Source organism: Amblyomma mixtum, chromosome 6 (genome assembly GCF_055824585.1).
Source record: "Amblyomma mixtum isolate Tamu chromosome 6, ASM5582458v1, whole genome shotgun sequence".
Lineage (NCBI taxonomy): Eukaryota > Metazoa > Arthropoda > Arachnida > Ixodida > Ixodidae > Amblyomma > Amblyomma mixtum.
In genome coordinates this window covers 149,207,165-149,279,253 of record NC_143017.1, presented here as the reverse complement: position 1 = coordinate 149,279,253, position 72,089 = coordinate 149,207,165, and the positions used below count along the sequence as shown (strand labels likewise).

At 47.8% G+C, this 72,089-nt stretch overlaps 2 protein-coding genes across 2 annotated transcripts; one reads left to right on the top strand and one right to left on the bottom strand.

Moving 5' to 3' along the window:
* Positions 1-1,254: 1,254 nt before the first annotated feature.
* LOC149340735 (uncharacterized) lies at positions 1,255-9,690 on the bottom strand. Its single transcript, XM_089551174.1, has 2 exons — positions 7,135-9,690; positions 1,255-1,278 (listed from the first exon to the last, which is right to left on the bottom strand). Exons 1-2 carry the CDS (start codon positions 9,571-9,573, stop codon positions 1,255-1,257), a joined length of 2,463 nt encoding a protein of 820 aa, XP_089407300.1. The 5' UTR covers positions 9,574-9,690.
* A 6,338-nt stretch (positions 9,691-16,028) lies between these two features.
* LOC149340734 (uncharacterized) lies at positions 16,029-17,931 on the top strand. The gene has a single exon (XM_089549575.1). It carries the CDS (start codon positions 16,272-16,274, stop codon positions 17,481-17,483), a length of 1,212 nt encoding a protein of 403 aa, XP_089405701.1. The 5' UTR covers positions 16,029-16,271; the 3' UTR covers positions 17,484-17,931.
* Positions 17,932-72,089: the final 54,158 nt, after the last annotated feature.

Sequence of the window (72,089 nt, the reverse complement as noted above, 5' to 3'; positions counted from 1 at the left end):
CTTCTTTCGTAGTATATATATATATATATATATATATATATATATATATATATATATATATATATATATATATATATATATATATATATATATATATATATATATATATATATATATATAAACCAGTGTCGAAATCAGTTTAGTTCCACAGATCCATGTTTGACGTGAGTTTCAGTGCACAACGCCGGCGGGATACTATTTTTCCCGCTAAAGGGGCGCCCTAACTATGACGCGTTAATTTCCGCGAACGCGTTTACCTTAGGTTGTCGATTACTTGACTCTTGCCACGTTTATAGCTTTATTAGGATGAGGGTTTTCGGCTTCCATGAAGCACGCCACCTCTTCAGGCGAGAGTTTAGGATGCACTGCACTTCAAGGAAAAGTGCTCCCAAACAGCCGCGGCCTTGTTTGTGCTACACCATGGAGCATGAAGTTCGTGAAGGCCAGCAACTGTGTAGAATTGGAAGTTGCTACTTTTCTCGTTTTTTCTCAGCAGCATTTCGAAGCACTGACCTCGGTCAACGTACAGCGGGAGCTGGCATTTCGCCGAACCTCCCACCTTTTCGCTTTTTTCGTATGGGGTAGTGCTGTTGTTTTTTAATTTTACACAGTTCTTCGTTTTCCGTCCATTGAGAAGTTCCGGCTAGCACGCTGCTCTATTAGCTGCCCAATTTTATTCTCAAGTCGGAGGCGTGGAGAATGCGAACTATGGCCAGCAGCCTTTCGGTCTCGTAGTAGGCTCGAAAGCATGGGGCATTTTATTAATGCCGGGCCGCACCCCGCACTTGGCCAGCCTTAACACGTTGTCGTAGTGTTTACTGCAATGACAAAGCAGTCCCAGAATTAGAGAAGTTGGTTACTTGTCGACACAAACGTAAATTCAATTCGGTTGTCGTTAACCAACGCTTCCTGCTCTAACTTTCGTGCCCGAGGGTTTGGCAGGGGACTTCAGCACTTTATCAAACTTGCTCAGCAGACCACCAACCAAGCCGCCCACTTTTATTGGCCTCGTAATAGAATCACACTGCATCTGGTGGACTCGAGGGCGACGAACTTCCGACGCTTAGTATCCCCGCTATAGCCTCCCAGTGGAAATAGTTGTTGGAGCCTGAAGCACCACGTCTGTTTCCGACAGTATGACAGGCATCTCTCTAAACGCGACAAAAACGAAAAGTGCCGCTAGTAGTTAGGGGACAGATATAACTGAGATGCCGCCTTGCTTGTCCACTTTATTGGCAGGCTCTTGCGGAAGTCTCACTCAGCCGTGGCGACGTAGGTCTGCAGATGGCAGAGTTCGTAGCACTCGTAAAAGCGGGGGAGGCGACGGTGGAGCTATATCTGCGGCGCGTCTGGTGTCGGACTTACGATGCGGAGAGTGCTTCGCTGGCAGCTTGCCACTTAACGCTGTGCAAAGCGCATCGGGGCCGTGATATTCATGCCAGGCCTACGTCTTCGCTAGGAGCTACGGTCAATGCCCCACGCTCTTTTTCCTTGAGTACGCATGATTTTATTGTACTTCTCGCTTATACAACACTGCACTCCACAAGGATAAGTTGCTTATACATCAGCCTTCTTCTAGGCTCTTTATTTTAGTCGGCGTATAGAAAATTAACTTGATTGATTCAGATTAACATCACCTGAATGCGGTTGTCAGCGGCGACTATGAATATTTATCCTAATAATTGCTGATAGAGCGTGATCAAAGCTGGCAGTTATTTTTCTTGACCACTGGCCCAAGTACTTTCGAGAATACTGTGGATGGCCTGTCCAAGCCACGCACGAGATTTTGTACCCTTTGCTCCTTTGGCTTATTGCGTATAATGCTTCTCTGTCGGTGAGGGTACTTCGTGTGTTATCCGATGTGTGTTGCGCAAGTTGCTATACTGTCGACAAATCCGATGAAAAGTTTGTATCTCTTGACAGTGTTTCAAGATAATAAGTTTATTTCTCAGTCGTCTTTCTTATCTCGTTTTCTAGATAGCAAAGAAACCAAACGCAAAATTCCCATATCGCCACTTAATGCGCTGCTGAAAAGGTTTTACAATTCGCAAGGGGTAGAATGTGTGAAATTTGCATGTAAAGGATGCGAAGTCTTTCTGTGCTGGCATTTGAAGTGGAGAAATAATCGCCGTATGAAGCAGCGTATGCGTCCAGGCTTCTCCGCAGAGCACAGCAGCCGGGGAAGGCCGCAGTGATTACTTCATGCATGGAGATACTAAGTTTGCAGCGAGGAAACGGTTGCTTCAATGAAGAAAACGAAGGCCATCGAAGGTAAAGCTTACGAAACGTTGTTTGGCGTCATCAGACGATGCACTATAGTATGTATGTTTGCGAAGGCAGCGGAAATTTAAAATTTCCGCAACAGTGACGTCATCACGAGTTTCTGAGGATTTCATTGACACAGTGTGGAGAAATTTTTGAAATTTATTGAAATTCAGACAAAATACAATTGTCTAGGTGAAGAAGGCTAAAGGTGACACATGAGGTCACCTGACTGGGCCCTAAGCCTGAAGATTGTCGCTGTTTTAACCGGAGATTACGTCATCATTTTAAATGGTAGCGCAAAACTACTTGGCGTGCTTCACCTAGAAGCTTCATGCATCCAAAACGTCGAATCACCCCCAATTCCCTCCAAAGAACGCCTTCAGCTTCCCTTTAAGGCTGTGGTATTGGTGGACTAGTTGAGCAGCGCAGACAAACGCATTTAAATGAGTAACGGCAGCGAAGCCTTCATTAGATGTCTTACAACTAGCGCTAGACCATATACACCACTCTCTTCCCAAGTTCCTGTGTTTGTTAGTAAGCTGCTTCGCGCAGAAACCTCGGGAAATAATGAAATCTGTCGAGCAACCATAGGGTTCGTTCTCGACAAGGTTCCTTCTGTTATTCAGAAAACAAGCAAACATGAGCTGCAGTGTTCCTGCATACAGGCTTCGCGTGGAACGTAATAAAAACAAAAAACAAATTCACGCTGCTTTTTCACTGAAGTGACTCTGCTACAAGCTGCGAAGGACTGAAAAGGGCGCGTGGCGTTATCAGTATACGTTTCAGTAGCATTTAGCGACTTGATGGGAATTGAAGCACCACCTAAAGCAGATTTAATTTAGGATTGGAAATTTGCTGCATATTCAGAGAAGGCTTTTCATTTAGGAGGATTCCGAACCATGTGATTTCTGGTGAGATGCGCATTGTTTCAGGCATCTCATTATGGGAAAGCTTAGGTTGCTGAGCTTTAGGTCTGGACACGGGGTGAGTTCATGAGTGGAAAGTCGAAATGGCGTTCATGCATTGTGATACATTTTGAGGTTCATGAATTTGTGAGGGGATCATGGTCATATATGAGGGTTTATTGAATCGTAAGACCTTGTTATGTGATGACGTTATTTCATACAAACGACGACTTCAGGGTTTGGCTGAAACAGCAGGCGCTATACGCTAAAGGTACGATTTTTAACTCGGATCTGTGCGCTATTATTCGGTAGTGTATTCGATATTCAGTTTGGAATTTGAAGCTAAATTATTCGTAGTCGATTCTCGTTCTAAGAAAAACCCACTGTGCAGCGCTAACGATGATACACTAATGCTTTCGCTTACAGAGCACGTAAGCATCCTTGAGTGCCCTCTGAATTGCTGTGCATTCATGACGGGCGAAAATTTGTCTCTCGTGCTGTGGCTTTTATAAAAGCCCTTGCTTTCCTCATTGTGGTTCTTGCGTACCAAACTAGCGCCGGTATTAGCAAAGCTGCTCTTGTTTATGTCGCGCTGATTGCAGTATACAAATTGCATGAGCAAGCGCCCTTTGCATAAGCTTTTACGACCTGCATGCCAGGTAAAAGAAGCAGCAGCAACACCCACTGCTGTCGACGCAAAAGGCCTCATTGTACAGCGCTGCCTCATCCATTACCTTTACTGGCACCTTAAAAGCATCGGTTTGAATCCCACTCACACCTGTACCTATACAATCTTTCCTCGTGTGTTTTATTTTCTCGAGTTTTTTCGTGGTGGGGACGAAGGGACTGACAGATGGACGAAAATCTGCTCAAAAAAGTGAAAATGTTGCCATTAAATGGACTTCAGTTTTAGAAACCTTAAAGTCGGCCATTCCTAGGCGCAGGCAGGACAGAGAACTTCCTTTTGGAAAGTCTTAAGGGCTAGGTTCAAGGCTTGGCCGTGAAGCATAGGTACTGTTGAAGACGGAGGGGTCCTGGAGATGACTAACTCGTTTAGCCTCACAGGTACCGGCTCCGAATGACGATGTCGGACTGCGATAACGAGGGAACTGTACAGAAGGGTTTATTCTACATATTTACAGATGAGAATCGAATGCAATGCTCCGATCACACAACAACATCCCGTTAAATACGGTTCGCGTTCCCTAGATCCCTGACGGGGGAACTTGGTTCGAATAACGTTGTCCAATCGGATGGGCCATTGATGACGCTGGCGGTACCACCCACGGCACGGGGCGGTGCTGAAGCTCTCTCGCTCTCTCACAGCTCGGGGGATGAGAAGGGGAAGACAGTCATCAAACACAGATGCGTCACCTTGACCACTGCCGCAAGTGTTCTGTGCGTTGCCTCCGTGGGAAAGCAGAATCCCGCAGACTCCTCGCAGGTGGTTGAACCTTCTCGAACTCCCACGCCGGATGGCCGAAGCACGAGACTCCTTCGACACAGCGTCTTTCAATTAGCAGCCTCGCTCAACGTGACCTTGCGTAGCACCATCCAGTCCGGTGACCCGAAGGCCGACTCGGCCAACGTATACCGCTGTATACAGCTGCTTCCGCCGTGCTTCCTGTGCATCTCTGCTTTCACCGTTGCTGCTGTGCCGTCGCAAGCTCTCGCCGCATCCTTGCCTAACGACGGCACTCGTTTGACAGTAATTTCTCCCAGGCCCGTGGGAGACAGCGTCCTTCGATCGGTTCGGAGGTTCGGTGATTTGGAGAGCAACAGCCCCGGCCGTCGTCGTCTATGCTTCCGCCGCCGGCGCCAGGCCTTGTCATATTCCTTGCTTTGCGATGAGACACACCCGGCTCTCAGGACCACGTTGTCCACTCTTAACAGCTCGTCCGCGGCCCGAAAAATCTCGAATGGCCAGCGTTCACGACCGCTGGGCAGGAAGAGATGAGGCCGGAGTCGGGTGGAAGGGCTGGTTTCCAGAAATGGCATCCAAGCTCGAACATTCAACAAAGAATGGCATCAGTGGACTGTTCCACGAGACAGGGCACTGACCCACAAGCAAGCGCTCGGAATTTGCCAAAGACCCACCAGGCTTCCCACAATGACAATAAATGTTTAATAAAACATTACTGAATTTTGGCGTAATTTTGGTGCCAAGAAAGCGCAAAATATCCCCTTTGAAATCGCCCAAGACGGACCGCTTGGGCCAAGGTTAAAGAAAAAAAAAAAACACACACACACAGTAGGTGGTCCTAATTTCTCCCGCTTAAAATAGTCGGCTTAAACCATCAGCATTTCCGTGCAGTTTTCCCTTCTTGTAACGCACCGAGAAATTGTACTGTTGGAGAGCTAGACTCCATCTGAGCAAGCGACCATTTTTGGGAGACATTTGTCGCAGCCAGGTTAGAGGGCAATGATCAGTCTCAAAGATGAACTTTGCGCCGTACAGGTAACACGACAACTTCTGTGCCGCCCAAACTAAACACGCGCACTCTTTTTCTGAAGCGCTGTACGCTTCTTCTCTACAGGTCAGCTTGCGGCTGACGTACAGAATCGGGTGTTCTTCGTGGTCGTCGCCCACTTGGCTTAAAACAGCACCCAGTCCTCTATCGCTGGCGTCACACTGGACTATAAACTCCCTACCATAGTCAGGGGTCCGAAGCAAAGGTCGGGACACGAGCGCTTCCTTCAGGCTCCGGAAGGAGTTTTCTTTTAGGTCATCCCAGTGTACGTCACTGGGTGCTCCCTTTCGTAAGGCGTCAGTTAAGGGACTTGCCCGCTGTGAGTAGCTCGGTATGTACCGCTGGTAGTATCCAACCAATCCCAAAAAGGAGCGAATGTCTGTCTTCGTCCGTGGCTGCGGAAATGCCGCTATCGGGGCAATTTTTAACTCGGATGGGCTCCTAGTTCCCTGGCCTACAACGTGGCCCAAGTAGGACACATGAGCGCAACCAAACCTACACTTTTCCCTTTTCAACGTCAGTCCGGCCTGTCGCAAACTAGAAAGCACGCTCGTTAGGTGCTCTAGATGCTCTTCCCAGGTGTCCGAAAAAATAGCGACATCGTCTAAATAGGGGAGCGCAAAGCCCTGCATATCCTTTAGTACGATGTCCATGAGTTTCGAGAAGCTAAAGGGGGCATTCTTCAACCCAAAACTAAGCATTAAGGGTCGAAAGGTGCCTGCTGGCGATATGAAAGCAGCATACCGGCTCGCGCTTTCCGAGAGGGGAACCTGCCAATATCCGCGCACGAGATCGAGGGTGGAAATGAATTTTGCGCCGCTCACCCTTTCTATCCTTTCCTCTATGTTGGGAATCGGGTAAAGCTGATCCTTGGTAATCGCATTCAGCTTTCTGTAATCCACGCATGGGCGAGGATCCTTGCCTGGGGTTTCAACCAGGATCAGCGGTGAGGTATAGTCACTTTCCGCGGGCTCTATAACCCCTAACATTAACATGCGCTGAATTTCAGCTTCCATTACCTCTTTTTGCCGTGGTGATACCCTGTAGGGCTTCGACCGAATCGGCTCATCAGACGTGAGCTCTATTTCATGCGTCAGGAGATGTGTCCTTCCTGGGCGGCTGCTAAATAGATCGGCGAATTCGCTCAACAACTGCTTTAGCGCGTCGATCTGGGCCGAGCTTAGAAATTCTGCACCTATAGAAAGAGCCAGGATGTTCTCCATGGCGCCGCTAGCGCCAGCGCTTTCCTTCCAATCTGGACTCTCGCCGTCCGGCTCTTCCGGTTCATTTAGCGTCAGATTGACGATCCCGCTACGTTCCACGAACGGCTTCATCAGATTGCAGTGATAGATTTTCACCTGCTTTCCTCTGCCTGGAACCTTTAGCGCATAATTAGTGTCTGAAAGTTTCTGCAAAACTTCCACTGGACCATCCCAGTGAACTTCTAGCTTGTTCTTTCTCGATGGCCGGAGTATCATCACGCGATCGCCCACGGTGAAAGCTCGAAGGCGGGCGTTCTTGTCATAATAGACCTTGGCGGCCTCCTGGGCAGTTTTCATATTTTGGTTTACTAACTCCCTTGTATCGTTAAGGCGGTCCAGTAGCTGAAGCACGTACTCAACCACTGTCTGGTTCTCTCCTGTCCCTTCCCACATTTCTCTCAGCATTCGGAGGGGAGAGCGGAGGGTTCTTCCGTATACAAGTTCTGCTGGGGTGAACCCCGTGGCTTCGTGGGGCACTGTTCGTAAAGCGAACAGTGTGGCCGGTAGACAGTCCTCCCAGTCGGCTTTGTGCTCGTAACAAAGAGCACGTAACACCCGCTTCAGCACCGAATGCCACTTTTCTACACTGTTAGACTGCGGATGATACACCGAGCTGTGTAGCATTTTTACTCCGCACCTTTCTAGGAACGTGGTCGTCAAAGCGCTTGTAAAGACTGTCGCCTGATCGGCCTGGATTTCGGCCGGAAATCCTATGCGCGCGAACACCGACAAAAGAGCGTCAACTATTTCTGCGGAGCTCAAATCCTTCAATGGAACTGCTTCGGGAAATTTTGTGGCGGGGCAAAGCATAGTGAGCAGGTACTTATAGCCTGACTTTGTTTTAGGCAGCGGGCCTACTGTGTCTATTACAAGCCGGCGGAAAGGTTCCGAGATCAATGGCACAATTTTTAGTGGAGCCTTCCATGTCTCTCCCGGCTTGCCCACGCGCTGGCAGGCATCGCACGATTTCACGTAGCGTTCTGCATCTTTGAAACATCCTGGCCAGTAATATTCCATTAACAGCCGCTCCTTTGTTTTATTGATTCCGAGATGTCCTGACCAGCCATTACCGTGGCAGAGACTCAGAATATCCGCTCGGTACCTTTCAGGCACGACCAACTGATCAAGTGTTTTGCCTTTTCTGTCCTGATAGTGTCGGTACAGTAAGCCTCCTTTCTCATGCATCGTTATGTTGCGTCTCGCGATTCCCTCTTCGGCTGTAAGGCGCAATCTTTCCAATGTAGGGTCCTGTTTTTGTTCTTTTATTAGGGACTCCCTGTTCACCTGCAGAAGGCGATCAAAGTTACGCGAAGCTGGAGATAAAACGGACCCTTCAGCCCTCTCTGCCTCATTTACCGACTCAGTGATCGAAGTGTCTGGTCGCTCATCTGCTCGGTCATCCGTCTGCCTTTTATGCCCTAGTGGCTCTTCACCCTCCTGATTGGCTTCCAACGATAAGTTGGCTGGTGCATCTCTAGCTACCTGAAGTTCGGGAATCTGGCTCAATTGAGACGCGAGCTGGAGAGTTTTAGACCTTGTCAAAGCTTGTATCACCCCACTTCCGAGTTTCTGGCCTCTCTCGCGTAGCAATTGGTCGGATCGATTCGAGAAAAGGTATGGGAATTGAAGTGGCACGGCCTTCGAAACTGCGGCCTCAGTTAACAGCTCTCCAAACGGCCCGCAAATCCTCACTCTAGCCATCGGCAGGCATACACTGTGTTCTTCTACCGCCTGTTTTATCCACGACACTTCCCCCGTGAAATCGTCCGCTGTAACATAGGACGGATGGACAACGTCCATCGTCGCGGCGCTATCACGAAGCACTTTGCAAGGTTTCCCGTTAACCTGCATTTCGTGTAAGTACGGCCTAAGGAGCTCTAAATTCTCGTCGCTATCATCGATGCACGAGAACACAACACGCTGCTTTGGACATTTGGCTGCAAAGTGCCCGACACGATTGCAGTTGTAGCAACGCTGTGGCCTACTAGCCTCGAACTCTCTTTTCCCGGCTTTGTCTGCTCCCTCTCTCTTTGACTGTTCTTCTTGCTTTTCTGGCGCTTTCTTTGACGCCTCCGACTGTCCAGAACTTCTAGCAAGCTGCTTCTTTCGGCTAGGTCCTTGATCTCGCATTGTGTTTCGAGCGTGTGACGCACCCCCTTCAGTGCTCAACCTTCTGCGCGAAACGTACTCCTCTGCCAGCTCAGCGGCTCTTTCAACTGTGTCGACCTTTTCCCTGTCTTGAACCCACAGTTTCACTGCTTGTGGAATGCTTCGGTAAAATTGCTCAAGGCAAAAACACTCGATGATTTTGTCTCGGCTTTCGTAAACCTCAGCTCCTTTTAGCCATTCTAGCAGGTTAGTCTTAAGGCCATACGCGAAATCCGGATAGCCCTCGCTATCGTTTTTGATTGTGCTCCTGAAGCGCTGTCGGAAAGCTTCGGCTGAAAGCCGGTATCTTTTCAGCAGGCTGGCTTTTACCTTGTCATAATCTGCTGCGTCTTTCGTGCTAAGTCTCGCTATGACTTCAGCTACTTCACATGGCAAGAGGGTCAGAAGCCGTTGTGGCCATGTACTGCGAGCAAAGTTCTCTCTTTCACAAGTTCTCTCAAAATTGCCCAGGTACAGTCCTATGTCCCGACCAATTTCATACGAATGCATGTACCTGTTCATTCGATACGATTCTGCATCGCTTGCTCTTTCAGGAGTTCCGGCTCTCGCACCAACGCCCTCTTTTTGTTTTTCGTTTTCAAGCTGTCTACGCTTTAGATCCCTTTCAGCGTTTTCAGCTTCCCATTTTTTTCTTTCTTTCTCTTTTTCCCACTCCCGATCAGCTTCCTCTTTACGCGCTTTTTCCTCTGTGCGCGCTTTTTCCTCCTGTTCGGCTTTTTCTCTTTTTTCTTTTTCCTCCTGTTCGGCTTTTTCTCTACGGGCTTTTTCTTTTTCCTCCTGTATCAAGTTCCATGTAACTTCTAGGTGATCGTTATCCTTGACGTGTTTAAGAATGATTTCGCCCAGTTCAATTTTGGTTACTTTGTTCTGAACTTCCACTGACAGTTCCTCGCATATCAACAGCAAGTCCGACTTCAACAATCTCATTAGGTCCATTGTGACGCTTTCTCCGCTTTGGCTCTGCTAACTAAAAAAAAATGCCTTGAGAATAACCCTTCTCAAATGACAAACCCTTGATTCCCAGTCAAGATTTTTCTCTGAATCTAAAGCCTGGCGAATCCCATAGCAAAAGCCAAAACGCTCACCCGTGGAGAAAGCACGATGTCGCACGGTCCATCCCAGCTGCTGCCAACCAGTGTTGAAGACGGAGGGGTCCTGGAGATGACTAACTCGTTTAGCCTCACAGGTACCGGCTCCGAATGACGATGTCGGACTGCGATAACGAGGGAACTGTACAGAAGGGTTTATTCTACATATTTACAGATGAGAATCGAATGCAATGCTCCGATCACACAACAACATCCCGTTAAATACGGTTCGCGTTCCCTAGATCCCTGACGGGGGAACTTGGTTCGAATAACGTTGTCCAATCGGATGGGCCATTGATGACGCTGGCGGTACCACCCACGGCACGGGGCGGTGCTGAAGCTCTCTCGCTCTCTCACAGCTCGGGGGATGAGAAGGGGAAGACAGTCATCAAACACAGATGCGTCACCTTGACCACTGCCGCAAGTGTTCTGTGCGTTGCCTCCGTGGGAAAGCAGAATCCCGCAGACTCCTCGCAGGTGGTTGAACCTTCTCGAACTCCCACGCCGGATGGCCGAAGCACGAGACTCCTTCGACACAGCGTCTTTCAATTAGCAGCCTCGCTCAACGTGACCTTGCGTAGCACCATCCAGTCCGGTGACCCGAAGGCCGACTCGGCCAACGTATACCGCTGTATACAGCTGCTTCCGCCGTGCTTCCTGTGCATCTCTGCTTTCACCGTTGCTGCTGTGCCGTCGCAAGCTCTCGCCGCATCCTTGCCTAACGACGGCACTCGTTTGACAGTAATTTCTCCCAGGCCCGTGGGAGACAGCGTCCTTCGATCGGTTCGGAGGTTCGGTGATTTGGAGAGCAACAGCCCCGGCCGTCGTCGTCTATGCTTCCGCCGCCGGCGCCAGGCCTTGTCATATTCCTTGCTTTGCGATGAGACACACCCGGCTCTCAGGACCACGTTGTCCACTCTTAACAGTACAGTAAAATCTCCGGCCCTTCAATGGAGTGAATAGGTGAGGAAGAAAGTTCTACCGAAATTCCAGAGGGTTAGAACTGTGGGTGCACGACGAGTACCACTGCAGAATCCAGAATAGCAACCGACAGCCACGGAACTATTTAGAGGCACTGTACATACGTCTGCGTCCTGTGCGAACATGAGTGTGAGTGGGTGTGGGCATGTATGTGTGTATGTACGCGCTTGCATGTTGTCGCCCACATTACATATTTAGTGCACTGGAACCACAAGACACTCGCAGAGGTGCTATCCATTCCTGAGTTTGTATGTCTCGTGTCAAACGCAGTGTACGTCCCGCGCACCGGATGTCTAGATACAGGAAAAGACGGGCAGTCAGGCCAGAAAAAGAAAACATGGGCGACCGATCATGACAGCCTTGCCAGCTACCCGGAAACGTGCCGTGCGTAAACACATCAGCCAGCGTCATCGCTTTATTACTGGTACGGTCGCTTCCTTGTTGACGTACAGCTCACAGGCAGGCGTCCCAAGTAAATGGATAGCGACGGATGTGCGGGTTGGGATAAAAGAGGAGCGGCGTGCCGCAAAACGTCAATGAGCTGATGGCGCCGGGTGCAGTTGTGCGACTTCGCCTGCCGTTACGCGCCCACGCTGCTTAGAGCATTGCTCGGCGGTGCCGTAAATGCTCCTACATGAGGAAACTGCCTGAACGCGAAAAGAAAAAAAAGAACAGAATCGAAAGGTCTTTTCCAGAAAGGTCAGGAAACTACGTGCTACTCAGCCGGAGTACCCGGGTTCGGACCCCGTCATGGCGGCTGCGTTTCGATGAAGGCGAAACACAAAAGGTCCTGTCTGCTGTTCAGTGTTAAAGATTCCCAGATGGACGAAATTATTCCAGAGCCTTCCACTTTGGCACCACTTCTTCATTTCTTCTTTCACTACCTCCTTTACCCTATTCCTTACGGCGCGGTTCGGATGTCCACCGAGATATGTGAGACAGTTACTGCGCCATTTCCTTTCCTCAGAAACCGATTTTCATTTTTTAAATTTTTTCGTTTTGTCTTTCACCAATAATGGTTTCCGAGGAAAAGCAATGGCGCAGTAACTGTCTCACATATCTCAGTGGACACTCGAACCGCGCCGTAAAAGAAGGGATAAAGGAGGGAGTGAAAGAAGACACAACTGTTAAACTGTTAAACTTAGACACAAAAAAATCTGCCGGACCAGACGAAATATCCAACAACTTTCTATTTAGGTACGCAGAATGGTGCTCGAAATACCTGCTCATAATATTCAACGAGAGTTTGAATCAAGCTACCATTCCCGATGATTGGAAAATGGCTAAGGTCACCCCTATTCACAAATCTGGAGATAAGGCTAGTGTCAACAATTACAGGCCTGTTTCGCTCCTGTGCACCGCTAGCAAGGTAATGGAGCACTTTATTTTTAAGCATATAAGCAGTTTTCTGGAAAATAATAATTTCTTTTCTGAGGGACAGCACGGTTTTCGACGTGGCCTATCCACGGTTACGCAACTGCTACACACTACTAATGATCTCATGGTAGCTTTGGATCGGGGTGGGCAAATTGATATACTGTTCCTCGACTTCGAGAAGGCGTTTGACCGAGTCTGTCACAAAAGGTTATTACTTAAGCTAAAAAGTGTATTGCAAAATGAACAAATTTTGAATTGGCTTGATTGTTACTTATCCAATCGACAACAGTATGTCTGCATTGAAAACTCATTTTCTTCATCTGCCCCTGTATTATCCGGTGTACCACAAGGTTCTGTCCTTGGACCTCTTCTTTTTATGATCTATTTAAATGACCTGTCTTTGGATTCCTCTGTACAATGCCGGTTCTTTGCCGATGACTGCATCGTGTACCAGGTCATCGAATCTGTGCAAGATCAAATTGTGCTACGTGATTACCTCTCTGCAATTACCAGTTGGTGTCAATCCTGGCGTATGAACCTAAATGTCTCTAAATGTGTCCACATGATGGTCACAAGAAAGAAAAAACCGTTAATATATACTTACAAAATTAACAATGCTGATGTCAAGCGGGTTGACAACTTCAAATATCTTGGTGTTATAATTGACTCCAAATTAACGTGGAACGCACATGTTGAATATGTTGTGTCGGCGTCACTAAAAAAGCTGTGGTTATTAAAGCACCGCATGAGGCACTGCACTAGTGCAATAAAACTTGCAGCATTCACGACACTCGTTAGGCCAATTCTTGATTACGCTGACACTGTTTGGGACCCTCATACTAAGAAAAACATCAATCACATTGAAGGGGTACAAAAGAAAGCACTTCGATTCATTTTTAACGCTTACCATAGAAGTATCTCTGTTTCAGACCTGAGAACACGAGCTGGGCTCCCGTCGCTAGAAATGCGCCGCAAACTACACCGCCTACAAATGATGTACAGTATTGTCAACCACCATGTCAAAATAAATTTTCATAATTACATGCACTTCAACGAATCCAGGAAAACGAGAGGCAAGCACAGCAAAACAATTGTAATGCCGCAGGTTAAAACTAACGCCTACCGTTCATCATTCTTTCCTCGAACCACAGCTGAGTGGAACGCCTTACCCTATGAAGTAGCTGACATGCCCTCAGGTGAATCTTTTGTTACAGCCGTGTCATCTTATCTATGATGCTGCAAGTATTTCTTTACAACGCTTCTTGCTTTGCCGTCCGCCTTTCAAAGTGTATTCCTTCTTTCTTTTTTTGTGTGTTTTTGATTGTGCACATTCCTTCATGGCTGCTTGTCAATAGCATGTTTTCTTTCTTTGCCGCTGTTAAACTCACCTTAGCAATTGTTCAAGAACAATGTACCCACTCCTGCTTTGACTGCCAAGAGGCAGTTGGCAGTATTTTATAAATAAATAAAATAAATAAATAAGAAAGGAAGAAAAAGGTGCCATAGTGGAGGTTTGCGGAATAATTTCGACCACCTGGGAATCTTTAACATGCACTGACATGCACTGACATACAGGCGCCTACACGTTCCCCCTTTGTAATAAGGGAGTAATTACTCATTGGCATCCACCCAAGCGCAGCCATACGGCTACAAAGGAAAGCTATACAGCTTTCTCAGAAACTTCGTAGTTAAAGAAAAATTCGTCCTGGTCCGGGGTTCGAACCCGGAACCACCGCCACACCGGAGCAGTCGCTCTACCAATTGAGCTAACCGGGACGGCAAGCGCATGGTAGGGCGAGAGCGAATTGATCAGTAACTCGAAGTGGGAAGAGTGTTAGTAATTACTCATTGGCATCCACCCAAGCGCAGCCATACGGCTACAAAGGAAAGCTATACAGCTTTCTCAGAAACTTCGTAGTTAAAGAAAAATTCGTCCTGGTCCGGGGTTCGAACCCGGAACCACCGCCACACCGGAGCAGTCGCTCTACCAATTGAGCTAACCGGGACGGCAAGCGCATGGTAGGGCGAGAGCGAATTGATCAGTAACTCGAAGTGGGAAGAGTGTTTTTCGGCGGTGGTTCCGGGTTCGAACCCCGGACCAGGACGAATTTTTCTTTAACTACGAAGTTTCTGAGAAAGCTGTATAGCTTTCCTTTGTAGCCGTATGGCTGCGCTTGGGTGGATGCCAATGAGGCGGTGGTTCCGGGTTCGAACCCCGGACCAGGACGAATTTTTCTTTAACTACGAAGTTTCTGAGAAAGCTGTATAGCTTTCCTTTGTAGCCGTATGGCTGCGCTTGGGTGGATGCCAATGAGGCGGTGGTTCCGGGTTCGAACCCCGGACCAGGACGAATTTTTCTTTAACTACGAAGTTTCTGAGAAAGCTGTATAGCTTTCCTTTGTAGCCGTATGGCTGCGCTTGGGTGGATGCCAATGAGGCGGTGGTTCCGGGTTCGAACCCCGGACCAGGACGAATTTTTCTTTAACTACGAAGTTTCTGAGAAAGCTGTATAGCTTTCCTTTGTAGCCGTATGGCTGCGCTTGGGTGGATGCCAATGAGTAATTACTAGTGGCGGTGGTTCCGGGTTCTAACCCCGGACCAGGACGAATTTTTCTTTAACTACGAAGTTTCTGAGAAAGCTGTATAGCTTTCCTTTGTAGCCGTATGGCTGCGCTTGGGTGGATGCCAATGAGTAATTACTTGTGGCGGTGGTTCCGGGTTCGAACCCCGGACCAGGACGAATTTTTCTTTAACTACGAAGTTTCTGAGAAAGCTGTATAGCTTTCCTTTGTAGCCGTATGGCTGCGCTTGGGTGGATGCCAATGAGTAATTACTAGTGGCGGTGGTTCCGGGTTCGAACCCCGGACCAGGACGAATTTTTCTTTAACTACGAAGTTTCTGAGAAAGCTGTATAGCTTTCCTTTGTAGCCGTATGGCTGCGCTTGGGTGGATGCCAATGAGTAATTACTAAACACTCTTCCCACTTCGAGTTACTGATCAATTCGCTCTCGCCCTACCATGCGCTTGCCGTCCCGGTTAGCTCAATTGGTAGAGCGACTGCTCCGATGTGGCGGTGGTTCCGGGTTCGAACCCCGGACCAGGACGAATTTTTCTTTAACTACGAAGTTTCTGAGAAAGCTGTATAGCTTTCCTTTGTAGCCGTATGGCTGCGCTTGGGTGGATGCCAATGAGTAATTACTAAACACTCTTCCCACTTCGAGTTACTGATCAATTCGCTCTCGCCCTACCATGCGCTTGCCGTCCCGGTTAGCTCAATTGGTAGAGCGACTGCTCCGGTGTGGCGGTGGTTCCGGGTTCGAACCCCGGACCAGGACGAATTTTTCTTTAACTACGAAGTTTCTGAGAAAGCTGTATAGCTTTCCTTTGTAGCCGTATGGCTGCGCTTGGGTGGATGCCAATGAGTAATTACTCCCTTATTACAAATCTACTCCACCTTGGGGGATTCCCCTAAACATTTGACCAACGTTCCCCCTTTATCGAAACGCGGTGATATTGTTACGGTGCATAGTTGCTAGGAGAAGACGACGTTGTTTTGGGACGTTCGGCAGTGAACGACGACGAGGACGTGGCAGTTTGTGCTGGAGTGATTTAGCTCGGTGTGCCTTCTGACTGTGGCCTGTACCGTCTGCCGCTGGGCTAACCCCCCGTAATATTTGGTGGAGGTCGTGCTGGGTATCACACCGGGACCCTGCCCTGGACCTCCGCAGCGGTCGTCAGCTTCGAGCCACCACTATGCCGTCCAACCCACCTCCGGCCGCAGCATCATCACCAGCGCCGACCGTTGTCGTGGCGCAGCCTCGCGACCCAGGCACCTTTTGTGGCACCGATGACGTCGATGTCGAGGATTGGCTCGCCATGTATGAGCGAGTCAGCAAGCACAACCGCTGGGACGCGACGCTCATGCTTGCTAACGTTATATTCTACCTGGCGGGTACGGCGCGCGTCTGGTTTGAGACGCATGAGGAAGACCTCACCTCTTGGGACAACTGCAAAGAAAAGCTCAGAGACTTATTTGGCAAACCAATTGGGCGCAAGCTGGGTGCTAAAAAAGACCTTGCTTCTCGAGCACAGTCATCTACGGAGTCATACCTCTCCTACATCCAGGACGTCCTCGCTCTGTGCCGAAAAGTAGACAGCGCCATGCCAGAGACCGACAAGGTGGGCCACATCCTGAAGGGGATTGCTGATGATGCATTCAACCTTCTTCTTTGTAAAGATTGTGCAACGGTTGACTCCGTCCTCCAGGTATGCCGGCAATTCGAGCAGGCAAAACATCGCCGTATTGCTTCTCGTTTTGATCGCCTTCCGAACACTGCGGCGACATCCTCCTGCGAAGACCTGCCAACACTGCGACAACCGTCCCATCCTGCCAATTTAACTAGAATCGTCCGCAGAGAACTGGAAGCTATGACTCCCGTCACCTTCGCCCCTCAAGCGGCCGACTCTACGATTGCGCTGATCCAGGCCGTCGTTCGCCAGGAGTTTGCGAACGTGGGCCTCAATTCTGGCCTGCCGTCTGCGTCGCCCTGTTTGCCAAACACCGCTCCACTGGTTGCTGCTGCTTCACCGACTCCGACCGTACTACCACGTTACCGCTACCGGAATCCTGCGGATTGGCGCACCCCGGACGACCGCCCAATCTGCTTCACCTGTTCGCGTGTCGGCCACATTTCCCGTCACTGCCGTAGCCGTTGGTTTTCGCCACCTCACCTCCGTTCCACTTACGATCGTCGTGCAGACTACGGACCTAGCTCCAATTATGATCGCCGTGCCGGCTTCGAACCACGCCAGACGTCTACTCGTGCTGAGTCTCCGCACGCTTTCGACACTTCGGCCCCGCGAAGGTCCAGCCGCTCGCCTTCCCCTCAGATCCGCCGCTCTCGTTCGCCGCAATTTCGACGCCCGTCCACTCCACCCTTACCTGGCTCTCACTCGGAAAACTAACCAATGCAGCTCCCGGAGGTGATGCTGCATTGATGACCCGGCCCGAAAATCCTCTCCTGACCCTCGCTCCTCGCCGCAACCTTCTCGATATCTGCGTGGACGGTGCACCAGTTACCGCGCTTATTGACACTGGCGCCCAAATTTCTGTCCTGAGCTCCTCGTTTCGCCGTCGTCTGAAGAAGGTTGTGACACCTGCCGTTTCCTCAGCCGTTCGCGTCGCCGACGGAAGTGCTGCTGCCGTTGTTGGACTGTGCACTGCGCGTGTTTCCATTGCTGGTCGTACAACCCCTGTCGCATTCACTGTCCTCGACCATTGCCCCCACGATGTGATCCTCGGTATCGACTTTTTAACGACGCACGCGGCTCTAATTGATTGCGCCACTGGCCTTCTTCGTTTGGACTTGCCGCTCTGCTCCGAAAGCGCCGATACCAAGCCGCCTCGCTTACGTGCCGCTAAATTTACTCGCTTGCCGCGTGACGCTGCAGTCTATGTCCCTATGTCCCCGTTTCCCGCCGTTCCTGATGGTGTCTACGTCACGTACCCAATCAAGGACGTTGTCCTCCAGCGTAACGTCATCCTTCCACACACAGTCCTGACCGTCACCGGCAACCGCACCTACCTTCCGATTCTGAACTTCAGTCTCTCTCCCCAAGTTTTACCCTGTGGCATCGCGCTCGCTGAACTGTTTCCATTGGCCGAATGTACAGTTTCTGCTGTAACAGTTGTGCCTAACGCTGATCTCCATGCCCTTCCCCGCTCGGCCGCTTCACGCCCGGACCCTACTTTTGCGATGATCGCGGCGGATTTGCCACCTGACCACGCCAACGCCCTCTGCACCCTTTTAGCTTCCTACAGTGATGTCTTCGATTTCGGGAATCGTCCTCTTGGCCAAACTTCTGTCGTGACACATCGCATCAATACGGGCGATGCCAGCCCTATACACAGAAGGCCCTATCGTGTTTCTCTTCCTGAGCGCCATGTCACCCAAACCGAGGTGGACAAGATGCTGGCGAACAACATTATCGAGCCTTCTAGCAGCCCTTGGGCATCCCCTGTAGTGTTGGTCAAAAAGAAAGATGGCAGCTGGCGCTTCTGTGTCGACTATCGTCATCTTAATCAAGTAACGAAGAAAGACGTCTATCCTCTTCCGAGAATTGATGACGCCCTCGACTGTCTACATGGTGCCAGCTACTTTTCTTCTATTGATCTCCGTTCAGGCTACTGGCAAATCGCTGTTGACGAACGGGATCGTGAGAAGACTGCCTTTATCACCCCTGATGGCCTGTACCAATTCAAAGTTATGCCTTTCGGCCTCTGCAACGCTCCTGCCACCTTCGAGCGCATGATGGACTCGCTTCTGCGTGGCTTCAAATGGACAACGTGCTTGTGCTACCTAGATGACGTTGTCGTTTTCTCCTCAACGTTCGAAAGCCACATACGCCGTCTTGCTACTATCCTTGCGGTCTTCCGTCGCGCTGGTCTCCAACTGAACTCCAAGAAGTGCACCTTTGGCCAGCGCCAAATTAAGGTCCTCGGCCACTTGGTTGATGCGTCTGGTGTAAAGCCCGACCCTGATAAAGTTCGTGCCGTTCGTGAGTTCCCCACTCCCCGTTCCTCGAGCGATGTGCGCAGTTTCCTCGGGCTCTGCTCGTATTTTCGCCGGTTTATCCCGAACTTCGCCGACACGGCCCGTCCCCTTACCACCCTCCTGAAGAAGGATGTCCCTTTCTCCTGGGGCCTTGACCAAGCTCGCTCCTTCACGGCACTTGTTGCGGCCCTCACGGCTCCACCTGTGTTGGCCCATTTCGACCCATCTGCGCCTACGGAACTTCGCACAGACGCCAGTGGCCATGGTATTGGCGCCATTCTTGCGCAGCGGCAACACGAGCACTTTCGTGTGATTGCTTACGCCAGCCGCCTGCTCTCTCCTTCCGAACGTAACTACTCTATTACGGAGCGGGAGTGCCTTGCTCTTGTTTGGGCGTTAACAAAATTCCGCCCTTATTTGTTTGGAAGGCCCTTCTGCGTAGTTACGGATCACCATGCTTTGTGCTGGCTGTCCTCTCTTAAAGACCCTACAGGACGTCTGGGTCGCTGGGCCTTGCGTTTGCAAGAATACACATTTAATGTTGTCTACAAGTCCGGCCAGCTGCACCAAGACGCTGACTGTCTGTCCCGCCATCCTGTCGATCCCCCTGACTCCCACACACGTGATACCGACGACTGTGTACTGTCCGTATCAGACTTTCTGAACATTGGTGACGAGCAGCGCCGTGATCCAACTCTGCGCCTCATAGTCGACCGCCTCCGCAGCGACCCTTCCGATCCTGCTCTACGAATGTTCGTGCTGCATCACGATATTTTGTACCGGCGCAATATGCACCCAGATGGCGCCGACCTCCTGCTCGTCGTCCCGACCCATCTGCGCTCCACAGTACTTGCCCAACTTCATGACGCTCCTACTGCCGGGCACCTAGGCGTCTCACGCACGTACGACAGCGTGCGCAGGCGGTTCTTCTGGCCTGGCCTTTACCGCTCTGTCCGCGGTTATGTTGCTGCTTGTGATCAATGCCAGCGCCGGAAAACGCCCCCACTTCCACCCAGTGGCCAGCTTCAGCCCATCGACATCCCGACTGACCCATTTTTCCGTGTTGGTCTCGACCTGCTTGGTCCTTTTCCCCCATCAACATCCGGGAACAAGTGGATTGCCGTTGCGACCGATTACACTACCCGGTACGCTATCACGCGCGCTATCCCTACCAGCTGCGCCTCCGATGTCGCCGACTTTCTTCTCCATGACGTCGTCCTACTTCATGGCGCTCCTCGTCAACTGCTTACGGATCGCGGCCCCTGCTTTCTTTCTAAAGTGGTCCACGACCTTCTGCGCTCCTGCTCTACCCGCCACAAGTTCACGACGGCCTACCATCCTCAGACCAACGGCCTTACTGAGCGTCTTAATCGCACCCTGACGGACATGCTGTCTATGTATGTCTCAGACCACCATCGAGACTGGGACGTCAGCTTACCTTTCGTGACGTTCGCCTACAACTCCACACGCCACGATACCACCGGCTACTCTCCCTTCTACCTGCTCTTTGGCCGCGACCCGTTGCTACCCTTCGACAGCCTCCTGCCTCACGACCCTTGTACCAGCAGTTACGCTGGTGACGCCATTGCCCGAGCTGACGCCGCCCGCCAAATCGCTCGAGATCGCCTCGACGCTTCACAAGTCGCTCAAAAACGACGGTACGACCTTCATCACCGTGACGCCCATTACCCTCCCGACTCCCTCGTACTCCTCTGGCTCCCTGCGCGTCGTGTGGGCCTGTGTGAGAAGTTGCTGCCTCGTTACGTGGGTCCTTACCGCGTCTTGCGGCAACTGAGCGATGTCACCTACGAGATCGCGCCCCTGCAACCCCACACTACTCGTGCGGCCTCCTCTACACAGCTCGTACACGTCGCCCGTCTTAAGCCCTACCATCCAAACCCACCATCTTAGGACACCCATGGACTGTGCTTCCTTCCGCCCGGCGGAGGAGGGGGGGTAGTGTTACGGTGCATAGTTGCTAGGAGAAGACGACGTTGTTTTGGGACGTTCGGCAGTGAACGACGACGAGGACGTGGCAGTTTGTGCTGGAGTGATTTAGCTCGGTGTGCCTTCTGACTGTGGCCTGTACCGTCTGCCGCTGGGCTAACCCCCCGTAATAATATGACGGACTTTTTGCGTTTTGCTAAGTTGTGTTATCTGGTGGTCACTCTGCTGTCCTCATGCCGTCATAAGGAATGTTTACGATTCAACTATTCAAAATCTGAGTCAAATAAAAAATATGAAAAATTCTCGTAACCACCATAATGATGAAGCTGTCACGAGCCAAACGTTCCTCCTTTTAATCTTCGTCCTGACTCTTTCGAGTATAGTTATTTTCCGCGCAGTAACGTCCTAGGCGCTGAAGTGTCCTGATGCTTGTACAAATGAGGCACACAGAAAACGTTCACGCACCACGGACCAGGCTACCCTTGGCCACCCGCGGATAGTATCACGTCCTCCCAGTTCCAACCAATATGGACCCCGTACACCATGGTGCACGAAGAAAGGCCCGAGCCAAGCAAATACAACATAAGGTCGGACGTCGCAAAGCAAATATTCTTTACACTGCCGCCAGCCCCTACCATGGTCGGCCGGCTGCGGTAGCAACCGTCAAAACCGGCCTTAGAGAGGAGATAGCAAGCGCCATGGTTCAAAGCTGAAACAGCACAGCGGATGCTGAGGAAGTCTCAGTCGCGCTTGACATCAAGCACGCTCACACCACCGAGCAAATGTCTACAATCTTGAGCGACTCGCAGCAATTCTGCAAGGCGTACCTCAATGGGGAACTCTGCCAAGTGGCCGCCCGCATCATGAAGAATAGCACTCCCGGTACACACACCCGCCACATTATTCTGTGGATCCCTGCCCACGAAGGCAGGGAACCCGTCACATTCCGAGCCCCGTCGCCATTCTCTTCTCAACCTTTGTCTCCGCTAACATACGGTGAAATTATAGACTACCACCGCCTTACTCGCAGGAAATACGCAGCCCCTCACAAACACCTCACTCGTCAGGCAGCCACTAGATGGTGAAACATGCAATCCCGCACGCTACCAAACTTAGCCCGACGCAATAAGATTTGGCCCGCTGAATACCCAACAAAGGCATGCCCTTCCTGCGGAGAGATTTCAGACATCCTCCACATGGTTTGGAACTGCCGCGAGCAACGTAAAGCGTACCGTTTACAGGAACTCAGCCATGAGCAGTGGGAGGCGAAGCTGGCTCACACAGAGCTCCCCTTTCAGCGCCAGGTGATCGGCCTTGCAAGGTGGGCAAGCCGGAACGGCTAAGAAGATCAGATATCGGTACCGGTCTTCCGTGGGCGTTGAAAATGAAACGTAGTGCACTTCTTTGGACACGCTCTATACTTTTGGCATCTTTTTTCGTATGCGGGTCCCATACTATGTCAACATATTCTAGTAGTGGACACACTAGGGAAGTATACGCCGCAAGCTTTGTTGTAGTGGAAGCATGTTTAAGCCGGTATCTTATTAGCCATAGTCTTTTAGATGCCACCAAATGCTTCGACGACGTTCTTGAACATGCTGTGCGATCTGCCTTGAAGCTACAAAACTAGTTTTTCTCTTCAGTTCATCTCTTTTTTCCGCGTGGCGGAGATCTTTGATCCACTTAGGAAAACAGTGGTTCCAATGCTCTTGCTGCGCTCTCGGTTGATTTTGTCTACGATATAAGCAGCAGTGACTTTGAGCATGCTGACTCATCACCGGACTGAGTTCAGAGGGCGAAGAATACCGGAGGAATCAGTCAAGAACATGGCCGGCAGCGCCTAGGTTAATTTCTTATTTAGGCGCGTTTTGTCTCGACTCCGCGGTCCTTTTTGAAAACGATAAAGGCTACCGAAGTCATTTGTATTATTTCTAGGCTTTTATGAGATAAAAAAAAGTTCATGAAGTGCAACGCTTTCATGACTGTTCTGCTGCCCCGTACTCGTGTTTACACGCTTTGATTTGAAATAAGCGTTATAGCCTGCTATCGCCTGATGTTTCCTAATAAAACGCGACTTTTAGGAAACGCAATAATTGAAAGCAGATAGTGCTAAGAGTGTTAAATAAGTTTATCTTAAAGAGAACTCCGAATTTTTCATTGTGCGATGGAATTTACAGATGCTCATATCAAACATAAGTTTGGAATGCTTTGTTTTCCAGGAGAACTTTATTTTAACGTAGTCCCCACTACCGATGATGAACTTTTAGCCCCACTTCATTTCTGGCCCCAACTCACTTGGACAACAGTGCGCTTTGGGCCCCTGGTGCGTTTTTTGCCTCAATGCGCTTGGGTGCCAATGCACTTCGGCCCCCAATACACATCTCTTGTATCTTTTCATAAAAGAGTGAGAGTGGCAGTTTTGTTTCACCGACTTTCCATCTGAGACCAGCCATCACTGGACTCTGGGCTGCCTCGTAAGGTGAAGGAACCACTAAATTTTTGCAAATGAGAAGCGTCGTGTATGTCAATAGCCAGCCTTGTTCTTGTGCAAGCATACAGCGACTAGTGAACAGTTGGCGGCAGTTCAACATCATTGCTAAGGGCTATATGGTATGGTGGGGTGCTTATTGGCTTGAGGACTTCGCAAATTTTAATTTTATTCTGACATGATTTAAATCCATCCAATCAAAAATATGCGGACTAGGAGGCCAACCCTACCGCACCCAGAGCATGTGACAAGCGGTTTCCTGTATCAGAGGATGACAGCTCGGTTGATTGATTTACTGCACAAAGTAGGCTTAAGCAGAGCAGGAGAGAAGATTGTTGCAGGGCTATCAAGTGGATGTCGAGAGTGCGCGTGTGACCAGACCCAAAGTCATGCTGGCTGGCCGCTGGCAGGGAGGAGCTGCAACTCAGCCGACGCGCAGGTGTGTCGCGTTCTGTGGGACTTCACTGAGGAGAGTTGGTCTAAAAGGGCGGGGCAGTCATGCACGAGCTGAAGACATGCCCGAGCTAAAGAAGGCCTAGGGACACCAATAGGTTCGATGAGTGCAGGGATGCAGCTAGGCCCAAAATCTCGGAGAACAGTGTTGAAACGGCCTGGCTAGAGACTCCCTGAAGGAGTGGCAGGAATGCCGGCCGGAGGCTGCTGGGGCGTGCTGGGTCCCGAGGAAGAAGGCAATGGCGAGAGCGAGTCTTCCGCGCCTGAAAGTGGCAGCGGATATGTGGCGCCAAATCCGACAGGACAGCTACTCGCAGCTCGTTGTACGGCTTGCAGCCCGAGGCAGGGTGGGCGAGTCTGCGCAGCAGTTTGCGCAGGAGGAGGTCACGGAGGAATGCGTGTTCGAACCGCTGGATTCTTATGCCGGTCAGGTAGTGTGCAGCCTCCAGCTGGCCGAATTACGCACCGACGCATTTACGCCGAAACGCCGGAAGAGGAGGGCTGAAGGTGGGTGCAGGCCAGCCAGCCATCCTGGTATGCCGCTGGTGAGAAGGCGCGGATCAACGGGTTACCACAATGTAAAGGGAGTCTAGTGCACGACTAATTGAAGTCTTGTCGAAGCTGGGGTAGATTGAGCGGCACTGACAGCTTCCGACCGAGGCGAAAGTTCTTGTTCTCCTAGCGACAAACGGCACATACCCACCCTGGGGGTGGGTGCGTATGTATGTTGGGGTGGGTGAGAAACGGGAGGCGCCAAAAAGTTCTGAGGCGCTCATGCTAGCACTACGTAATATTCTTCAGCATGTAGCTGGCGCAAGCCACGCGGGCCGCTACAAGCCCATGATATTTGCAGTCCCTGGATAAGTTTTCCAATGGCCCTAATGGGGTTCTTTGTGGGCCAGATGCGTGGGCTTTTGTAGCATCTGCGGAAGTGTTAAGTCTCGGAGAGGTGAGGGCGCGCTCTTGTTAGGCTCAGAAAATTTGAACTAGTGGCAGTGCATAGTGAGGCACTCAGCATGGCCCAGGATAGAACCCTTTGTGCTCTAAACTTTTCTTAAAGGCTCTACGTGAAGTCCAAAGAGCAGGCTGCGTCTCATCGTACTGAAACACATTGCCGCAGTACTTCTGACCCTCGCGTTCATGGGTTCTGAAAACAGCAAACGAATGAAATTGTTCTTCTCCGATATATCTGCTGACAATGGCCACCTGCAGATAGCGCCGCTACTGCTTTCTGAGCCCTGTCCTCTGTTTTAGGTGGGGTATCACGTGGCTGCTACATAGCCAAAGTAATGTGCCACTTGCTTTGTGAAACATCGCAAAAAGATAAGAGAAAAATGATCAAGGCGGGACAATGATTCTCGGCACGGCGCAACGCCATTGAAGTTATGCAGATTATGGAGTCCTCCTGTGACCAACACAAAGCGAGAAGGACGGTTCGTACTTTGCATACTCTCAAACGTACCGAATCCTGTTACCCAACGATTTCTTGTCGAGACGGCAGTTTCCTGAATAAATTGCGCTGTCTCGTGGTTCCTGAGTGGGTGGCAGAGAAAAATATATCTGGAGAAGGTGGCGTTTTTCTCCGAGGTATCGGAAAAATTTCCATTGAAACCGTAAACGGGCCGAAATCAAAGGGCTATTCAAAGGAATCAAGCGGAACAAAAAACAGGCCCCAGCTGAGCGAAAAAATGCTGTCTTTTAGAGGACTCCAGGAGAATTCTTCCAACCGCTGCTCAAAATCGCGGAGCTAGTGATCGGATTAGCATTTCACGCAGGTCTTTTATGTTACCTGGATTCTTTCGAGCAAACGCTGCTGAGGCCTTGCTGCAAGATTCTAAGGGGAGAAAAAGCGAAGCAGGTTGCATCGAATGTAGAAGTAGAGCGGCAGCCTTCTTTTTTCTTCCGCAAAATAATACAGTCGTTCAATTGCACTGCATGCGAAAGCACACAGATAAGATACAGGACCCGAAAATTGGTGCGGGAGTGAGAAAACAAAATCAAACGGGCAGAGTTTCTTGGAATGGGTGAACTCTGCGGTTACAGCACGAATCGAGATTCATGGAGGAGCGCTTACACGGCTTGCCTGCATAACCGGCAGAAAAACGTTTTAACTAAATCTCTCCCTCTTTCAATCAATATTTAACATACTTTTCAGGTGCGACCAAAAAATCTCGGAGGGTGTAATTATTTAACACCTTTGTTTTTCTCACGCTCTTTATTTACCTTTTCATCTACCACACGGACGAGACATGTTCCCAGCACAGACAGCTTACATAGGTCGGTATAGATTCAGTCGCTCTCTCACACTGACACACAAAAAGTATGTGCTTGGTCACTGAGTTCTTGATTCTGTGTTAGTCTTAGAGAATGTGTTATCAGCTTATAACTACATTAAGCCGGGCCCAAACATTAGCATACATGATGTTTCTGCCACCAAAGGTGGCAGATATGTCAAGCTCATCTGACCACTTGCATCTCACGGCACTTTTATTGCGAAAGCAATACTACGCCAGGTCTAACCGCTCGTCGCGTGGTCTATGGACACCCCTGCTCCTCTAGGAGCCGCCGCCGCGCCTAACAGATGGTGTGACGTCAGCCTCTCTGTTGCTATGGCAACGCGTGACGTAAGCTAGCTCTCTCCACCGCAGCCAGGAGGAGCCGGTCGTGCGGCTCGTGCCGCACTCTTCGAGGAGTCTCGCCATGGCAGTCACTGACGAAGAGTCTGTATCTGAATCTAGTTGCTCTACTGCTTCTGAACAGTTTAACTCTAAGGCGACAGCCAAGCAAGCTAAGAAGAATGCAATAAAGAGGTTACAGCGTGCCCAAGAAACGGAAGAACAACGAGGAGAACGACTTCGGAAACAACGAGAAGCCGAAGGAGCTAAACGAGCTGTATCGAGTTCAGAAGCTGGGATTAGGCAAGTTAAACGGAATGAAGCCAAGCGGAAATATACCCAAGAAACAGAGGAACAACGGGAAGAACGTTTGCGAGAACGACGAGAATCAAAAACACCTAAGCAAGCTAGGCTTTCGCAGCCAACCAGGTTTAACCACAGCTAAACCACAACAATTTTTTTTGTGCTTAGGTCATTCACTACGCAGAGAGCGCCACAGTAAGGCATCTGAGAGATTCTGTGGACTGAGTGACGCATGATTTAAAAAAAAAAAAACTTTTTTTTTTGCGCTTGAAAAAATGTGGTCTTCTAAGACAAGCTTGTTTGAACTATTAGAAGCCTCTATCGGGTGATATTTTGCTTAGCAGGGCCATGCCTATGACCGGAGGGACCCACGGGAAGCCGTGAGGTTTAATTAACGTGGCGACAAACAGTGCATGCTCTTAACGTCAATTATCGCTGCAGTTTGCACTGTCTGCGCGCTTTTAGTATTAGTAATATTTATGACGGTTCGTTTTTCAGGTACTTTAATAGAGTGCAGGGCCCCGTAAAATCCCTCCGAGCCGGTGCTAATACAAGATAGAGGTGTCCATATGTGGCCTGGAAAAGGTACAATCCTGAGAAGGGCTGAGAATTCAATTAAGCTTAATTGTTATAAGAATGGCGCGGGTAAACTATTGTTTTTCACTGCGCTGCGGCAGGGGGCAAAATGAGTTTCATTATTCTATAAGGCCCTTCGCGCTTTGTACCACCACTTCAGATCCTGAGATTTCTCTCAGTATATATATATATAAAAAAAACACAATTTAGTGACTGTAACTTCGCCCCCCACCTAGGTTTCGTTTCTAACCAGCGGGAGCAAATTTTGTTACCACTGGCAGTTGCGCCGTAATCGAGATCGTTGTTTTCCCTAAACGAGATTCAGCGCTGTACATTCGCGCTTCTAACTACAAAGAAAGAACGTTCTGTGGGTAGCACGCCCCCTTAATAAAGCACAAACAACTTGAATTTTAGTTTTTCAGACAAGAGTATAAAATATATCCGTGCGTCGTCGGTAATGCCATATCCGGGATATCAGCGCTAAACTAAATACCGGCTTGTGTCTCTTTTTCACTTAGGAAAAAAAAAAATTACAGTAGCCCGAAAATCACCATAATTTTCTCTTTAATTCTGGAGAGAGCATTAGGAGCTCGAAACAGCCGAAATGGGAAAAACCTTTATTGTAATGACATTGTAAATACCAGGTCCGAAGGCGCTAGACGTTGGCATATATTTAGTGCTCTATTCATTTGTTGCTTAAGTTTTTTCAGCGCCGATAACAGTACTACCAGTTTCTCGCCATTATTACAAAGCATTTTTCTCTTTGCAGCTTAATTTTTCCTATTGAGGAAAAGAGGTGCTCAAAAGAAATAAGCATTGCTGCACAGAAGAAGGTACAGTTCGGAAAATATCTGTTACTAAATTAAGATAGCCGGAACTTCTGTGGCAATTATATCATGGTAATGAGGCTCATGTAGGAAGATACAGCGTTTTCCTATTGGGACTACTGAATAAGTTTCGCGTAGCGACAAGAACGGCATACCTGCAAAAGAAGAAAACATGAACTCCGCAGCTGGTTGCTGCCTTTCTCCGAAAGAGGACATATATGTTCCATTATAGTAGGCTGTTTCTCTTATTAGAGCCATGCTTCGAGTAACAACGCGCTCAAACCATCAGGTCCGATTGCAAGCATGCCTAAGTTCTCTCTCTCTTTTGTCCCTTTCATACCCAGTGTCACTGCTGCGGAGGTTTAGTTCTTTTATGCGGTCTGCCCATGCGACGCTGAACGGGCGGATGAAGAATTTTCGTTTTGGAGTAATCCCACTTTTGTACACATGCACCAGCATCGCTAGGAATCAAAGGGAAGAGAAGGGAAGACTGGAACGAGAAATAAGGGAGAAGAAGAGTTTTGTCTCCGGATGTTTTCTTGGTTACCGTTATCTTTTACTCCTCCAGGCGCTCATGAGGCTGCCGAAGTATCAGGCTTACAGTTCCGCATATCCTTTTATGCACGACCCATCGCAGGCCCAAATAGCGCCGCATTTTTCTGATATTACACGGACACGACGAGCTTGCACCCCGGTACCAAACTTTGCTCCTGTGACGCTACGCAACCAAGCGTCGTTGCTTGAGTCGGTTTGCAACACAATGCGCTAAAGTTCTCGATATGGGCCTTGCATACGTAGCTTAGCAGCTGCCTAAGAATCGCATCTTAGAAAAAGCATTGACTGAGAGTTACGTTAAAAGAATCGACCTACTAGCCAGAAGCGCACAAACGAAAGGGGCAGCATGCCTTATTACTATTACTATTCTACAGACAATACCGAAGAACGAAAGGTGGTCAGGTCCACAAATGCTCCCTAGCTTGAGTGACGTTGAACTTCTTCTCACCCTCTCCCAAGCACTGTATTTCACTCCGCGCTACAATGCTGAGACGCCTGTCTGTACTGAAACGATTCCGTGCTTTTCCCTTCTAGCATGACTTTCTCCTCCTGCTATTTCTTCAGTACAGTGCGGCGGACATTCATCATGAAAGTGCTGACGGCTGGTCCTGTAAATGCTAAGAATTTAAAACAAAGGCAATGGGATCAGTCATCGCGTTTGTTTTATCCGTTGACAAATAGCTCGGGATTTCCTGTCGCCGAAGGCAGGCCATTTATCTCTTCCTATCGCTTCTAGGCTCCCTTCCGACTCCCTTCCGACAAAAGAACTGCTAGCGTGACAGCACTTTCCAGTAGAATCAGTAACAGCGGCGCGATTTGAAATAGCAAGGGTGAAACGAAAACGCTTTTCTCCGTATCTGCGCGAATGCAAGACATGCTAACATACGGCACATCTCGCTTTTTTTTTTTTGTTTTCAGAGCCGCATTCATTTTGCCGCAGAATTTTGGAACCTCACGGGAAACTGAAGATACACAGGGAAGACGTGACAATGGTAGTTTGCGAGCGCACGCCTATTGCTTAATTTGCCCTAGTAGGCAGTATGCATGGCGTTGATTACAATGCTTTCGATTATTGGCCTGTGTTCGATAAAGCGAAGACATTAAAGAGTTATCGCGAGCGGAGTACTTTTGTGGTTTGTATGAGCATTTGCGATAAACAAGGGGGTGAAGTGACGTCGTTTGCCTTTCCGTCTGCTTGTTGGAAAACGAAGTGACATTTATGGAACAAGGCTAGAGTCGGACGAGTGTTAGGAGTCACTCAGGATTTTTGTGGCTTGTTTCTTAGCCCCCACCTTGACGCAGCAAACGTGAAAAGTGCAACAGCAGCAGTATTGTTTTCTCGTGTTTAGTGCGGTACGAAATCCGAGTAGTTAGTGCGGGTGCTGTCCTCTTCTTCCGTCTTGTCTCGTGCACTCTATCCTGTTATGTATCCTGCGTCAAATATCCTTTTTAAGTTTGCACCGCCACGGTGGCTCAGTGGTTATGGCGCTCGGCTGCTGAACCGAAAGACGCCGATTCGATCCCGGCCTCGGCGGTCGAATTTCGATGGAGGCGAAATTCTAGAGGCCCGCGTACTGTGTGATGTCAGAGCACGTTAAAGAACCCCAAGTGGTCGAGTTTCCGGGTCCCTTCACTACGGCGTCCGTCCTAGCCTGAGTCGCTTTGGGACTTGAAACCCCCATAAACCAAACGTTTTTAAATTGGCACCAGGTGGCCGACACCGAGTGGTCTAAATGACCAATAAAGCCATTCAACTCTTGTTTGCTACACCTTTATTCGCCTTGCCTAAGCAACCGTTAATAAACTATGCATTGATGTGCATCCGTACTTTGTGGTCACCTCTCTCCGCTCTCTCCCTCTTTATATACTTGTATCCTTTCTGCCTGAGAAAAGGGTAGCCAGCCGAACATATATCCGGAGACCCACTATGCCTTCTCTGCCTTCATTTTCTATCATTTCGCCCCTCTTTATCTCCTCGACGTACGAGAAACGCTCACGCAGCGTCGAAAACAATTGTGGAAGTTCACGGCTTGAAAAAAGAAAGGCGTGAAATCTCATGCTGCTTCATTGTCACGAAGTGGAGTGGCGCTGCCAGTGGGTGCCGCACTCTCCGTTACCAGTTTGGAGAGGACGCGAGTCTAACACTTCCTCCCAGGCACCACATCTTGTGCAGGATCGAGTGACGTAAGGACACGCCTGACGAACCGCTGACCGGAGGAACGAAAGAGGAGTCGAGAATGAGAGTTAGTACAATTTATTTAAGAGAGAGAATAAACACACAACTGCACCAGTAATAATAGAGCATGTGACACACAGCGGACAGAACAAGTTTTAGCGTTCTGGTACTGCACACAATATGAGAGCTGAAAGGAAATACGGATAGATACAAGGCAGTTTTGAAGGGATGACTTATGGAGAGTTCCTAAATTCGGAGGATGGCTAGAGCTTTAACTATTTGAGGTGGTGAAGGTTCGATTCTTGATGAGCGTCGGGCTGTCGATGTAGTCGTTCCAGCGTGGAACCCTTAGTGGCCCTCGCTGGCCGCACACCTTGCAAAGATCCGACCACTCCCCGGCTAGCACTCCCCACAGTCGCGCAGCTAGCTAGCACACTGCCACCTCCAAGTTCTCCCCCCGAATGCTCTCCGACATATCCCACAATGCATACGTGGCGTCCTTCGCACCCCTGTCCCCAGACAGCCCGGAAGTGACGACACAGAGGTTCTGAGGAAATGTAAGCTATCGCGCCGAAACGTCTCCGCTAGATGGCTCCGCTGGCACCCGCGCTCGAATTCCGCGCACCAGAGGTGATCTGACAGAAAGCTGTGCGGAAGGAGGTCGCAGGAAGGGAGGGGAGGTTGGAGGGAGGGCTCAGGGAAGCGGGTCTTTGGATGGCGTCCCTGTCGCCGGGCTTAATCCCCGCCGCTGGAAATCGCAACCGGTGCGAATTATTTTTAACTTATTCGGTAATGAAAATTAAGAACTTATACTAGTTGCGCTCTTGTGACAAAGTTTATGATGTTTCAGTTCTGGTTGCCGTATCTTGCTTCCTAATTAAAAACTTTTAACATTGAAAATGTTGCCTGAAAGAACGTGATAAGTGCTTTGACGTTGATGATAACACAAGACAACGGCTCGAGTCTGTTTTTAAAGTAACATGCACTGAGATGTTACAAAGCACTGCACGATGGCAGATCTCTTCGAAAACGCTTCTTTGCCTGCCTTACGGCTTACGGACCGAGCCGGTCGGCTGAAAGCAGCACGCCAGACGTAAAGAGCGAAATCAGAGGGAGGTTTTCATTTGCCTTGGCTGGCAACTTTTATTTTCCCTGGTAGGCTTAGTTTCCCTCAGATATAAAAACCGTGCTCCCGTTTCTGTCCTGCACACGACCGACTGGCTAACTTTACGGCTACTTAAGAGGCCCCGAATAAGGAAACAGCCGGCATACAAAACACGCGCAATGTTGTATAGAACTAGAAAGAATGTGTGTAATAAAATCAGTTAAGCTTAATTCCACCTCCAGAAACTACCAGGAGCAAGAAACTTTGCAAAGGGCATTCCGCCAGGAAGCGGACACCCATCTTAGTGGAAAAGCTGGCACCCGGCCCGCGCTGCTCAACGGCGATCCTGTTGCTCCTCTCGGCTCGCACTGTTGTGGTTAGCGTCAAGATGCGATGCCGCTCACGTACTAGGGCAGGATCTCCACCTGAGCAGGTAGTGTTTTCTTGAAGCTAGCCCCGTCTTCTTCTCCCCTGGGAACCCTGTGTTTCACTTAGAGAACGAATAAAGAGACTAGGATTAATGATTCTCGAAGCCGGTGAAGAGCGAAAAAACGAAAAGACGATCGGAGACAGAGGTATAATAAGAAGTTTCACTTCTCAACGTCTTTGCAGAAGACGACAAAAGGAGCCGACGACAAAAAATATAAACTTAGAATTGGTAATGGGCAACGGGCTACAGGAAGAAAAGCAGCTAATGGAAATAGACGCCGTCAACTGACGGTTGTCAATAGTAGCTGGAAGAAGTTTGCATGGGCTGCTTCACAGTTCTGCTTCTATGGGTCGAGACGGCGACTGCAAATCCTCACAGACAGCAAAGAAAGCGTCGACGTGAGCTCAGTAGCCTGAGTAGGCGCTTGACATGTAACCGAACCAGTTTCAAAGCGACCGTACCCAGCTAACAACACCCCCCCCCCCCCCCCCCCCCCCCCCCACCCCCAAGAAGAAAGAAAAACACCGCGAATGAGTTAAGCTCGCACAGTTCGTGGATTTCGGTACGGCACGGTTCAAAAGCAACACCTCGCTCAGTTCACTATGTCGCACGCGCAGTAGTAAATTTTCATGCATAGGCCATTAGCTGGGTGAAGCGCTCTGTTTCGTTTCACCTGTCAGACCGTCTTGTTCGCTGCAGCAACCTTATATTGCCTATACTTCACTGTGTTGTAATGCGTAGTCTCCATAAAATAATAAAAAAAAAACGCAGGAACGTGGAACAGGTCACATATCAGACATAAAAATGTTGCCTCATAGGATTTCTAAGCTCTTGTCGTCCCCAGAAATATCGCAAAAAAAGTGCGAACACAAATTTCCGCCATGAGAGCCGAATCACGCATAAGTTTAACTAAAATAATCGCTTTTATTTTTGCAGGCTCTACAATGCCCATTTCTTTCAGCGATGATGTCTTCGTTTACCGCAAATCTGCCGCCTTGTAGTCGTGGTTTTAATTTTAAGCAGAGGCGAAAGCCACGTCGAGTCAGCTTGGAGAGAGAGGGGGCAACGTGGATTAGAAAATAAAACTGCTGTTATTCTAACTAGAACCAAGACGAGAAAATCGATTTCGGTGATGCATGCAATACAGAAAACAGGTGACGGTGGGCAGACAAGTGGACTTAAAGGTATGAAAAACGCACATGGAAGGAACTGAAAGTGAGTGTGTCTGGGAATGTTGGCTCGTAAAGAGTGGCTGCTGCAGGCACTGGTCAGGGCTGATTTGGTATCGCAGAGAGGCTTCGTGAAACCGCAGTATAATGGCACCGAGCTGATGACGACGATAATATATAAATGGAAGTCTACATTTTGCTGCATCCTGCAATGGCTAAACTAAACCAGTGCGAACAAGATATGTGAGCTATTACAACGTCCGTACTCCAGTTTAAGAAAGAATTCATGCTTGTGATTTAAAATAATAGCTTTGAACAGAGTGAATTGTTCACCGTTTCATGTAGTGCGCATCCCTTCTCGTTTTTATGAGCACGTCGTACTTATTCGGAGGTCGTGGGTTCGGATCCCACCGGCGGCATGTGGTTTTTTCTTCTGCTTTTCTAATCAATTAGCTTTAAGCGATAACATAATCAGTAATATAAATTGATCAACACCACAAAATAAACAAATTAATTAAAAATCCCCTGTGCCCCTTGGTTTCTGTGGCTGTTGGCTTCTCTCATATTTATAACGAGCCCCTCATTCCCCTTTCTTCGTCTGCTTAATTGCTTAACGAGGGCCTCGGTTCTGGCAGCCTTGATGCCTTAGGAAGCATAAGAGGGTTCTCACACAGCTTCCACCCTCGCCGTTCGATGACGTTCTACGTCACATCAGCGGTAACTCAGGACGTGCTACGTCCGCCGCTTAAGAACGTGGGTGGTGCTGGTGAACACTCCCAAGGTTAGGTTATTTGTAAACATAAATACCCGAGAAAGCAGAAGAGGTATCGCATCCATCTCATCCATCTCAAAGCAGAAGGATTGACAGCCGTCGCCGTAGCTCAGCGGCAGAGCACCGGATGCGTAATTCGGAGGTCGTGGGTTCGGATCCCACCGGCGGCATGTGGTTTTTTTTTCTTCTGCTTTTCTAATCAATTAGCTTTAAGCGATAACATAATCATTAATATAAATTGATCAACACCACAAAATAAATAAATAAATTAAAAATCCCCTGTGCCCCTTGGTTTCTGTGGCTGTTGGCTTGTCTCATACTTCCCTTCAGCTATTTCATTGAATAACTTCACTTCAAGCCTCACGTGTTTCTTATCTTTTGACGAAGGCATGATTTGTGTTGCTGCACTGGTCTCCGGCATGATTCTCATTGGGAGGGGCAACTAAATATTTCTCTCTTTGGGTGAAGGCTCGACTAACCGTGCAGTTGAAAGTTCGCGCTCGTGGATTTTGTTTCTGCCTGTATTGCCAGTGTACATGGGCGTGGCTGTTTTCTTGATAATTTCTACTAAATATTAGCGACAATGAGATTCGACCGAGTGAGTATTAATGTGACATCACCAAGGATAGGTACAGATGCTTTCATTTCCATATCAGTTGAAGAATACGCCTAGAACAACGCACAGTCGGCCAAATCTTCAGCTGTCGTGCACGAGTTCCGCATTTTCCGTGCTCCTGCAGCTTATGACGGAGCAAACTTGCGAAAATATCAAATCTAAGCATAGCCTCACTAAGCCCGTGCTTAATATTGGGCTTTCCGCAAGTTTGCTTCTTCACGAAAACGCATATTTGCTCAAAAGATGCCTTTTTGGCCAACGACTAGGCACGTGTTGTTTTGAACGCAGTGATTAGTCATTTGCTGTAACTGCACTTTCCTAGAAGTTTCATCAAGATTGCCTGATTAAATTCCATCAACATCATGTTAAGCCTAACTACACCCATTGCAGGACAAAGGCTTCTCCCATATCGCTCCAATAACCCTACCCTGTGTGAGCTTCTACCATCTCTGCCCCATAAACTTTCTTATCTCATCCACCCACCTGACTTTCTGTCACCGCTGCTACGCTGTCTTGACTTTTAAGGCGATAGCGTTGGAAACCTCATAGAGGGGGAAAGAAATGTGTCGTCGCTAATAAATTTCGCCCATTGGCTGCAGGAAACTGACTTCAACAGACAGGACGATACGTAACTTCCAGTAAAGGCATCAACTGCTTCTGATGTTCCCGCATTCTCAACACATAATGTAATTAGTTGTATTTGTAAACTTTTTATGTGCCCTAATAACTCACGTTTTCCGCAAACACTTCGTGTCACTGAATATGTTGCTATATTTGTAATCTATAATAACATCCTGCGCGTATAAATGCGAATATGAGTCCACATCGCCTGATTCGAGTTTTTAGAAGAGCTCAGCACCAGAGATCACCCGAGAGAGAGAGAGCTCAAAGAGGCAAGATGAGAGGCGACAAGCTCGGCGGAAATTACCGGTACGATCGTCCAGCCGAACTTTTTTGGCTGCTTTCTCGTTACCTCAACAGGAGGAGCTTAAGAAAACCTCTCCTCTTTCCTACTCTGTCTACTCGTCGCCCCGTTCCTGGTAGCTAATCCCTGACGCTGGTTGGCTCAAGTCAGTCGCGTGAGCACGCGAGAAAGCACTAGCAAAATCAAACAAAAAGGAATCACACAAAAACGGTGGCAAAAGCGGAGTGATTGAGCACCGTTGGCTGCGCAAAACGGTGGTGAGCAGAACGGCAGGCTTCCCGAATCAGCTTCGCGGTTCATTAGCTGCCGCGTTACCGGTGTTGACAAGCAGCTTAGCAAACGACGCCTCTGCGGATCAGCAAATTGGCGCCGTAGTGAGCCAATTCGGTGGGGACAGGACACGCTTGCGGAGCAGTGCTGGTGTCTTTGTGCACGCGCTGATGCACTTGCTGCGTGTGTGTCACTAACAGTGTTTATGTGGATATCTGTCGCCGAGCGCAAGAACCGAGCAGACACCGAAGTCAGGTCTTCGTTGGGTGACTTGTTGCGGATGGGGCGAACAAAGAAGAATTCGCCTTTTAACTCCCAAGTTAACATGACAGAGCATTGCTCTAGATGGTATTCCCGTAAGGTAGCCATAGGCGCAACACAATGAATTACGTGGAAGGGTTTTTTTTTTCTAGGCGGGGGGAGGGGGGATGATTTGGAGCCAATGCCTGGACAACTGGTTTTGGTGCCGCAAGGGGCTAAATGCTTCATGCAACCACGGCTTGCGATGTTGCATGTAGTGCTGAGCTGCGCCTTGATGGTTTGTAGGCAGCTAAGTGCTCATGTTTGAAAGAAATATTACAGCCGAGTATTGTAATGCACCCTTGCTTTCGTCAAAATTACCGGAGTCTAGAACATTGCCAACGCCAATGAACAAAATGAACGCCGATGGCCTAAGCCTCAGTGCCGCGTTTCTGCCACAACGTTGTCAATACCAAAGCATGCAACGCACGTCGGTCACTACCACTACCACCAAGTAGTTTAAAGCACGACTGAGGTGTCCACTGTCCCAGGGGGCCAGTTATGCGCCTTTCCTTTGCTTTCGAAGCTCCCGCTCTACATCGGTTTCGGCTGCCCGCTTAGCGTGTTTACGCTCCCTCTCCGTTCCTAAATCCCTCGCAAGGTTGTCGACCGGATGATCAGACTTGGCCCGACCTGAGCGAGTACTCCCCACTCTCGAGGACGTCGTCTCCGGCTGATTTGCTTCGTCCATAGCGAGACACTGGACAGGCAGCGCGCAGAGGCCGCGGCGACGGCACAGTGTGCTGCTGCAGCTTCTGCGAGTCACGTGGTACGTCACGTGGTCGGTGGTTGATGATGACACCGACTGTCATCATCATTTCCAAGTGTACCGTAATTACCTCTAGTCAGCTGAGTGCTTTACGAGCTGAGGAAACAAGTACTTTACCATTTGCACTGCTTAAAACTAAGTGTTCATTCCGGCTACTGTAAGCTTTACAATGTGCACTGAGCGTTCACTTTTATTGCCACCGGTACTATCCCCCTCCTGTCGCATTTACTGCATTGCAACACTGAAAGCAATTAACATAATTACGTCTAGTCTTCTTTCTACATTTCTTGTTATTTCCCTACAAAGTCTCGACCCTGCCCACTTTCGTAGATGAAAATGAGAAAAACACAGAGAGACGCCGGCCTAGGAGGCATCGAGAAACTGATTGCGAGGCAAGGCATATAAAGGATTAGCACGTGACACGAAATTACCGTCAGTAGGCACGAAAAGACAACGATATATCGAGTGCTTCGCAAAGCAATGCAAGCTTACAAGAGCAATTTTTTTCGTCGGGTATACCTTGTACCAAGCGGAGACCGGGAGCGTAGTGTTCGCTTCGCATTGCCACAGCTTCCAACGGTCCACGGGATGGCGTCCTAATTGTGTCCAGTCGAGAACGGATGCGCCTGGCGGCGTTTCCTGCGCGAAGCTCGGGCACATTCCGGCCTGCCGGTGGAGTTGCCAGTAATTAATCTTCCCTTTACGAATCTGCACGTCCGACCCGGCGGCAGAGCTCCATGCCCGTCAGTGCAGCTCCTGCTCGCCCGATGATTCATGTGCAGCGGAGCGGCAGCGTCACACTCTCGTCAGATATTCGCTCTTCACTGCATCTGACATATGCAATTTATATGCTTGCTTACAGTGAGGCGATTTCTTTCTACTGCCAGCATCTGAATCTCTGGGAAGCTTGACGATGGCTAGTGCGAAAGCGCTGCAGTTCTTTCTTTTCTCTGATTTCTTTCAGCGAAATTTTGTTGACTTGTCAGTATGAACAGAGCCGGAGTCTTCTTCCTATGCTGCGGTCGGCAAAAAATTAGGGCACCGCTGGACACACGTAGTCGCCTTATGGCAAGTAAGCACTAATGCGCATTTGAACAGTCGGCTTCAAGAGCGAGCGAAATTCGCAGCCGTCAAAATTATTCGGCCCTCACATGTGATCCATCCGGACCGCCGGCGGGAACGAGGAGCCGTACGAGGTGTTGACTGTCGAAGAGGGGGGGGGGGGGGGGGGGGGGCGGAAGGGGAGGAGGGGGGGGGGCACAGCCTTCTACTACTATATTTTTTGGCTAGAGGCAAGCAACCGACTGTTCCGCTCGCACAACTCGGTTCCGCGGACAGATCACGCTTTCCGCTTTGGGTTCCGAGACAGAACCGCCAGCCCGTTATTGAGCCGCTGGCTAAGTTTTCAGAGTTCCGAGTTACTTTTCCTCGCGCCGCCAAGAATTACGGCTTCCGCAGCCCAGTGTTGCCAAAAGAGCAAATACCATGCTTTGCAAGGATTTACCATAGAGCGGCGGGTTTACAAAGCCTCTGGACTTTCCTCGATGACCCGCCTACAAGTGCAACGCGTTGCTTCAGCGAGTTACGAAATTATTGTTTCCCGCTGATTCTGAGTATTCGGTCACGTTGTCTCCGATGTTTGGTGTGCCGACTGCGCAGAAGTTTAATCTATAATTTATAATACCGACATTACGGATGCGGTTATACAGAGAGCCCTGGATGCGCTTGAAGTGCTGGGAATGTCAGCTTTTGCCAGCCATGAAGCTTTCGAATCCATTGGCCGGGAAAGGAGGATCGCGATACAACGAAAACTTATCGAGTGACTCTGCTCGTCATGACTTTTCGGTGCCACCTAGTGTTCGGCCAAGTACAAAATATGAGCGGCCTAAGATAAATGCAACTACTCGATAATTAATACCAGTTTGGTGTACTTTGTTTTCTTGAGATGTGAAAAGTAGCCGTCAGTTGTGATTTAGTCCCCGTAGGTAGATTTCCTGCTGGAAAACAGGATGAATATTTTTTCATTTTTTTTTGCTTAGAAACATATAACTGCAGATCTATTATTGCTGTTTACATTATTCGTAGGTATGAAGGTGACACAAACTGAGAACTTTGTACTGGCGCCATTAATTCTGCCTAGGGAGGAAGCAAACCTTGCTGCATTGCTCCGTGCACACTTAGGTGCAAAAGGTGCGCTACATTACTTATTTCGTCGTCATTTTGCAGGGGGTTTGTGATATCTATAAACAAATAAAGCGAGAACTGAAAATTTGACGCACTCTAGCTTATAGTCGGCTCAAGGAGTTGCGTGGGAGCGAGCGTTCGATCTGCTGCTCTACCGCAGTAGACAATCTCTCGGGTGCCGCACAGGTACTTAAAAACCGGGACGCGGACTTGTCTCATTACTAAAGGCTATATCTAAATGCCTCCCTCGGTGATGTCGGGGAGAAAAAAATCTCAAAATAAATTTTGTGAAACGAGGTAGAAAAGTAGGCTTACAGTGTGGGAGAAGCAAATTGAGAGCATGTTTTGATCATGTTCGGTCCGACGTGCAATGGAATACTGTCGCTCCAGAGATGTCGTGGGCGGGCAGCAATTCTATGTCAGTGTGCTCCTGACGCGAGGCATAGTAAACAACGTGCGCATGCCGAATTCTGGATTTGAAGAGGAATTTCAGAACATTCCTTTTTTTTTTTTCGGGACAGCCTCTATGCCTTATATGTCTCCCACACGCTGAAAGATTTCTCGTTGACTTCACGAACGCAACAAGGACGCAACCTGCAAGCTGGAAGCTCTTCGTGTCAACCTTATCGTGCTGAAAGCTCTTAAGCTCCCCCCCCCCCCCCCTTCCTCCCCCGAATAAGGCAGTGAAATGTAGCACGCAATCATCGTGGAGGGAAGTCTACGTCGTTGGGATTTGCAAATCGGTATCAGGTTACCGCTCCAACCAAGATCTGCGCAGAAAATCTTTTTTTTTTTTTTTGCCGCCGCGGTGGTTCAGTGGTTATGGCGCTCGGCTGCTGACCCAAAAGACGTGGATTCGATCCCGGCCGTGGCGGCTAGAATTTCTTTGGAGGAGAAATTCTAGAGGCCTGTGTACTGTGCGATGTCAGTGCACGTTAAAGAGTGGTCGAAATTTCCGGAGCCCTCCACTACGGCGTCTCTCATAGCCTTAGTCGCTTTGGGACGTTAAACCCCATAAGCCAAGCCAAGCCAAGCCGAAAGTATTTTTTTTAACGTTGTCTGGTCTCGTCTTCTTGCTCGTGGTTACGTGGCGCAAAATATATTCGTGTGGGTGGAGGGCACAGATTTTAAGCCACAGATAGTTAATCCTATAAGACCGCTTGCCTCACCAGCCTAGCAAATTAGACTGGTAAAGTTACAACGTAACTTTTTGGAAGTCGGAAGTAGTGTACGACCGCACCCGCATGCTCAGGGTCAAGTGACAACCGTCCAATATCTTCCCGATTTTGGTTGCGCTTATCTGAGCTTTAATGGCCGTTCCGCTGTAGCCAGCTTGCGGGTTTTCTGTCGTCCAGTGGTCCCGTCAAGTGGAAGACTTTAGTAGGGCTTTGTTCGATGCAGTGAAACCAAATTAGCTTCAAAACGAGGGATGCAGTAACAGCCAGGAACGTGGGAACGATCTGCCGCCTTGCGGTGCAGTGCTGTCCAAACTGCCGTGCGTTCACGCACGGCCTAAAGTATGCTTGGCACGTACAGTCAGCTGCAATATAAAAGGGAACATATTACTCTAATTCAACCAGTGATTACTCTATGAGTGTGGGTCAAAAGTAGACTTATTCTTCTGATGTTTAAGAGTTTTACTCTGGATGTATATAGCACCCAAGAGACATCTTCAGTTGTACTACAGGAGTCGGAACACAATTCATTCTTGGGTGCGTGCCATCTCTTCCTTTTCATTATATGAGTGGCCTTTACCTGCGCTAATTTCTTCTCTTTATCCACTTTTCACTTCCTTCATTTCTTCCGTGATGGCGTGTTCACATGTGCATCCAGAATGAGCCAGCTACCACGCATTTTCTTTATGCGTAATCTTTAACTTAAACTTCTCTTTAATTGGCACTTATCAGGGAACATGCTAGCCTTACAACATACGGAGCATTCAGCGTCCGCACCATCTAGAGACAGCGACTAACCCTCAATTAGCAACTTGTGCACTCGCTGTCAGTCACGTGCTTGTGGCATGGCTGTTCTCCAGGACATTCGGACCAGTTTTTGATTCGAGTTGGCGGAGTGCCGCGAGTACATTGAAGGCTTTCGAATGCCTGCGATGTGCAAGCGTGAATACCGTCGCATGCAGCGTCTTCAAACGATTATTTGGACGTCGTTAAACTTACCAGCAGTTATGGGCCTTCAGTTAACATGTTTAGCACAAACTACGTGCCACTTTTTTTTAAAGGCGAAAGCCTTTTATTGCTCATACTCGCGGCCAAGGTCACGTCCGGTGTAACGCGGTCTTCCACGAATAACGCGGCAACTAATCAGGATAGGAGAAAACGAATGGTAGCATCAGATAGAGGGGACAAAATGTAACCCCAAATCCAAGTTTGATGACTGTATACTGATTAGTTAATTAATTGTAGCGAATTATAGCGAAAAAAACAAAGAAAACAACAAAATGCGTCGATATAGAGCGGACGTCGATATAGCGACGGGAACGGTGTCGCGTGAGAACCACTGGAATTGTCAAAGCATAGTGAAAATTTTCACAGAATAGGCGGAAAAAGGCCGGATTGGTGTCAAATTAGACGAAAAGATGTGTAATTAAGCGTAACTAGTACTTAAGATCACCGAAAGATCTAAAATTTGGGTAAAAATTGCTAAAAAAGGAGGAATGATGATGATGATGTTATCAACTTTATTTTCCGACAGATAAGGAGGCCCCCTACTCCCCGTTCCCGGCACGCAGGCCTTGGTGACGGGGGCCGGTACCTCCGCGATTAGAAGCAGGCAAAGAGGTCTTGACTCCTCGCGGCTTCTTCCGCCAGACGAATGGCATGTTGCTGTGGAAAAGCGGATGATGTCGTCACATCAGACCAAAGGACGTCGAAGCAGTGCGATCCGCCACCAAGGAACAACTGTCGACGCGCTGCGCATGCGCAGCGTGACGTCACCACTTCCTCTCGCCCCACTCTTTACCTCTGTCGTGAAATGAATTCAAGCGCGGCAAATTCAGTACGGCTCAGCTATTGTGATCAAATGCAGCATTAAGATTGCTTAAAACTTCCTGGAGGGAGACACATATGACGCAGTTTCAAAGTCTCCTGGGAGCACCTTCCTTGACGACAAGATTTTTCCCGCAGATGCAGTGCCAGTTGCAAGCAAAGCACTTTGGCCGTAAAATAGAAGCGTAGCTCCAATAAGAAGAAAATCTTGCACAAGAACACTCTACGAAGGGCGATGTTCTCGCTAGTGTGTCGAGACAATTGGAAGAATCCGAAGCACGTCTGATTTATCGTACTGCTATTCGGAATCACTTCAGGCCTCGGCGAAAACGACCCTTGCGAATGAGACCGTTGGTGTCATCGAGCTCCGGCGAGGCAGCAACAGTTTTCTGAAGCAGCTAGCAATGCGTCCGGGAAAGAATGACTTCAAAGCTCGGCCCATCAACAGTGGAGACAACCCGAATGGCTGGAGGAGAAAAGCGTGACATTCTAACGTGCAGCTCTACAAGCAAACAAGCACACACACACAAAGAGTATCAAACGAAGACCAAGGCCTGAGGTCGATATCTATGAACGGCATCCCTATTGGTTTCGGCATACTCGACTCCGAACGATAACGAGGACGGTAAGACTACTGGCCCGCTGGGCACGTACGACTCGCCCTGAGTCTAGTACCAGCATTACACGGTACTTGACGTTATGTCAGAAGTGCACTTTCTAAAAACGCCCTTGTTAATGGTAATCTATAGTTAGGACCTAATGGTCATAAGATCACAAAACTACACGCCCCACTTAAGTGGCAGCGAAGGTCTTGCGCCTCCTGGTCTGATATCGAACATAACTGTAGTACGCAATTGCTACATTCGTCAAACGCAATCGCCAGAGAATTTTTTTGTCTTTTCATAGTCTATAGACTGTCTATAGACAAAAGTCTACTAAAGGTGTATGGCCATAAATCTATAGACTGTCTATAGTATCTGTATTTCCTATAGACTGCTCTCTAGGATTTGTCTATAGAGAGTCTATATACTCTATAGACAGAAGTCCACGGACAATCGATAGACTGTCTAAAAAATGTTTGGAGGGGAACAAGCTTACTATGTGAGAACTTTCATATTGCCCTCTGGCAAACGGTAAGAATCAAGACACGACTTACTTTCTTAAAAAAGAGGTCAGCAACACTTCGAACTTCGCGAAATGGTGTTCCTCTTGCATCTAGAGACACGCAGTAAACTTACTGAACCATACGACGAGCACAATGCTAAGGGGTTTCCTTTGCATCAACTTACCTTTTGTGTACTGCAAAAAAACTTTTCTCGTCCTACGGGAAATCACGTCGTCGCAGAGCCGGCCTTCCAGGGGCAGAACCAGGGAGCTCTGGGAGGTTTCCATAAACAAACGCAGTTTCATTCGAGTCAGCGACCCAGACTGTTTATGGAAGGATGAGCGAAAGCGGCCTCAAGAAAACGAGCTTCAAAACTGAAGCGATTCCATTTCACGCTGCTTGAGTCAGTGTGCAGCAAAGTCAAAGCAAGTGCCTTACTTCTGAGAGGAGAAGGAAACAAAGGCAGCCGATTAAAGAAAAACACAGGTTGGCATCACCCGGTGGAGACCAATTTACCCTGACAACGCGATCATCTCGCCTGTCAGTGAGATTGATCCTCCCCAGGATGCGCATCTTGCGCAAATTTTTCAATTATTGCAGCATAGAACGGAGTAGGGGCAGAGCGACGTAAGAAACACGATCAAGAGAACTCGAGTGAGGCACAGAGCCGATGGAATATCAGCTTTAATCTCTTGTTCAGGGAATTGTGAAATAAAAATTCGATGTCTAAAACGTTACAGTGGTTCAAATTTTCTGCGAACACAAGGTATACTTGTTCACACATACGATCGCATGATGACGACTCAAGACGTGCGAATAATTGTTATATTCTCGAAGTAAATCCTTCATGCTGGGTGCTTCATAAGGTGAGCAGCGTGTTAGCGCTTGCCTGAGGGAAGCTATATATATATATATATATATATATATATATATATATATATATATATATATATATATATATATATATATATATATATATATATAAAGGAAGTAAACCGGATCTAACTTCAAACGAACCTCACCAACCAGAACAGTATACACTTAGTAGAACAGTGCCTCCATGGTGGCTCAGGTGGCTCAGTGGTTATGGTGCTCGTCTGCTGACCCGAAAGACACGAGTTTGATCCCGGCTACGGCGGTAGAATTTCGATGGCGGTGAAATTCTAGAGGCCCGTGTATTGTGCGATGTCTGGGCACGTCAAAGATCCCCAGGTTGTCGAAATTTCCGGAATCCTTGACTACGGCGTCCCTCATAGCGTGAGTCGCTTTGGGACGTTAAACCTCCCTAAATTTAAACCTGAGTGGTCTGTAAATTCTGAAGCCTTGACATTCCCTTTCTAATAGATTTAGATGATGTTAGTGTTCCTCCATGATTCCGCTATGCTTGAGGTCGTACGAGAGAGCGTATACAGGGTAACTAGTTTTTCTAGCACGACCTATCGTACTTCACAGATTAGCTGCTACCTGATCCTGAACAGCTGCTTTCCCCCTTTGCGCTGCTTTTAAGGCTTTCTGGACTTCCTCTTTCATTAATGGCGAGATGACCAATTGCCGTGCTCTACTCCGTTTGTCATTAAATATATTAAGGATAGTAATTTTTTTGTCTGTAACCATAGAGGAACTGAGATAGGTATTTTAATGCATTATAAACAACTCTGTTTTTATCTATTCATGGGCATAAGTATTAGGTATAATATACACATTTGTTCTTAAATGGGATTCTTATGTTGACATTTACATGAACAGTACTAAAGAAAGTATTTATCATTAATTAAAGCCCTAAACTACCATCCTCTGAAGCATTTGTTCGCTTACAAATCCTTCGTGAGATTAGTATTAGAGTGCACTACTCCACTTGATTTGCACTCACTAACAAGGTCATTAAAAACTTACCGAGAAAGGCACTGATATAGAAATTTAACAAACGCAGGTTGAAAGTTCCGCCTACAGAATTACTGAAGCACGCTGCACTCTTAAGCCTTTAAAACAGAGGAAAAGGTGACCGCGTTAAAATAATGAACCATCTCATGCGCAGCCATTTTGAATTGAATGACTTTGAATTCATACCGACAAACCGGAAAATGGGAACAGGTTATAAGAGAGAGAGACTCTTTAATGAAGAGCAGAGAATTTAGCCGGCGTTTAAAAATCGCTGGCATGCTACTCTGCATAGGGAGGGGAATTTGGGAGATAAAGACAGAAGGAGAGCAGAGTGGAAGAGGTAAAAAAAAAAACGAAGATAAAATGCGGCCACGAAATGGGTACTAAGGATGCAATGGCGAGTATTGATGTAACCTATGGAGTGATGGAGTGCATAGTTCGTCAAATGGGCTGACGAAGTTCACTGCATGAAGAATGCATGAAGGTGACGTGCAAGTGAATTTAAAGCTTATCGAGATGTCCAATGTCTTTTAAATATGTGAATAGAAAAGTCATTGCAAGTCTCTGTTGCCTAAGGCAGGCTAAGGGACCTAAAACTTTGTCCATTGTAAGGGGCACTGAGCAGAGCTTCTGCATGCAATGTTCATAGTACGCACGCTCGTTAGCATATGCAGGGCACTCAAGCAAGATGTGCTCCACAGTTTCTATCGCGGCACAGTTGTCACAGTGCGGACTGTCCATTTGTCTAAAACGGTATCGTAAGCCGTTTGTATATGCAGCATTAAGACGAAGTCGATGATAAAGTGTTTCCAGATGTCGAGGAATTCTGGGTGAGAGTCTTGATCTAAGATGTGGGTCGATTGAGTGAAGAAATTGGTACTGATATGTCGGCAAACTCCAAAGCCGATACATTTCTTCGGAAGCAAAACTTTTGGCAGACTGGGACGCATCAGATTTCGTAAAAGAAGTTCTAATGTATCTCCGATGTTGATGGCCCTTACGGGCCGCTTCATCTGCTTTTCCATTAGCCTGAATGCCACAGTGAGCAGGTGCCCACTGAAATGTTATGCAGTGGCCTGCGGCAATAGCTAAATGATGTAGATATCCGATGTCCAGGGAAACTGGCTGGTGATTCGTTTTCTTCAGCAAGTTGGCCAGGATCTGGAGAGATGCTTTCGAATCGGTGAAGATAACCCAATGGCCGGCGGTTCGGCGCAGGATGTAAGAAACAGCTTCCTTAAGGCCGTGAAGCTCAGCTGTCGTAGAGGATGTCCTCCGCTGCAGCCGGTAAGAAAGGGCATGGCCTGTTGAGGGCATATAAAGGCCACATGAAGAGGTTTCTTTAGTAGTTGAACCATCGGTGAAGATATGGGTGTGCTGCCTATATTGCAAGTAGCTCTTCATCATCAAATGCTTTTTTTATGTACACGCTAAAAACTAATTATGTACGAATGCCCCCAAAGTAAAACTGAGCATGCGACAGGAGAACAACGTGAATCCCGGTGTGGTCTTGCAGCGGCGGTGAATTTGTGCAGCTCGGGCGCACAGGTCACATAGGCTAAGCAGTGCTATACATTTGATATTTCCCTGAGGAGCGGCAAATATCACAATAATGATTAGTATGCGTTATTCTGTCACTATTATTATTCATAGCTCGATTGTGCATTTTATAGTATAGTTATTTTTCAAACTTTTGTCACATGTTTCCGGTTGCAGTTGTTGTGGACAGTTATATGCTCAGCGTATAATTTTATGGTATGTTAGAAGATGCTTTATGTCATGACATTGCATCAAATTGCTTTTGATATAATGAGCTTCATTTTTATGTTCTATCATAGCTGTGCCACCCTAGTGTTTTCTCCCTCCCATGCTGTCCATTTCAGAAGAGTGAGTTCGTTAATTTCATTTTGCCTTTTCTGTTTTGACGTGTCTGGAAAAGTGTACTTTGTTACAACGCGTGAAAAGAACACACAGCTGTAAGGGAGTAACTAAGCGGTACGAAAGTATGCAGAAGGAAGCTAACAAGGAAGACTAGCTGGGCAGCATTTGAGTGAAAGTTCCCGAGTTACTGACACGAGGCGGACAAGGAAAACATCTGCGATGTCACCAGTACGGCGCCCCACGAGATTGCGATGTCGAGCCCAAGTTCTTTCGCTTGCGAAACTCCAGTCTTGCCTTAGCTCTGGCCTGTCTGCGTACAGTGCATCCTGAGTGTCCTAATGAGGAAATGTATGAACAAATTGCTTCAGAGGAAAGGAATGATTGAGGTGACACATATAGCCCCGGCTTGCACAATCTTCCTGTCCGGCGCAGTCGTTTCTCGTTACTGGTGTTGGCAACTTCCGTGTATGTGTTACTTTGAAACATTGTTACAGCTCATGTGAAAAAGTCAAAAGAGGTCAGTTTTTGATTCTTGCTTAAATAACGCAGAGAGCATGTTTTCTTTTTGACCAGACTTGACTAGAGGGGATTAAGTCTTACTGGATGAGCTAAAAAATACGCTAGGCGTTAGTTAACCCTTGGTGCAGCCCCTCTATAAAAGCATAACGTAAACGTGCGGAAGCGTACTCGTGGCGCAGCATTGAAAACATGACAGTCCGAACCGGAAAAGTTGTGCAAAGGATGAATAATAAAGTATTTATTGCAGAAGGTAAGTTTTTTTTTTCTTCCTTCCGCTACACTTTCCCCATCGCTGAGGCAAATCGAATTTGTTGAGAGATGTTTGCAGTCATTTTGCGACAAGCTTCTATTATTCTATTATAAGGAGGGGCAGACGCGCTGCGTTATCTAATATTGAATGCTTGATTAAAAACTGGTATCGTGTACTCATGTACTACTATGCAAATATCAGAATTTAAAGTAATTCCTGATTACACACAATGCAGTCTTCTTTACAGTTGATGTTACATTTAAAGTCCATCATAAACATTTCGTCGTAGTAAATACTTTTCGCACAAATTTTAGTAAGCCTGCACTATACAATTATGCCAGATATTTTAGGGGAGCCCAGAAATAGTAAAAAAAAAAGTTTTTTGAGACATACGGATGGAAACTGCGCCACTGTAATATCAGGTTTGGAGGACGAAATAGGAGAATCATGGAAACAAGTAAGCTACTTAAGTATTTCATGCTAGATGGCTTCATAGCTATTTTGTTCAGGCGCCTAGTTTCATGGGAAATTCAATGGTGGTTGCATCAATTTATAGAATTTATAAACCGGGAACACCCTTAGCGTTGTGTCAGAACAAATTTCGACATATTGCGGCTTTTCAAAAATGCCGTGTCTGAGGCGTGGCCGGAAATTTCCGTTTAGTACACATCAATTCGTGACGGACGTGTCATACGTCCTTCACTTTCGCGTTTGCTCTGGAGCAGTAAGCAAAGGGAAGGGGGGGGGGGAAGCACCGCAGCGTGGGCGGGACAGACGAGAAAGCGGCAGGTGCTTCACGGAGTGACGTAATTCACTGGCGGGCGTTGCTCCGCGCGCGCCGATGACGCGCGGCTTTTCAAAGCACGTGAGGTGGTCAGACTGTGTTGAACCACAGCGCCTGGGATAATCGCATTTTCGAAATTCTAAAACCGATATGGCTTTCGCTAACGGACAGCTACAAATATCTAACTGCAGCGAGGTGCCTGACTGTAATAGTTCGTATAGTTAACCGGCAGAAATTAGTTAATCAGTTTGATTGTTAAGATGATTCCTCAGCTTTGTGATGTGCGCCAACAGTGGTATTACTACTCCACTGCAGCCACTTTTATAGGAACCATATGTTGAAAAATTAGTGGCGGGATTCCCTAAAAAATCTGGTATATAGGCAATGTTCCCACAAAATGTTTTTGCATTACGCTCGTTCTTGCATTCGCCGATCGCCTGTAGGGACTACTATTCCAGGAAATGTTGTAGCAAGCCGTATCGCAACTTCAGGGTTCTTCTGATATCAACCAAAAAAAAAAGAAATAATGCGATCGCACATAATAATAATAGGAAGCCGCTAAAATCTTGAGCGTTTTCTATACTACAGTAACGTTATCATAAACGAATCCATTAACGAAGCTACCGTTTCTTGTCATCTCGGTAGGCAAAGCTCTAAACAAAGGTACGGGAACGACAGTAGCAGTACATATGCACCGCCTATAGAGGCGCCCTTGAAAGCCCCCTAGCAGCCGTTTATGAAAGTACGGTTGGAAAAAGCGGTTGCCGGCTTCCTTCAGTCAACTACAGAGGCCGACGTTCGTGATAACGAATTTTGTTTTTTCTTCCTACCGGCTCCCTTCTACTGCCACATAAAGCAGAAATAGTAGGCACTTGTATAAAGCTGAACACATTCATGGCGCTGCAGCGCTCTGGAACAACCAAACCCATTATATATACGTTCCAAGTTTCCTTCACAGAGGAGCGCATCACAGCCAGCTACGAAGTGAAGGGCGACTGCAGTAGGTTCGTTTCACCAACTCGTCAATCACTAAGATAATTCGTGATTGAAAAAAGCATTCGCCTTTTTGTTTTCGCTCACCTTGCCTCCTCGCTGTGAGCGCTTTCCATGCGTGCAGAATTCCGACCAAACGCGATATTTTCTTCCCTATGGGGCCGTTTTTGTTTGTCTGGCTTTATCTGTAAAATTCGCTAACGCTTCGTTTGGAATGCAGAGTTCCACTGAAAAATCAATTCTTACCAGCATCAGGGGCACCCGTATACGTCAGGAGGAACTTTTGCAGTTTATATATCACAAATAAAGTAGTCGTAAATGTACGAAACGTGAAAATGCGAGCGCTTACTCTTCGATAAAAACTGTACGCTTCAGAGAGCGCATATGCCTCGGTAGACGGCCAAAACGATTCAGTGAAACTATTGCAGACATTGCTCAGCGTCGAATGCATGTACCGTGCGCTTTGCAACACCGTGTTTCATTCGTGGGCTACTGAACCCTGCGCCCATACGCCTTATCGTTACTTTTAAATCTATAGGTGTTGAAATTGTGTTGACAGTTGTTCATGATTCAAAACCTCGAGAAGGGGTAAATTTGTTTGCTTGATAACATGAGCACGCGCGAGTAGCAGTTCACCTCTAACGATTGAGGATGATACGATTGACCAAATACTGCGTAATGGCTTAAAAGAAAAAGTGGCGTCTAAAACAAAAGAGAAACTATGTATATGACCAAACGAGGCGAAATCTGGAACCGGATATCTGGACGTTAAAACCTGACGACGTTCTTAATACAAACTCAAAGCCTCACTCCTATTGGGCGGTCCTTAGCGCGGTAACAGGGGCATCAGGACCGAGCAATAGGAACGGGGTGTTGAGGGTTGTTCTGCAAGAGCGGGGTTCTGATTTTGGACTGCATTCTGATTGAGAGCAATCCGTAATTCAGCCCCTCATGAATCTGCGCGTTTACAGCCGTTGTTGTAGTGTAGCGCTGGTGACGCCTGTGGTTGCTGGACTGGATCGGGCGAATGGAGATGGGGCACGGTGTGTCATACGGTTGATGGGCTGGCCCGAGCCACCCAACCACCATTAGGAGGGAACCACAGTCAGAGGTGAACACTGACACTAATGAATACTCAGCTGAACCGTATTAATAACCTGTGATTTTCTTTTTGAGAAAGGGTGGAGGAAACTGCCTCAGCATATTTTATCAAAGGCTTTCAAATGTTATACAGCAATGAGCTGACGGTCGCTTCTGATGTCCTTTCGACCGACCTTGAGAGTACTAGGCTTTAAGAGAGGGTCACTGGGCATGCATTGCCGGGGTGAAATCAAGCGCGAAAATTATTACAGTTTATGCAAACACAAAGAGACAATATTGAATGCAGCAGATTATAGACTGAGACAGGCGAGTTCACCGTCATGTAAACCGTGCCATGAAAAAAAAAACGCGTCATTATACAAATATCGCTTATTGTTATTTCCCTGTTGTGCCCCCCCCCCCCCCCCCCCCTTTTGTATTGCCCCTCCCAGGGTTCTTTAAGGGTCAATAATAGATGATAACGATCACCAATCAGCAGCATCCTTGTTTGTCAGAGTGGCTTGTGGTTCAAACAAAATAAGCTTGCAATACGAAGGCTTCCAATTTATATATTTTCTGTCGCTTATTCTGCCCAAAGCTTATGCTAAATAGAGAAGATACCAGAGAGACCGAACGTTTTACATAATAAGCGGCAGTAGCTGGCACAATTTCACGAGCTCGGAATGTCGTTCATCATCGCACTGCACCGTGCCTTCTTTTGTTGCGAGAGTTTCGTGCAGTGTGGGTTAACGTTTAGTGCCACTCAATGTTAACACTAATATTAGCGTTATATCGATGGTTCATAGGCGAAATATATTTGGATCCCTATGCTTTTACTCACCCCTCAAAAACCTCGAAGTGGATGACTAACTGCTATTTGGGATTGGAAACTGGACGCCGGACGCTCGTAAAGGGAGATTTAGCATTAAGGCGACTTGAGCGGGTGAAAACGTAAACTCGCGAATGCGAGATCGCCTTGAATGTTTTAGAGTGACCTTGCAACGTTCAACCACACACGCGGGAGCTATTTTCCGGGCACAAAACTTCTGTTGCGCAGAATTGCACACACGAGCGCAGCGGAAGCCTCGAGCACGCAGTGCTTGATAGCGGCCGAGGAGCTGCTCGTGTCCCTCCTCCTGTTGTATAGGCCGAGGACAGTGGTATGTAGGCCAGACAAGAAATACGACCCTAGTGGGAAACATTTATGGTTTCCTTGTAGCGATACCGGGCAGCCCATACTTTTTCACGATCGATAACAAGGCTTCGCTTTGTAGTTCTATTTGGAATTATATTCTGCTTTTTTTTTATTAATCGTTGCAAGACACTCTGCCTATTTCGAAACTTGAAGGGGCCAGGGAGGGCTCTTATAGATTCAAGGCTAAACGATGCATGGAAAGAAAATACGAAAACTAGCCTTCTAGAATGAGAGCGCTCACTTGAAGCGAGTGTTTCTCAGAGCCAGAGCCATTTGAATGCTTACTTAGCAGGAGACGCCACACATGAAAGTATCGGCGTATGTGAAACTTCTGAAGTGTTGAACTTTAAGACCGAAAGCTCCAGTTCACGACCAAAGCTGCAAAAGCCGTTTCATTGCAGAAGCTTGACCTAGAAAAATAAAATACTTATTGCCACAACCGAGTTCTGAACCCGCGGCGGCGTGAACAGACCAGCTTCGCTGGCCTCTGCACGAGAGCACCATGCTATCACCGCTGCCAGTCACGCCTCATGGTAAACTGCACCACACTCTCGTAGACTTCATCAACTTCCATCTGTGGTGCGAACATATGAGATGAGCTTAACCTCGATCAGAGCTTAACCTGAGTCTAATATCATCGCGAAACGCGGCCGACGACCGAGCAAATCGAAACCATGAGCCAACCAGGCTAAGCACATGCTCTCGCACATCTGCTCGGTTTAAATACGTGAAAAGCCTACCATTGTTTTGCATGCGACAACATTGAATTTTTGTTCGAAACCGTGCCACACCGAGCTAAAGTTCTGTATCGAATATTACCAGACTCATCGACAAGTTTACCTGTTTGGTTACAGTTGGCAAGCAGACCTAGGCAAGATCAGCCGGACCTATGCCTAGGCAATGGTGGAAAAGTTCTTAGTAAATGAACACGCAACCACTGACTGACTTTTGCTGTGCAGGTATAATACTTATATTGCAAGAAACTATCAATGCTAGATAGAGGGATAGACATCTAAGCACTGGAAAATGAAGGGGCAAGAGCACGCAGAATCTATTTTAACTAAAATAGACGATTCCATAACGCCCCTAGTGTTAATGTAATAACGTCTCTTTAGCGCTTCAGTAAAACTCAGAAAGAAACAGACTGCTGCCGCCGTTCAGTGTGTGCGCACATTTGCTACTGGCTTAACATAACCCACCTTTCTTCACCGCTTGTGTTGTGATACAAGAAAAGACTCCAGTGTTGATCGCTGGTTAGAAACCATGGCACGCATGCGAAGCGTATAGATTGATACCCGTTGTGTGCTTAGAAAGCTGTTGAGTTTCGATTGAAAATTGCTACGATAGTAGCAAAAAGAGGAGAAACTTTTGCTTCCCAATTATTATTGGTATGGCAGAGCACAATGGGTGAAGTGTCCGTTTATTCTGCCTGCCATAAAGACGGCTCATCACTCTACCAACATATCATTACAGCACATCCTTCACTAATTCAGTCACACATCGTGCCCAAACTGATGCGTCCTGCACTAAGCCCCAGCTGAACGCTAATGAGTCACGCCTATAACTCTCAAAGCATGCACCAGACGGGTTTAAATTCATTACAGCCACGTTAACCTCTTCATAGCTTTTGCGAAAGATCCTTCGAATGCGTTCAAATTCACCAAAGCGTCAAGATGTTGCATTTGAAGTTTCTTTCTGTAGTTAGGTACAGAGGCAGCTTGTAATGACTTCGCTTTTAACTCGCGATGAAAACAGGCGCAGTGGCTTTAGTCAAGGAGCGTACTAAGCAGACATTCCTCCATGTCCTCTTCAAACGAGTTCCATGCCCTACAAGATTACATCTCGAGAGATAATTTGTAAACATTCAGTCAATGACCGGAGCCACGTCGTCACATACTTGCAAAGCTACGAAGAACTAGAAGCGACATATAACGATAAAGCGTAATTTCTGCAACCGCCTTCGAGCTAATCCTTTAGCCAGCACGTGTCCCATTATCCTGTCGCAGCTCGTACCATTTGAGAAGTGCTGTGCGGGGAGAACTAATGCGGTCTTGACCTGTCCAAATTCGGTGAAAGCCGTAACTGTGTTAAAGGCGCACAGGCTCATATGCTAAAGTGTCGCGCTTGCGTGTACACTGTGTACTTCGTCCCCAGATACGCGCTTCTCTCTATCCAGTGGGTGTTCGGAACAAGAGGCTATTTCCCTCGACCGACTTTCAATTGGAAGAAGGTCTCGTCACTCTCCAAGCTTCGTTCTTTCCTGATAGCTGCTTGCTGCAGGACAAGTAGCTCATCCAGCGATTCCAAAACCCAGAGGTCATGGGAAACAAAATTATATGGCGCCGCAGCTGAAGTATTTTATTTGTGCACAATCCCTTAAGTGAAAACAAAAAAAATTGACGGTCGATTTGCGTAGTTATAGGCCAAACGCGAATTCGGTTTCTGTGTCCGAATTCATTGTTCACGTTTGTAAATGGTTTAGATGGCATAATAGGTTAATGCTCAAATATTCAGAGTTGGTCATTCTCTACTTTACATTCCTAGATGCCCGGGATACCACTCCTGCCTGGCGCAGTGGTGCAGCGGTTAAGTGATGCGCCGCTGCCCTGCGATGTCAGGTGCCGCCTTAGGTGGTGATTGTGAGATACAGGTTTCTCTTCCCGATCACCTTTTCCCGGCCAATCATTAACTGAACTGCCATCTGTCATGTTAGCATACACCTGGTAGGTTGTCCTCAACCCGGCGGGCAGGTGAGCAGCCTGCCGCAAGATAGGGAACCGCACAACAAACCGACTAACAACGGCTTTTTAGCTGAGTGGAAGCCTTGTGTTAGCACTCTAAAAAGAGCTTTATTGAAACACAGCGTTTAATACAACACAGGATATCCTGCTCCAGGCTGACTAAAGCCAGCAGGTTCGTCAAATGCTCCGAGGCTACTCAGGCTCGCCACGTTGGGGGGAGGGGTGATGTATGAAGGGAGGGATTGAATGGCAACGTCATGAACATAGCTACTAGTAAGAAGGCCTTCGTGTGTAGAGCCATTTCCTGCGGCTTTATTGTTTAGGCAGAGGCATCAAATGCGCCCAAACACGCCCCCACTAACATTGGTTTACTGGTTTCTTGGGGTTTAACGTCCGAAAGCGACTCAGGCTATAAAGGACGCCGTAGTGAAAAGCTCCGGAAATTTCAACCACCTGGGGTTCTTTAACGTGCATGGACATCGCACTGTAGAGGGTCCTCTAGAATTTCGCCCACTATCATTCTCCAAGCATAGGTGAGGTAATTAGAGGTTACACCCCTTACTGGATACCGAAAGAGTTTAACGTGTGTAGCGGCAAGTGATGACTAAGATCATCTAAATCGTTTGTTTCGCTGTCAAGACTGGACCTTCCAAGACCGGACAGGTGGAGACCGGACAGTGGAAAAAGGATCAAGAAAAGGGAAAAGAATGGGAAAGAAAAAAGAAATAATAAAATTTTCCAGCCTACACCGCCAGAGGAACAGCGGGCGCATGTCAGTTTTAACAAAGAGGTGATGCGCCAAGGCAACTGAGATTTTGCCACGCCAAGGTGGAAAGATATCAATGGGAACAGGGGCAGTGGGGGACCGTAGGCAGGGTGGCCATGCATACACTGAGTTAACGCACGCTTGGATGCCGGACGCGGGAAGTTCTAACTGCAATCCTGTAATTAATTTCACGCATTAGAAAAACGTGCCAGCCTTTTCACCTTGTCCTGTACAAGTAGCAAAACGACAAGTCCAAAACCCTCATAAGTACACGAGCTTCCCAGGCCCCCCTGAACCAACCCTAGACCTCGAACGGCTGGCCAATTAGCCTCACTCTTAGCTCACCTCTCTTGCTTTCGACCTCCCTATCTCCACTTCCCGCCCACCTGCCCTCACTTCTCGACTCATGTGCCCCAACACCCGGCCCTTTATTCTCAAATTGCCTGTTCCCACTTTCAGTCGCGCTCCTGTCTCTCACTACCCACCTTTCCCTGATGGATCCTCATTCCCACCTTTATAACGCCATCACTGGCCTCCACATGAAAGTGGAAATTTCAGCTTATGTCTTTCTATAGTGTCGCCGTCGACGTAGCTTATTATGGACAACGTCCATCACATAGTTATTTTACACTGAGGCTTGCTATGGCGAAGCTTTCGCCGGGATGGGTCTTTTTCACAGCCAGAATTCGTTAATTTTTGTTCCACCTCGATGGGCAGGCGTTACTGATGCCTCACACAAATAAATTAAACAGGCGATGCAAAGGATTGGCAAGCAATGGACCAGCGCCGAATATTATTGCGCCGCCTAACTTTGTTCTCTAAACTTGTGGGCTCATCAGGGCAATAAAGTGCAACGTGCTCAGAGAACTTTTATAAAGCAAACTTGTGAGAGTAGTACCGAAACTAATGAAAAAGTTGATATAGCGTTTTTACCAGCTGACAGACGTCGTTCAAATTCTACAATTTTAGAACAACTCTTTCGCAATAGGAAGGTACTACACAATGTAATTTTCACTACAAGCGATAGTTTTGGGCCGTACGTCAAATCGTCTACTCGGTGACGATTTGTGCAGGTGATCACAGTTGTTCTCCCATAGCATGGTTTGTTTTCAACACTTATATTTCTTGTTTGAATTTACTAATGTTGTAAGCACTATTCTCGTCAGTTGAGTCATCATCGTAAATATTCAGCAGCCTTCTGGGGTTGTTGGACAGCCTGCATGAATTCCTTGTCAAAAACGTCATGAAGGCCCGTTGCTTCTCATTGGAATCGACTGGCTACATGCAGTAGATATACATTAGTTACCTACAAAAAGAACAAATGGCTACCATAGACAAAGAGTTACTTTACGAAGATGTAGTTTCTGAACAGTGCATGTCAGGTAATGAAGTTATGGCAGCTTTTGCGTTGCTTTGGTATAACCCTCGCTTTATTTTGTCTTCTCTTTGCGTAAATCTGCCGTGCGCTTCTTACAAAACGTGGAAACGGCACATTGTTACTGGCTTATCTATATCCTTCCGGGTCATTTTTATAATCTTGGACAGAAATTAATCATCAACAGCTGAACGGATCGCAAACGAAAGTCACTTGACACATATATTCAGTTCTCTCCTGCACCTGCAGTCTTCGATCCTTCCTTTTGAGAGAATTCTCTCCTACAAAAGCAGGGCAGTTCCGAAGAACACGGGTTGTCAGCGCAGTTGCCGCATGCACGCAGCAGCAGAATTACGAACGTTACATCGGTATCTGCTTTGTTCGCGCCATTTTTTTTCCCCAATTGCCGTTATTTCCTTATTCTTCTTTTTCTGGTGTAGCGGCCGCACGCGCATTATGCGTTCTAGCAGAAAGAAGTCGCTAGGGAGGTAACTGCGGCGCAGTGGGTGCGGTGACTTAAAAGGAAGCGCAATCTTATCACCGCAACGACGTTTGCTTTAAAGTTATTCTGTATCTTTCTCCTCTAACCTTCCATGTACTGATTTTACTTCATGCACGATACTCACATAGGAGGTTAGCTTCACTTATTGTTTTTGATGTCCACACTTTAGCTGACTATCGGCCTTTCATTTCAGCGCTCATGAAATTAAATTTTAAAAATTCGAAGCTAATAAAAGAAAACCGGAGGTTGGTGCAGGCTAATAAGGCACAGCGGGCTCCAGGTGTAGGCATACTTGTAAGGAAAAACCGTGACTTCAAACAGGACGTAGACAATAACTGCAGAGGACGAGCAGTAAACTTGCAACTAAGGTTTACCGGGGGAGCAAGTGTGGTCTCTGTGCTAGCCTCATAGCTCCTACCACTTGCCGTGCAAGAACCTATGGCTGTTTCCTTCTTTATGTGCAGTTTTGGTGGTTTCCTCGCCGACCCTCAACGTGAGATCATCTTGGTTTGTTCCTTTTTTCTCTGTGATGCGCAGATACGCCTCTTTTGCTGATACGAGTGTTTTCAAATGAACAACAGTTGAAAGTTTACCGCTCGTCCTGTGCAGTTCTCGTCTTCGTCCAGTTTGAGCCGCCGCGGTGGCTCAGTGGCTATGGTGCTCGGCTGCTGACCCAAAGGACGCGGGTTCGATCCCGGCCGCGGCGGCTGGAATTTCTTTGGAGGAGGAATTCTAGAGGCCCGTGTACTGTGCGATGTCAGTGCACGTTAAAGAACCCCAGGTGGTCGAAATTTCCGGAGCCCTCCACTACGGCGTCTCTCATAGCCTTAGTCGCTTTGGGACGTTAAACCCCATAAACCAAACCAAACCGTCCAGTTTGAAGTCGTGGTTTTTCCTCACAAGTATGTCGGACCAACTAACCCGAAACCAACCTTTGTTGCGAAGAAGCAGCACATTAAGTCCATTTTCACGTTGGGCGCAGAAGAGTCCATCTCCTTGCAGTAAAGTAGCAAAGTAATTGCAATCCTGTCGTAGGAAGAGAGTGTCTTCGTTGCTTTTGAGAAGTTTGCAGAATTCTCCAATGAGATCAGTCTTTCCATCTATAGCGAGTGGGTGCCTCCTACGCTAAATGACGGCGCGGAATTGCAGCAGCGCAAATAATCACGCGGCAAGCGGAAAAGACGAACGTATGGAGCACATGGCGCTGACTACCAACTAATGCCCAAGCCGCAAGTTCTCTCTCCGGCCGTCGCATGACCGCTAAGTTTCGTTCAGTGTTGGGGCGCAGACACATCGTGGGAGTGCAGCTGGCTGTTCAAACGACGGGCTCATAAGCATCTCGGAAGACTTACTTCTCGAGCTTCAAGAAAATGCTACAGTACAAAAAGCTTCAGGCTGGAGCTGGAGGACGGCAGCGATCCCGTACCTCCACGAACTCCCACAATAACTCAAATAGTATGGCGGCTGCGAATTTTGTCCTTTGCGCTATACTAATTAAGTTGTCGGTGCAACAAGAAAAATCGCTGCACACCTCTTAAGGAAACTTGCCTGGCGAAACACATGCAGAAGCTGTATGCAATTACCCTGCACCTGTGGCAGCCCTTATTCCACTCAGTCCGCTGCATAATCGCACGCCTTCCTTACTATGCTTATTCGATACAAAACTGTGAGGCCAGCAACGTTTCCCGTCGTTGAATCAATTGTGGGTGCATCTTTGTTTAACAAAACGCTATAGCTTCCAAGGCGATGCTCGATCTTGGGAAAATTTCAAACCTTCTGTAGCTCAAGAAAAAGGTTATATGTGTCGGTTACGTTCTTCCGAGAAGAAATCAAATTTCTGAAAGGAAAGAAATATTGTCTTGCTGTGCTTGTGTTAATTTTTATTACACCCTCTTTATTACACAGACTAGGGCAGGCAGAGAATAGTCCACAGACTCAGATACAGAGACAGACCCCCGCAGACGCGCAGAGACAGAGACGGGGACAGACATAGACAGGGACACCCCCATAGACACGCAGAGACAGTGACAGAGACACAGACTTGCAGAGACAGACACAGACTGGGAAAGGTAGAGAATAGTCCACAGACTCAGAGACAGAGACAGACAGACCCCCGCACACACGCAGAGACAGAGACGGGGACAGCGATAGACAGGGACACCCCCATAGACACGCAGAGACAGTGGCAGACACACAGACTTGCAGACAGACACAGACTGGGAAAGGCAGAGAATAGTCCACAGGCTCAGAGACAGAGACAGACAGACCCCCGCAGACACGCAGAGACAGAGACGGGGACAGACATAGACAGGGACACCCCCATAGACACGCAGAGACAGTGACAGAGACACAGACTTGCAGAGACAGACGCAGACTGGGATAGGCAGAGAATAGTCCACAGGCTCAGAGACAGAGACAGACAGACCCCCGCAGACACGCAGAGACAGAGACGGGGACAGACATAGACAGGTACACCCCCATAGACACGCAGAGACAGTGACAGAGACACAGACTTGCAGAGACAGACACAGACTGGGAAAGGTAGAGAATAGTTCACAGACTCAGAGACAGAGACAGACAGACCCCCGCACACACGCAGAGACAGAGACGGGGACAGAGATAGACAGGGACACCCCCATAGACACGCAGAGACAGTGACAGAGACACAGACTTCCAGAGACAGACACAGACTGGGAAAGGTAGAGAATAGTCCACAGACTCAGAGACAGAGACAGACAGACCCCCGCACACACGCAGAGACAGAGACGGGGACAGAGATAGACAGGGACACCCCCATAGACACGCAGAGGCAGTGGCAGAGACACAGACTTGCAGACAGACACAGACTGGGAAAGGCAGAGAATAGTCCACAGGCTCAGAGACAGAGACAGACAGACCCCCGCAGACACGCAGAGACAGAGACGGGGACAGACATAGACAGGGACACCCCCATAGACACGCAGAGACAGTGACAGAGACACAGACTTGCAGAGACAGACGCAGACTGGGATAGGCAGAGAATAGTCCACAGGCTCAGAGACAGAGACAGACAGACCCCCGCAGACACGCAGAGACAGAGACGGGGACAGAGATAGACAGGGACACCCCCATAGACATGCAGAGATAGTGGCAGAGACACAGACTTGCAGAGACAGACACAGACTGGGGCAGGCAGAGTGTAGTCCACAGACTCAGAGACAGAGACAGACAGACCCCCGCAGACACGCAGAGACAGAGACGGGGAAAGAGATAGACAGGGACACCCCCATAGACACGCAGAGACAGTGGCAGAGACAAATACTTGCAGAGACAGACACATACTTGGAAAGACAGAGAATAGTCCACAGACTCAGAGCCAGAGACAGGCAGACCCCCGCAGACACGCAGAGACAGAGACGGGGACAGAGATAGACAGGAACACCCCCATAGACACGCAGAGACAGTGGCAGAGACAAAGACTTGCAGAGACAGACACATACTGGGAAAGAGAGAGAATAGTCCACAGACTCAGAGCCAGAGACAGGCAGACCCCCGCAGACACGCAGAGACAGAGACGGGGACAGAGATAGACAGGGACACCCCCATAGACACGCAGAGACAGTGGCAGAGACAAATACTTGCAGAGATAGACACATACTGGGAAAGACAGAGAATAGTCCACAGACTCAGAGCCAGAGACAGGCAGACCCCCGCAGACACGCAGAGACAGAGACGGGGACAGAGATAGACAGGGACACCCCCATAGACACGCAGAGACAGTGGCAGAGACAAAGACTTGCAGAGACAGACACATACTGGGAAAGACAGAGAATAGTCCACAGACTCAGAGCCAGAGACAGGCAGACCCCCGCAGACACGCAGAGACAGAGACGGGGACAGAGATAGACAGGCACACCCCCATAGACACGCAGAGACAGTGGCAGAGACACAGACTTGCAGAGACAGACACATACTGGGAAAGACAGAATAGTCCACAGACTCAGAGACAGAGACAGACAGACCCCCGCGGACACGCAGAGACAGAGACGGGGACAGAGATAGACAGGGACACCCCCATAGACACGCAGAGACAGTGGCAGAGACAAAGACTAGCAGAGACAGACATATACTGGGAAAGACAGAGAATAGTCCACAGACTCAGAGCCAGAGACAGGCAGACCCCCGCAGACACGCAGAGACAGAGACGGGGACAGAGATAGACAGGGACACCCCCATAGACACGCAGAGACAGTGGCAGAGACACAGACTTGCAGAGACAGACACAGACTGGGAAAGGCGAGACTGGTCCACAGACTCAGACACATAGACAGACCGGGACAGTCAGAGACTGGTTCACAGACTCGGACACAGGGACAGAGACACACCACACACAAAAAAACAAGCACACAAAGAAGCATAAAAACAAGAAAAAGCGAAGAAAGATAAACACGAACAAAACAATTTCTTTATTTTTTCGTTTTTTACTCTTGTTGCAGTCGGTGTGGGAGAGAAATTGACCAATCACGTCTGCCAGAAGATAATTTGTCAAATTTGAAGATGTTCTGGAGTGGGAAAAATTCAGGTAGAACTCACTCGCTCCTCTCAGTTGCTGCGATTATGAACTCGAAAACTTTATCTCAGCACTGAAAGGCACATTATGAGTAAATGTTTATGGATCTTTACCTGCTTTTATGTGGTTGCTTTTTTTGTCTGATTTTGTTGAGGCACTGATTCTCATATATTTTCTGCACGTATGTCTCAAAGCCGTTATATCATTTCAGCATTATGTTCATGCTTCACTTACGAGATGCTTTCCTTCTATAAGGTAGTGCCCATGTGAGCCTTTACACTAAATAAAAAAAAATGCACACCCCTCTTTGAGACGCGAATAATAGATGAACAGGTCGCTGTGTGTATTTTCATGGCTCCTAACGTTGTAAAATGAGATTGCATCATACACATGAAGGCGTAGACTATACGCAGACGGCTCGAAATTCGAACATCGCACCATTTAGGGTCAATATGTCGGGTGTTGCCAACACCTTGCACCAATTCTGTACTCAAAAGCGTCAAATATTTTTATGCTTATATGACACTTGTGAGAGTTACTTTTTTATATGCAGAGTGCCTAATTTTCAGCTTTTTCTCCACCAAACAGGTTATCCAAATATTCCCTGATTTAGAACAAGAACCAATTAGAAACAACCAATGACCTCACTATATCTTGTCTTGTGGACAAACTTTGTGATTGATCCAAAAATAAATTAAATAAAAATAAAAACGTTGCTGGCCGTTATTTTCGAATAAACGCGTCGTAAACGTGCATATTACAAATTTTCTCAGAAATCCTCACTTACATGAGAACTCAGCTAACCGCAGCTTACTGGTGAATGAAATAAAGGCTCAAAATAAACATTTTGTCTCCAAAAGAGGCACAGAACAGTTTGATGGCAAGAAACGCATAAAACGATTCGCTGTAGTTAAGGTACGCTGAGACTGTTGGACCTTGTCGCGTGCCGTCGATCGTGTGATCAGTGTGTGTTCTCAGTAACTTATGCAACCCGTCTGCGATCCGGTGATCTAATTAGGACGAACATGGTGCAGTCACCTTCCGGAAGTCGTTGCCACATTCCCGCATCTCGGCAACAAAGAGAAACCTACAGTAGAGGTCACATTTGCTTTCAAGGTGCATTATCAGTCTTCCTTTAGTCTCCCTGTAAACTAGTTAACATTTGTGAGCAACGTTGATTATATCGCTATGGTCACAAAATGTGCAATGATATACCTTTTAAGCAAACTTACTGAAAGATCGTTGAGGAAAAGAACTTAATAATAAACAGAAAACACTTCTTTCTTCTTTTTTCTTTGTCTTTGACCTAATATGCGTACCGAGAATTTTCTCATGTTGATACCCAGTGATAGGGCACTGGCATTGTGCTTAACCACGAGCTTTGGTGGCGTTGAACATTTCATAAGGAGGTTATGTGGTGTACAGTCTACTTTTTAAAGAATAATCAGCTAGAAATGTGATAAATGACACAGGCTTCGCAATACTTATACACTTTTGCATACATGCTTGCACGAACATAACGAGCTGCGGCTTTGAGCTGTGCTCTGTTTACACGTTCAACATCGAAAGGGAGGCGTTTCGACCCCCCTACTTTCTCGAAATATTGACGAGAAATTCGAATCCCTTCCTTACAGCTAATAGAAAGATTAACCAGTAGCTAGAGAAAAAGCAAATCTGAGCCGACATTTAGCCCCCTCCTGCGGGGCTTGTGTAAAAGCAAACCTACAGGCAGATGAGGATTAGTACTGTTAAATGCTACGTTTTTCAAGGAAATTGAAGTACAGCGTTTGTCGAAGTTTCGAGCTTGAAGGGTCTGCGTTTCAGCAGTATATTCTGGCACTTAAGACACCTATAAGTGATCAAATTTCTCAGAGCTTGGAATGATACTGCTCCTACTCTCTATAACTCTTGAGCTTCGAGGCTGTTGTAATTGCCCCAATACACGACTGAGAAGCTGAGCTTGTGCCCTGGGAAAATCTGGCACCTCGCATATACCTTGCAGAGGAGTATTTCGCGAACCAAGGTAGAGTGAAATCATCACCGCCGACAGAAACGAAAGCTGGACAGAGTGATTCGACGTCACCAAATACTTCACACTAGTGGACAGGCCGCCGCGGTGGCTATGTGGTTATGGTGCTCGGCTGCTGACCCGAAAGACGCGGGTTCGATCCCGGTCGCGGCGGTTGATTTTCTTTGGAGGAGAAATTCTAGAGGCCCGTGTACTGTGCGATGTCAGTGCACGTTAAAGAACCCCAGGTGGTCGAAATTTCCGGAGCCCTCCACCACGGCGTCTCTCCATAGCCTTAGTCGCTTTGGGACGTTAAACCCCATAAACCAAACCAAACTAGTGGACAGCGAAGCAAAGCAAAGTGTTCCGTGGGTCAGTCGCTGCAACAGTAGGTATTACCGCTTCTTTAGCAGCGCGCGCCGATTGTCGCTGATTAGAGACACAAACTGATCAATTCTCTTGTATGTGTCTCGTACCAATACTGAAAAAAAAAAAAAACGGAAGAAGTATGCGAAGACTGTCGGCCTCGGCCATTGGGACGAGGAGCTTAAGAGCTTAATTGATGGGTCTCTTTCTTGGTAGAACGGTTCACGTGGTACTTACTAATTGGGGAGCTATCCCCCAGTCGAAAAAACGACAGAATCGTGCCAGAAATGCGCCAAAATAGTTTGTGGCTTTGTCGTAACGGCAGATTATTTTGTAGTATTATAGTAATTTTCTGTAGTACCTGGCAGTAGTTTCGTCAGCACAACAAAGGACAGCACTGTTCTGTTCTGAAAATTCTGTTGTTATTACAAACATATCTGTTATTACTATTCGGGGCGGCGCATAAACAAAAAAAAAACAGCAGCAATGGCGAGAAGGAACGGTGTCTAATCACGGCTCGGTGCACAGAACGTCACGAGCTCAATCTCTCGGCGTCGAAAATGATTCTTTCGAGACCCTCAGTGAAGAAGTTGTGCCCTGTTGTCTCCGGCGTTGGGCTTCGGTGAACATGAGCACAATCCTACTCATCCACAATACCTGCTGGGTGGTGCAAGCCACTATGCTCCTGCTTGAACGATATTGTAAGCCTACCTCTTCGCTCTGAACATTGCAGTCAAAGGCTTTGAGAGGACGGTCGAACTGGATACCGCTGATGTAAATACTGGGGCAAACAAAGTAGTATTTGTTGAACAACGGAATCGCGCCAAGTTAGCCATTGCTTATAGAAATGCTGCACTGCTACCTCTCGATGTTTGTTACCTCCCAGGAACGAGTGTCGAAGGTATGCAATCAGGTCCAGGAGGAAAGAAGAAAACAGGCAAAGTCAGCGACTGCCATGAAGTGCTCTGAAAAAATAAAGGAATTTCGCTTTTCTCCTTCAGCGCACATAATTCACTGAGCTGCTCAGAATTCTCGTGGCTTGCGCTCCTTTATGGCGACGTCCCTTTCTTTGCGACAGGAGGCATTCATCTTGCCATTGCAAGCAGCACGGTCCCTGCCTTTTGCAGTTGGCTACGATCTGCTTGAGAAGTGTTCGCTGGCCATGGGAAGCGGGCAAGAGACGTGACGCTCAAGCTAGAAGAAATCCGAAGGCATACAATCTGTAGGTACAGAAGCGGAAACCATGCTTAAAATCCGCAATATATTTTGTCGTAAATGGACCCTACCAGGCACTTTCAAGCTCTGCTGAAGAAGCCAAAGATTGGACTCCTGCATCGTTCTATCGGATTAGCATTCTCCGCTTCCGAGAAACGGTCTCGTTCCTGGAATCGGTGCTTCGCAGTTGCTGCTTACGTGAGTCACGGACAGGCGACGGTGAGCGGCCGAAAACAGCGGCGGCAAGGAAAAAAAGCGTAACTCCTCTTGTAATGGAGATTTCTTGAATAGAATCAGAATAAACTGAGCTCTTTTCAGCGTGTAATCTTGCAAACAAAAGCATACACTGACGACAACGAGAGCAAGACCAAAGACGCGAATTTTCCTGGAACTTGTTAAAATTACGCAAGCGTGACAGCTCAGTCTTCACACTCAGTTCGAGTCGGCCTTCTCGAGCTTTATCTCTGAGGAGAATAAACTAAGCAAGAACAAGATTACGTTGCAAACTCCTCGGATTTCTTAGCACATCGTCGGGCTCAGACTCTTGGTTTTCAAGTTTTATTGTTTTTAAAAGACAGCGATTAGAAATCAGGCGTGTTCCTTGGAGATAAAAATAAGACACAAATCGGATTTTGCCTCGAACTGCTGCAAATCGCGCTGTCCTGGTGTTTCTCCCTATAAAAACATGAAGCGAGTGAACACGTTTCGAGAGGCGGGACATTAAGTTATGCATACTGGAAAGCAATGTATAAATAAACGTTCCTGGTCTCTACATCACGTGAATTTCTATTCTACTTCACCCGCTTAGATGCGCGAACACTGCCGCCAGAGGGATTCCATGGGAAGCAGAACTGGAGCCTGCATTACGCATGTTTCTATGCAGCCATCGGTTTTATGGGTACCTCATTATGCTAATTGCAGTCGTTATAAAAGCATGTACTGTGCGGACAACAAATTCTTATGTGCTCACGCAGAATGGTTTATCCGAAATACAAAGTAAATTTGAGCTTCTGGCACCGTTATTACTTAAATGTATCGCCGTCCACGTTTTAACTTCAATGGGCTTATACAGAGAGGCAAAGGTGAACATAAAATTTAGGGCTACCTCAAGTACGCGAGAAAAATGGCAGGCTTTTACTTAGTTAAACCGAGTACGACGTGCGAAATCTTCTGCGCACAGATTGAAGTCGATGTAGACTACGACGTGCAATGCACAGCGTGAGAGTGTGTTGCAGTTTCAACAGGAGGCATGATCGGCCGTGGCGATAGCACAGTGCTTTCGTGCAGTGGCCAGCGAAGCTGATCTGTCGGCGCTACCACGGGCTCGAAACGCCGTAGCGGTGGTATTTGTTTCATTGCTGCGGATTGGCTGAGGTCAACCTCAAGGTAATGCAAGTCACACGATTCTTTTTAGGGATTTAGAGCGTGTAAGTACTGCTTGCGATCTAAAAAGAAGTGTGAAGCACTCATCCCTACTACAGTTTCGCTGGCGTCGTGCCCAGTGATTTATGCGGAATAAAGAAAGATACCGAGTTAAGTACGGGCCGGAGTGACTAGATGTATTTGTGTTCTGAATTTATTGAGCACCCTAGTTAACAGTATAAGCACCTAAGCGTTCGCAGCTTTAAGATTGCATATTACAAAAGATGGTTGGCTGAGAAGCATGTTGTGGCAGAAGAGCTGAGGCTGCTTGCTGACAAGGATAATATTAACGTTCAATGTTCAACGTTCAATGTTCCTACGAATCCCAGATGTGGAATATGTACGCTCGAAAGCATTTACAGCACCTTAGTAGTATGATTACCCCTCAGACGTATTGTTATTGCACTTGTTGATATGCCTTGGCCACCGAGACAGCCCACTGCAGTGCATTACATAAAAATCTTAATGGGGTATTACTGGTTCATCTCTGCCAGTACAAAAATATAGCACAGGAACCGTGCTTACCACATTTACCTACTGTTCAGCCAATGAATGAACCGTTCCTTTACAAGCGATTGCAGAGGGTTTGCATTGTTTTTCGCTGCACCGAGATGCCTCGGTTAAAAAAGGGTACTTTCATCTTAACGCTGGCTTTTTTTTGTTTGTTTTGTTTGCTTTTCAAACAAAGTTTCACATCGCCAAACGAGACTTTCGAAATGAGCATCAGAGATCACAAAGGTACTGCCTATTCCAATTTCGTTGAAAGGTAGGAGATGGAAACACTTTCGAGACAAGGGGAAAAAAAATGTTAGGGTTTTGTAGCTAAGCCGAGTAGACGTGCGGAACACGTGTTTAGCCTGGTTGGCTCAAGGTTTCGCTTTGCTGGCTCGTCGGCACGTCCGGTAACGATATTCGCTCGATAGTAGTATTATTTGATGAAGACGATGTGCAATGCACAGCGTGAGAGTGTGTTGCAGTTTAACCATCTTGAAAACGCAGCAGCACGAAAAAACGAGGACAAAATAGACACAGGTACGACAGGACATATGCTGGAAAATAGACACAGGTACGAAAGGACATATGCTGCAGCAGCATATGTCCTGTCGTACCTGTGTCTATTTTGTCCTCGTTTTTTCGTGCTGCTACGTTTTCAAGATGGATAAATTACCAACTGGCCCAAACTTCGGTGCTTTTACAGTTTAACATGATTCGTGATCAACTGCGGCAATAGCATAGTGCTTTCGTGCACAGGTCAGCGAATCTGATCTGTTGGCGCTGCTTCGGTTTGGAAACCCAGTCACGGCAATATTTATTTTATTCGTTTATTTACTTTATTTAGGCTCACAAGGTAAATTCAAGGTCAGGCTTCAGCGGCGAGACGCCTTTTGTAGGTTTGGTGGTGGAGTAGGCTCTCGCTTGGACCGTCGGACTTACCCTCCTCCACACCCCTCCCTTACCCATTCCCAACAGATCCTCTGGAGACGCCTCCAGACCCGCTCTCTCTCATCCCCTCAGCTGCTATCTCTCTACTGTGGCACCTCCTCTGCATGCACCCTGTGCGGCGACCCTCACGCCACACTCTCCCACATCCTTTTCGGCTGCCCTGCTGATCCTCCCCCGCAGGGACAGCCCGCCTTATCAAGTTGGGAGGACTGGGAATCGTGCTCTCGTCTCCGGACCCGCCATCGCAGCTTGCTGCGGTGCTTCGGGGTGCCGACGTCATGAACAAACACCGTATGAACGTTCCGACGTAGAGTGGGACCGTGCGGTGGTCCAAGGACCCAAGGGGGGTCTAAACACACTTGCCATGATAAAGTTTTTCTCTCTCTCTCTCTCGCTCGAAAATGTTCCTTTCGTTTATCTCGCCGGCCCAGCTGAAACCGATAGTGAAGAAAAGAAGTGCATAGCCGGCACTACGCGATGGTTGACTGCGAGCGTCGAATATTCGGCATCGCGCAGAAGTAGTTCGACTTGATTAAGTTGGGGCACCTTTTTGCTGCAGAAAATACCCTTTCCTACAGCGGCTCAACTAGCGTCCTTGCTTCATCACAGTGGGTAATCCCAAAGGAGACCGCTTCCCAGAATCCAAAAGTCGCTAAGCGCCAGCTCAATATACGATTTCTAACACCACCAGCGTAGATATAGGCACAAAAATGTCTCGACCAGATTTGCCGGAGTGCCACGCGAAGCAACTCGTTGGGCTTGAATAATCCGTATCGAAAAAAAAAAATGCTGAAACGAGAGAAAGCCGCCAAGCTCATATCGACTTCTTCAAAAACTTCCTATTCCTTTCTTTATATTTCTCTTTTGTCCTGTCTCGAATGCCGCGGCAACATCGTTTCGTAGATGGACGCCGTAGCGCCTTCCTGCTGGAAGAAAAAGGAAATAAAAAAGTGGTTTCTCACCACAGCATGAAACGAATTTTGAAGAACGATGGCCTCTGTCGCGAGCAAGACAACTTTGCGTGTTCAAGGCGGGGCTTTTTTTTCTGCCTTCTTTCCTTGCGTGTTGGTCGCCACTTTCCTGCGGCCGGCATTTTCTTCCCGTCACAGGCGAGAAGCTTTCTTACCCGTTAATGAAATGAACAAGAAAGAAAGAAGTGAAAGGAGGAAGTGCCTAAGTTTCCCGCCACCACCCGCACCGCGGGCAAAAGCATTATCCCTGCTAAAGTTTCAGAAGAAAGCAACCAACCCGATAAGCGACGAAAAAAAAAAAAGAAATGCGTGTCAGCGAAGTAGACTATCTTGACGCCGGAAAAGCAGCGGCTTACCAACCAGCTGGAACGTAAAGGGAAATAAAGAAGTGAGTGTTACGCGACGTAACTTAAAAGAAAGTACTGTGACTTTTTTCTTGTTTTTACTTGCTTAGGGGCAGCGGGAAGGGTGGAACCTGAAGTTAACGTGCGGGCGCCAGGTGCACAGCGTTGCTGCTATAGTGCCTTAACTAACGGCAGCTAGCGCTGTCTCGGCACAGCTTATTGCTTGCCTCGACGAGCCTACACGTGAAGCCAACGTGCGTGTGACACAACGTCAATTACCTTGCACTTTATTTATAGTGCGTGTGTTTATTTATGCTGATTATAGTGTTGGACTCACAAATGCTGCTGCAACAAAGGGCAAAGTTTAACCACGAAAGATACACTAGCACAAAAAGAGAGGCAAATGAATTTGAATCGTCGTGAAGGAAGACACTGCCCTACTAATAAATCAGTAAAGTGAGTGAAATTGTAAGAATAGATGCCGGGAAACATATGTGTAGGGAAATCTTTCAACCTAGTATGAAAATTAAAAGAGGCAAGCTCGGAAATAAAGGAGGTGCTACTGGCTGATGTTCATACATAAGAACAGCGGTAATTAGGTAGCCACCACGAGGGCGGCGATCGCGCATAGAACAGCACATGGACACACTTAAGACGCATTCTCGCATTCTTGTTTCTGTCTTAAACAGTGTCTAAAGAGCACAGCTTTGAATGGGGAAAGTGCGACGAAAAGGTATCGCAAAATAGGCTTCAGAAAATAATCCGCACTTTAAAAAAAAAAAGAGATACTAGCACTATTCTCTCAGCGCATTCAAAGTGAGTCTGAGAACGTGTAAGTGTTGGACACCAACGCAGAAAATATTTATCTTCTAAACATGTTGAGTGGGTCGACCTTCGTTTACTGTGACCGCCTATGGAGTTCCTCCTACTCAGCATACATTCAGGCTGAAAAGGTAAAAATTGCTTTGCGTTTCGCGGGCAACTTTTATGCGGCCCTTAAAAGCCGGGAATTAGAAAGCATGTCCTCATATTCCGCAGTGAACCGGATGAAATGTCCCTCTCGAGACATAGAAACCGTTAGCTCGATCAGCCGCCATGGAGAAACCATTAGCGGCCGCTTTTAACGTGGTGCCGGTGTAGGGCCGTACAAAATGGCTCTGAAAAAAAGTTAATATTAATAAAGCCCGGACAACTGGCGGAGTCCAGCGCTGGAGTTTTTAGAACGGCAGGGAACAGAATGGTTGCTGTGTTCGCTCCTCGCGAAGGGTGCTAGAGGGGGAAGCTTCTTCTCCAGGAGCCAAAAACTGCGCATTGGGGTTCCTAGAAAGAGCTCTGCACTTCCGTAAACCGAGCTCCGTAACCCGAGTATGCGTGACCTGACCAGCAACCAAATTTTCAAGCTGTAAGAAGCAGTTTCGCCGAAGCACATCCCGAGGGAAAGCTCATCTTTTCGGAGCCGTTTAATCGTGAGCAAGGAAGCATGGGATATTAATGGATAACACAGAAATACCTTGTAATATGAAGCTCGTGTTTGGCGTGAACTGCGGCTTATATCTCATATGCTGAAAAAAAAAACACTCCGTCAGAACCGGAAGGTTAGTTTTTACATAAGCCCAACTGCTTGGACCGCACGTGTTTGTAGCCAGGGGGTTTTATAGGGCACTGTGCGCTTTAAAATGTCTAGCAAATGCGCGCGTGGAGGCTTATATGCGGCCAGAAAATCAGCGCGCACTACAAATCTTCCCTTCATGTATTATTCCCTGGTAAAATGAAACGTAGGTGGCAATGCGAGGCAACCCTCAGGCCCGTGAACAGGCGAGTAACAAACGAAAAAAGTGGGCTTAGCAAAGTTGTTTACCGCGCTTTCCTTCCTAGCGCTGTGTGGAGTGCGACCCCAGAGCAGGACGCGGGTGTTGTAATTACACTTTCCTTTCTCAAATGCAGGTGCGGACAAAGGTTAACGAAGCGCGCATTTGTCTACAAACGGTTTTCACGCTTTACCTAATTGAAATTTCCAGCAATGATAAGTGCATGCTGGTAGCGGACGTTGGTTTGCTTTCTCATGGACGAACAATATGTTTCTTCATTTCCAATAGGCAAGGCGTGATTAAATTTGCAACAGAATAGCACAGCACAAAGCGCTTG

Coding starts and splice junctions, on each gene's coding strand:
- LOC149340735 (XM_089551174.1), bottom strand. CDS start 9,573: ATGAACAGGTACATGCATTCGTATGAAATTGGTCGGGACATAGGACTG. Junction 1,279..7,134: donor CCCGCCTTCGAGCTTTCACC/GTGGGCGATCGC, acceptor TGCCATCTGCAG/ACCTACGTCGCCACGGCTGA.
- LOC149340734 (XM_089549575.1), top strand. CDS start 16,272: ATGCCGTCCAACCCACCTCCGGCCGCAGCATCATCACCAGCGCCGACC.